A 72,089-nucleotide genomic window follows, 5' to 3' on the forward strand; every position below is an offset into this window, starting at 1 on the left:
TATTTACACATCTTTAGTTAGACTAACAAGAAAAAGAGAGACCTAAATAAAATCAGAAATTAAAAAAAAAAACATTACAATGAATGTCACATAGTTAACAAGAATAAAAAAGACTAGTATGAATGATTGTAAACCAAAAAAGAAGATAACCTAGAAGAAACAGGTAAATTTCTAGTAACATACAACCAACCAGGACTGAATCAGGAAAAAACAGAAAATCTCAAAAGACCAATAATGTGTAGTAAGATTGAATCAGTAATAAAAACTATTCTTCCATCAAAGAAAAGCCCAGGACCAAATGGTTCTGCTGCTCAATTCTAACAGTTACTTAAAGCAGAATTAATACCATTCCTTCTCTAATTGTTCAAAAGAGAATGAGTAATAATAGATACTCCTAAACTCATTTAAAAAGCTATCATAACCCTGTTTCTAACACCAGACAAGGGCACTACAAAACAAAACAAACAAACAAAAAAACATAGACCATTATTCATGATAATTGCAGATGGAAAAATCCTCACCAAAATTCTAGCAAACCAAATTCAACAGCACATTGAAAGGGTCTTTCACCATGATCATGAGGGTTTTATCCCAGGTATGCAAGGATGTATCAACAAACCAAAGAAATAAATGCGATACACCACGTTAACTAACTAAAGTTGAAAACAACCATATGATCATTTCAGCACATTCAGAAAAAGAATTTGGCAGAATTCAACATTTTATTATAAAAACTCTCACCAAATTAGGAATGGAAGGAAGGTACCTCAACATTATAAAGACCATATACAACAAGCCCACAGCTAATAACATTCTCAATGGTGAAAAGTTGAAAGCATTTGTTCTAAGATCAAGGAAAACGACAAGGAGGCCCAATTGTGCCATATCTATTCAACATAGTATTGTAAGTCCCTGCCAGAGGAATTACTAAAGAGAAGTAAACAAAAGGCACCCACATAGAAAAAGCAGAAAATTATCAATTTGCTGATGACACAATTATATATATAAAACCCTGCAGACTCCATTAAAAATTGTTAGATTTAATAAATGAATTCTAAAGTTGCAGGATTCAAAATAAACATAAAAAAATAAGTAGTATTTCTAGACACTAACAACAAACTATCTGAAAAAAAACATGATTATCCCATTTACAATAGTACCAAAAAATACAATATTTAGAAATAAATTAAACCAAGGAGATGAAAGATCTATACACTGAAAACTATAAACTTTTGATTAAGGAAATCGAAGACAACACAAATAAATTGAAAGATATCCTATATTCATGGATTGGAGGATTCATAGTATTACAATGTTCATTCTTCCCAAAGTAATCTACAAATTCCATGCAATCCCTTTGAAAATTCTAAAGTTATTTTTCTACAGAAATAGACAAGACCACCGAAAGTTTGTATGAAACTACAAAAGAGCCTGGGTAGCCAAATCAATATTGAGCAAGAAGAACAAAGCTGGAGTCATCACTCTCCCTGATTTCAAAACATAGTAATTGATAGAGTTTGTATGTGTTGTCCCTGCCAAAACTCCTGTGGAAATCTGATCTCCAATATGGTAGCATTGGGAACTGTTTGAGTCATGGGAGTGGATACCTCATGAATGGATTAATGCTCTCCCTGAGGGATGAGGGCCTGATTGAGATCTTACTCTATTAGTTCCCATGAGAGCTGGTTGGTTAAAAGAACATGGCATCTCCTCTCTCTGTGTCTCTGTCTCATCTCTATCTTTGTCTCTGTCTCTGTCTCTCTCTCTTTCTCTTCCTCTGGCCATGTGATCTCCTCATCCCTGCCAGCTGTCTGCCACTTTCCACCATGAGTAGAAGCAGCCTGAGGCCTGTGCCAGATGCAGCTGTCCCAGAATCATAAGCCAAAAAAACCTCTGTTCTTATTAATTACCCATCTCAGGTATTCTGTTATAGAAACAAAAAACAGGCTAATACAGTAATCAAAACATTGCATAGTAATCAAAAAATACATAATAATTCAATTATATGTCATAATCAAAACATCATGGTGTAAAAGTAGAAACATAGACCTATGGAACTGAAAAGAGAGCCCATAAATATAATCAATGCACTTACAGCTAATTGATTTTCATCCAAGTTGCTAAGCACACACAATGGTAAAAAAAAAAACCAAAAAACAGTTGCTTCAATAACTGGTACTGGGAAAACTGGGTCTACATGCAGAAGAGTAAAACTTGACCCTTATCTCACAGCATATATAAAAATCAACTCAGAATAAAGACTTAAACATAAGACATAAAACTGAAAAACTACTAGATAAAAACATAAGGGGAAAGCTCAACAATATGGTTCTAGACAGTGATTTTTTTGGTTTGACCACGAAAGCACAGACATCAATGGAAAAAAATAGACAAGTGGAATTGCATTTTTCTAAAAAGTTTCTGCACAACTGAGAAAACAATTAACAGAATAAAGAGACAATCCATGGATTGGGAGAAAATACTTGCAAACTATTCATCTAATAAGGGACTAATATCCAAAATATATATGGAACTCAAATCAATAGCAAGAATACAAATAATCTAGTTTTTTTTTAAAGTGGGAAAAAAACCTTAATAGACATTTTTTCAATAGAAGGCATACAAATGGCCCATATATGCTCAACATCTTTAACTATCAGGGAAATGAAAATTAAATTCACAATGAGATATCACCTCACAATTATTAGAATGGCTGATATTAAAAAGGCAAGAATTAACAAATGTTGGTGAGAATGTGGATAAAAGGGTATGCTTGTATACTATTGGTGGGAATATAAATTAGCATGAACATTTTGAAAAAGAATATGAAAGTTTCTCCAAAATTAAACATACAATTATCAAATGCTACAGGATGTATACACTTCTGAGCATATATCCAAAGGAATTGACATTGGTATGTTGAAGAGACATCTGCTCTCCCATGACTATTGCTGCATTATTCTCAGTAACAGGATGCGGAATCAACCTAAGTATTCATCAGTGGATGAATAGATTAAAAAAAATGCAGTATATATATGCACAATGGAATACTATTAGCCTCAAAAAATAAGGATATGCTGTTATTTGTGACCACATGGATGAACCTGGAAGACATTACGCTAAGTGAACTAAGCCATGGACAAAAAGATAAGTACTGTGTGATCTCACTTATATGTGTAATCTAAAAAGTTGACATCATAAAACCAGAATGTTGAATGGAGGTTATAGGAGTCTGGGGGGAGTGGATGGGAAAATGGTTGATGTTGGTCAGAGTACAAAGTTAGAAAGAATTATTTTTAATAATTTATTGCACAGCCTGGTGACTATAGTTAATACTAATGTATTGTATATTTGAAAATTGCTAAAAGAGAAGATTTTAAACATTCTCACCATGATGGATACATTAATAAGCTTGATTTAATCTTTCTAAAATACAGATATTAAAATATCATATTGTACCTCATAAATATGTACAATTAATATTTGTCAATTATTTTTTTAAAAAATACAGAACTTGAATAGACACTAATCCATAAAAGACATATAAACCTCCAATAAGCACATAAAAAGATGTTCAGCTTATTAGTGATTAGTAGACTGTAAATCACAGCCACAGTGAGGTATTATTTCACACTCTCTTGGGTGGCTATAATAAAAACAAGAATAAATAACAACTATTGACAAAGATTTGGAAAAGTTGGAGCCCTCCTACACTGCAAAATAGTTCAGCTTCTGTGGAAAATAGTTTGGGCAATTTCTCAAAAACTTACACATAGAATTACCATTTAACACAGTAATTCACTCCTATATATGTCATCAAAAGGATTGAAAACATACATTTGAACGTTAACTCGCATGCTGGCATTTATAGCAGCATTAGTCTCAGTAGTCAAAATATGAAAATAAACCCAATGTTCATCAACTGATACATGTACATCCACTCAATAAAATATCATTCAGCTATAAAAATGAATGAAATCCCAACACATTCTACAACATAGATAAACCTTGAAAATATTATGTTAAGTAAAAAAATCTAGACACAAAAGGTCACATATTGCATAATTCCATTTATACAAAATGTCCAGAATTGGCAAATTCACAGAGGCAGAACACAGATTAGTGATTAGTAGAAGCTAGTTGTAGGAAGAAGTGGGAAATGGCTGCTTACTACTTACAGAATTACTTTTTTTGTGTGTGTGTGTGACCAGTAAGGGGAATGGAACCTTTGGCTTGGTGTCGCCTGCACCACGCTCAGCCAGTGAGCGCACCGGCCATCCCTATATAGGATCTGAACCTGCAGCCTCGGTGCTCCCAGCACCACACTCTCCTGAGTGAGCCATGAGGTTCGACCCCAGAATTACTTTTTGAAGTGACAAAAATATTCTAAAGGTAGAAAGTGTTAGTAGTCGCACAACTCTGGGCATATACTAAAAACCACTGGTCTGTACACCCGAGAAGAGTTAAAAGGTGAATTTTATATTATATGAATTTTATTTTAATAAAATTTGTATGATGAGAATAAGCTCAATTTAGAATATTCCTCTACACTGATTTCATTTTCTCCACTCGTTTTTCTCTCTGTACTCTTTCCACTTATATAGTGTCCTTTTTTTCCAACTAAACTTTATTAGAGGGTTATTTTCTTCTTTGTACAAAAATAAAAGAAACCCATGATTCTTTTATTAAATTTAAAAGAAATGGGTTTTATTAAATACCATTTTTAAAGAAAAAAATTTGTATATTTATCTATTTATTTTAATTAGCTCCCACAAATAAGTGAGAACATGTGGTATTTCTCTTTCTGTGCCTGGCTTATTTCACTAATTTCATCCACGTTGCTGCGAATGGTAGTATTGCATTCTTTTTTTTTTTTTTTTTATACAGCAGAGTAGTATTCCATTGTGTAGATATACCACATGTTCCTTATCCACTCATCCAATGATGGGCATTTAGGCTGGTTCCAACTCTTAGCTATTGTAAGTAGCACTGCAATAAACATTGAAGTACAGGTATCCCTTGGACATGATGATTTCTATTCCTCTGGGTATATATCCAGCAATGGGATGGCTGAAACATATGGTAGATCTATCTTAACTACCCCCCTTTCCACTTTTAGTAATCACACTTCTTTCCTCTCCTGAAAATTTAACATATTATTATGATAGCTATTACTTTCTCTCTTTCTGTTTTGTCTTTTTTGTTTATTTGCTTATTTATTTATTTACTCCCACTAATCATTGAGTTGAGTTGATTTGGCAGGTGCAAGATGTACAGGTCTAATGTCATTCTTCTACAAATGGATATCCAGTTTTTCCAGCACTGTTTATTGAAAAGGCTTTGTCCCCAATGTATGTTCTTTATGCCTTGCTGATGATCAGTTGGCTATGCATACATGGGTTGATTTTGGAGTTCTTTATTTTATTCCATTGGTGAAAGTGTCTGTTCTTGCCACTACCATGCTGTTTTTGTTACCATAGCTTTGTAATATAATTTGAAGTCAGGAAGTGCAACGACTCCAGATTTATTTTTGTTACTCAGGATTGCTATGGCTATTTGGGGTCTTTTGTTCATTCATATGAGTGTTAGGATTGCTTTCTATACTTCTGCGAATAAAGTCATTGGTATTTTGATGGGTACCACACTGAATCTGTGGATGAATTAGGGTAGTATGGATGTTTTCACTATACGATTTATCCAATCCCTGAACATGGAATGTCATTCCGTTTTTTGGTGTTCTGTTCAATTTCTTTCCACAGTGATTTGTAGTTCTAGTTGTAGAGATCTTTCACCATCTTGGTTATCTTTATTCCTTGGCACTTTATTTTATTGGTAGTTATTGCAAATGTCCTTGCTTTCTTGATTTCTTTTTTTAGCTACTTTGTTGTTGGAGTGAAAAAGCACTACTGATTTTTCATGTTGATTTTGTATGCTGCAACTTTACTGAAATCATCGATTGACTCAGAGTTTTTTGAGTCTTCTGGCTTTCCTATATATATAATCACAGCATATGTAAACACTGTGACAATTTGACTTCATCTTTTCCAGTATGGATGCCCTTTATTTATTTCTCTTGCCTGATTGCTCTGGCTGGTACTTCCAGTACTATGTTAAATAGGAGTGGTAAGAATGGGCATCCTTGTTTTTTTCCTGTCCTTAAAATTTTTTTCAGCTTTTTCCCATTCAGGATGGTATTGGTGGTGGGTTTGTCATATATGGCTTTACTTGTGTTGAGATAATTTCCTTTTATACCTAATTTGTTGAGTCTTTATAATGAAGAGATGTTGAATTTTGTCAAACACTTTTTCTGCATCTATTGAGATAACCATATGGTTTTTGTCCTCGATTTTGTTGATGTGGCATATCATATTACCTTACTTGCATATGTTGCAAATCCTTGCAATTCTGGGATGAGTCTTACTTGATCCTGATGTATAACTTCTCTGATGTGCTGCTGTATTCCACTTGCTAATATTTTGCTCAGGATTTTTGCATCTATGTTCATCAGTAGCTGTGACCATGCTGCACTGGGCTGCAGAGGCTGTGGTTGGGCAGCACAGGAGTCTGGCAGCTGTGGTCATGTGGGGTGGGGCTCCAGAAGCTCTGGTTGAGTGTCATAGGACTCTGGTGACTGTGGTCACATAGAGCAGGGCTCCATCAGCTGAGGATGGAGCTGGGGCTGCCCAGTGTGGTGCTCCAGCATCTGTGGCCATGGCTACAGGCAGCATTAGTCATGCAATGGGTTGTACCAGTGGCCACTGGAGGAAGAGGGATGAACTCCTATGGGGGAAGACGGACCATGGCCATGGGACTAGACAATGGCTCAGGCAATGGTGGTAGTGGTGAGGGCAGGCTGGAGAATGAGCAAGAGGAGACTTACCACTGGGAAGTGCTCACACCAAAGTAGATTCTTCTCACTGCAAGGGAGAATTCCTCCTGCACTGATCCTAGCTGTCTGTTCCTTTCTCCGTACCCCTTCTGCAGGAGGACCACATGCTGGGCACATTTAGCTCACCATCTTGCCCCATGTTTAACCCTTTAATTCTATTTTGATAATTTCTTAAAATCTGAATTTTGAATTGAGTAGGTACTATAACATTTAAGTATTTGCCTCTTCAGGTTTTGTACACTTCAAAACAGGACATGAACATATTTTATATCCTAAACCATTAAAAATTAGTTTTATGATACTTTTTCCATTAATTTTTATTCAGAATTTATAGTCTTCTACTCCATCTAATGTACGTTGCCTTTATATATTTTATTTATTTTCTATGTTTATGTTGTAAAAACTAGTCCAGCACCATGGTACTATTTAATTATTTTTCATTTAATTGTCATTCTACATATGGGATTACCTATTTTTTATTATAATATTAAAATATTTTTTTTGCATTGGAAATAAAAAAAAATTAATCACAACATAATTTTGATTAAAATGACAGACTTAAAACAGGAATTTCTTTTCTCCTCCATATGAATAAATGACAGTGAGTTTATGAGGAAGTTTTTACCCACAAAGACTACAGGAAAGAAACAAGAAGGCACTAAAAATGGAAAAGGTCATTTAGTTTGTATAACAGGAAGGTTTATTCAAAATGAAGTTTTAACTCCAGAACTTTTCTCCAGCTCAAGAGTCAAGAATCTACTCCAGCTCTTGGCAAAAATAGTGTTATGTAGGTTCTACATAATTGAAGCAGAGAAGATCAGCCTTGGAGACACTAAGCTCTGCAAGAGGGTGGAGGGAGTTAAGAATATGCATTAATAGGGTCCTTTGACATATACTTTGAAGTCCTTACTTTTACTTTAAGGTATTTTACAGAATTCAGGTGACCAATCCTACATTCAGATAGCAGATTATTTGGTGGTGTCCCCTACTAGGTGGTGGTTTAAAAAACTGGTATTTGAAACCCCTAAAAACCTCTGCAACTCTCTTCCATGAAGCTTAGCTACTGACAAGCTCAGTGCATGCACCCATCATACCCAATTAATCCACTAACTGTTACACTTCTTGCTGTGTAATGGAGACACAAAAAAGATTACACAAAGCAACATGAATGCAACGAGAAGCCCTAAGGGATCGCACCTCAGCAACTCCTCTGTTAGAAGGAGAAAACTTGGTACAGCCTCAACTCAAAGTTATCTTCTGTTTTTTATTGTTAAGACAAGGAAGTTTCACAGGAAATATCAGTTGATCCAATCATTACAAAACGACACAAAGACATGGGCATCATGACAAAAGTTATCTACAGCTAAGTATAGCTTAAACAATAGAAATATCGTTTAAATTAACAAATAGTAACATCATTTAAATTAACAATGTGACATTCCAAAGTATAATTTGTGAAAAGCTAAGTTTATCAAACTGTGATCATTATCTAATCTAAAATATAACTTCTCCTTAAATGATTTAAGCAAAAGTTACATTCTTATGATTAAATTTAAATATAATTGTCTCTAAAGTTTCCACCAAACAGCTTGCCCTTAGCCAACACTTTTTCACATGTTTCCCTACAGCAATTCTTTCAACATCTTTTAATAGCAATCAGTATGTTAAATAATCAAAGTACATAATCCCATCCCTAAACCGTGATTAAAATTGATTAGATGGGTTGTTGCCTGCTAGCTGTGGACTTTTGTCCCCTAGTTGTGGACTTTTGTCCCATACATGCATTACCTAAAAGCCCTACACTAAAAATCAACTGAAAATCAACATTTGCTTGATTAAAATTGATTAGATGGGCCATTGCCCACTAGCTGTGGACTTTCGTCCCCTAGCTGAGGACTTTTGTCCCACACATGCACAACCTAAAAACCCTATCCTAAAATCAAATGGGAATCAAGATTTTTAACCCTCTGCAACTCTTAATTACCACCTTAGAGCTTAGGAACATCAGATGTTGTACATAATCTGTACATTGAAAGATGGAGACCAAAATAACAATAATATTAGCAGAAAAGAGGATTCAGGTATTTCAGGGAACAAACAAACAAACAAACAAAACACCAAAATTCATAATAAAAGTTCTCAAAGAGAAATTTAAAGGGGAATTTATCTAATCAGAATTCAGTATAAAATGTTTTTAATAATTAAAACTATTAAAGCACAAATAAAGCTATGCCATAGAAAAGCTGAAAGGATATTGAGGCAACTGCCATGAAGAGCAAAGGTAAATAATTTCTATTGGAAGTTGGAGAGAGAGGACTAGAAATAACAGCAATTGACCTAGGTGGTAAATCAGGAGATACCAACCTTAATCCCTCCACACAGAGAGAAGATCAGTGGTGATACTGACATAGCTGAGATGCCAGGAGACAGCTAGGAGCAGAGAGGAATGGTGGAGGCTCCTGGCATCAGCTGTGTGGCAGGAGCCACCATCCTCAGCAACCTGCTTTGCAGAGGACACTGAAATCTGTTGCCACTGATATAACCAGGTCATTCCTGCTGGGAAACCCCAGAGAGGGAGATTCAACTGCAAAACCCTGTGATCCAAGAAGCAGCTTCTCTTGTGCTGTGTCAAGACTGAAGTCACCCCCTTTCTCAGCCCAATGCACCCACTCCACAGCTGTCCCAAGTACACACTTTTCAGACACCAAATCTGTAGCTGCATATCACCTACCCATGTTTCAGTCCCTGGACACACCTCCATAGTGAGCTACTTCACACCCTTAGCCCTAGGGCCAAGGTCTCCCTGCATGTTCCTGCATCCTAGTCACAAGCTCATCTTCCACAGAGAGTTCATGCACACACTGGACCCCAGAGCCGCTGAAACCAGTACAAGGCCTAACATCACATTCTCGCTCTGAGCCTGCACTGTGTGCTCTTATGCCTGAGACATTAGTGCCACCTCCACAGATAGCTGATGTTAAAAGTATAGGAGTTTAAGAAGGAGAAGGTAAAGACAAAAGTACAGAAAGGTTATATAAAGAAAAAAAATAGCTAAAAATTGTCCATATCTGGGAAAAGATACAAGTATACAGATACAGAAAGGTCAAAGTCTCCAGTGAAGCAAAATCCTGATAAGATAACAAGAAGTGATATTATGATTAAACTGTCAAAAATAACAGACAAAGAGAAGATTCTGAAAGCAGCAAAAGGAAAAAACAAATAAAACATATTCTACATGAGGACATTTTTATAAGGCAAGCAACATATTTCAAGCAAAGCTTACAGGCCAAGAGGGAGTAAGGGAAGATTAGGATAATATTTTCACAAAGCTATAAGAATAAAAAAAAAAAACTGCCAACCAATTATAATTTACATAACAAAGAACAAAGCTGTCCTGTAGAAATGAAGGAGAGACAAAAATATTCCCAGACAAACAAAACTGAGTGAGTTCATCACTGTCAGAACTGCCTTACAAAAAAAACGCTAAAGTGAGTTCTTCAATCTGAAAGAAAAAGACACTAATTAGTAATGTGAAAAAATATGAAATTATAAAACTCACTGGTAAAAAAGTAAGTACAAAGTCAAATTTAGAAAACTCTAATACTGTAATGGTGGTTTGTAAACCACTTATATATTTAGTATGAAAGTTAAAAGATATAACTTTTAAAATAATCAGAGCAAAAATAATTGGTTTAGATATACACAATGTAGAAAGGTATAAATTGTGACAACAGAAATGCAAAATGAGGGAGGTGAAGTAAAAGTAAAGCCTCTCTCTTTTTAAATGTGGATAAAGTTAACACCTTAAAATGTCATGTTATAACTGTAAAATATTTTAAGTAAGTCTTATGCTAACCGAAAAACAGACACCTGTAGTAGACATACAAAAGTCAAAGAGCAAGAAACCAAAACACAACACTGGAGAAAATGATCTAATCACAAAAGAAGAAATGAGAGGGAAAAAATTTGTTTTAAAAACTTCAAAAAAATGGAAAATAATAAAATGGCAGTAGTAAGTCCTTACTTATCAATAACCACCTTAAATATAAATGGATTAGATATATAATGGATTTACTTCACCTTAAAGAACACACATAGTATGTGAATAAAGGATGAAAAAATACTATGTTTAAATTGACACCAGAAGAGAGCAAGGTAGCTATACTTACTTATAGCAGATAAAGTAGACTTTAAGTCAAAATTTACTGTAAACGGCTGGCCCTGTGGCTCACTTGGAGAGTGTGGTGTGGGTAGCACTAGGGCCATGGGTTCAGATCCTATATCAGGATGGCTGGTGCCCTCACTGGCTGAGCGTGGTGCAGACAGCACCAAGCCGAGGGTTATGATCCCCTTACCAGTCCAAAAGAAATTACTGTAAAGATAGACAAAGAAAGTTGTGACATAATGAATAATGAGTCAGTTCATTAAGAAGATATAACAATTATGAATATATATGTACCCAACATTGGAGCACCTAAATATGAGTATATATAGCAAATATTACAAGGTCTGGACCTGCTTCTCTCTTAAGAATGAGGTTTGTGCTGGCTGGGCAGAGTTTATATACTGACTGTTTATACACAAATCAACCAGGATGTGGAGAACAGAGCTGAATCTGGGAAGCAGATGCCTGCTATGCTAAAAACCTCTGGAAACTGGCTAAGGAGCTATGTTCAATTTAACATGCAGTGGGAAGCCTCCATCACCTGATGGAATGCAGGAGCATTCATGGAGTCCTAGGCAAGAACCTCAGGCAGCACCACTGCCCAATATAAGACAGGAACATGCCCAAAACACCAATTCCATGAGGGTGGTCCATCACAGCCACTGCCACAGCCATGACCATCTCAAATGCAGCTTGCTACCACAGTAGCAGACACAGCCACTGTGCAGGTGACCCACAAGCTACTTGACCACACTGACACAATGAGTGTCACCAACAGAGGCTGGAAAAAGAAGAGGAAGTCTCTCTCATCAAAGCCCACTCCAGAGAAACAGAAGAAACAACTGCTCTACCAGATGACAAGACAGCAATGTAGAGATTCGAGAAATATGAAAATTCAAGGAAATATGACACCACCAAAAGAATACAGTAATTCTAAGTCCCAGACCTGTAGAGCAGGAAACTCCTGAAATGACTGAAAAGAAATTCTGAGCAATGATCTTCAGAAATCTCAGTGAGATACAAAAAGATTCAGTTAAACAACACAGTAAAATGAGAAAAATAAATCCAGGATATGAAGGAGGAAATTTACAAAGAAATCAATACCTTAAAAGAGAATGCAGCAGAACTCATGCAACTGAGCAATTCATTCAATGAAATAAAAAACACAACTGAGTGCTTAAGCAGCAGGCTAGAGTGAGCACACAAAATAATTTCCAGTCTCAAAGATAGTCTTCAAAATAGACTGGGCAGACAAAAAAATAAATAAATAAATAAATAAAAAGGAAAAAGGAATTTAAAAAATGAAGACAATCTAAGAGAGCTAGAAGACAACCTTAAGCACACAAACATTTGAATCTTGGGTGTTCCAAAAGGTGAGAAGAAAGGAAAATGCTTTGAAAACCTATCCAGTGAAATAGTAAAAGAAAACTTCCTTGGTATAGGGAGAGACATGGACCTTCACCAATGGAGGCTCAACCATTCTCAAACAGATTCAATCCACAAGATCCTCCCTAGATACATTATAGTCTAAATGGCAAAGCACAAAAACAAAGAGAATTCTAATAACAGCTAAAGAAAAGCATCAAGTCACCTATAAGGCAGACCCTATCAAACTAATAGCAAACTTCTCAACAGAAACTCTAAAGGCTAGAAGAAAATAGGATGATATATATTCAAAACACTAAAAGAAAAAAAGTGCCAGCCAAGAATACTATAGCTAGCAAGGCTATCTTTGGAAACAAGGGAAAAAGTGTACTTCCCAGACAAGCAAATACTGTGGGAGTTCACCACCACTTGGTCAGCCCTGCAAGAAATCTTCACAGAGTAGTATTCCATGTTGTATATACATACAATGTTTTTTATTATAGCCAGTCTAATTGGAATGAGGTGGTATCTCAATCTGGTTTTAATTTGCATTTCCTTGATGACTACTGATGTTGAGCATTTATTCATGTACCTCTTGGCCATTTGTATGTCTTCCTTAAAAAATGTCTATAGAGTTCCTTTGCCCATTTTTTAAATGGGTTATTTGTTTTTTACTATGCAGTTGCTTGAATTCCTTGTATATTATAGATATAATTCCCTAGTTGACTGCCCAGAAATCAGTAGCATTTATATACTCAAATAATGAATTAACAGAAAGAGAAATAAAGTAAACCCATTTACAATTGTCACCAAAAAAATAAGATACCGAGGGATCAATTTAACCAAGGAGCTGAAAGATCTCTACTATAAGAACTACAAACCACTTTTGAAAGAAATTAAGGAAGACACAAAAAGATGGAAAGATATTCCATGCACTTGGATTGGAAGAATTAACATTGTGAAAATGTCTATACTACCGAAAGCAATCTGCCGATTCAATGCAATCCCTATCAAAATACCAATGACATTCTTCACAGAAATGGAAAAAACCATCTTACCTATTATATGGAATAGAAAAAGACCCTGAATAGCCAAAGCATTCCTGAGCAAAAAAAGTAAAGCCAGTGGCATAAGACTACCTGACTTCAAATTATACTACAAAGCTATTGTAACCAAGTCAGCATGGTACTGGCATAAAACAGACACTCACACCAGTGGAACAGCATTGAGAACCTAGAAACCACCCTGCAGGCTTACAGCCATCTGATGTTAGACAAAAGCAACAAAAATCTACAATGGGCAAAAGAATGCCTCTTGAGCAAGAGGTACTGGCAAAATTGGATAACTGTATGCAGAAGAATGAAACTAGATATGTACCTTTCACCATATACTAAAATCAACTCAAAATGGATTAAAGACTTAAGTATAACACCTGAGACTGTAAAATTACTAAGGGAAAATAGAGTTGAAACACTTTAGGTGTTAGGTCTGGGCACAGAATTTATAAACATGAGCGAAAAAGCACAAGCAGTAAAAGAAAAAATAAACAAAGGGACTACATTAAATTAAAAACCTTCTGCACAGCAAAAGAAACAGTCAACAGAATGAAATGAAAACCTACAGAGAGAGAGAAAATTCTTGCTAGCTATGCATCCGACTAGGTACTAATATCCATAATATACAATGAACTCAAGCAATTACATAATAAAAAAACAAATAACTGAAGTAAAAAAGGGCAAAGAAGGTTAATAGACATTTTTCAATGGAAGACATACAAATGGCCAATAGGTACATGTAAAAATGCTCAAAATCACAAGTCATCAGGGAAATGCAAATTAAAACTACCTTGAGAAACCACCTCACCCCATTTAGACTGGCTCTAATCAAAAACATGGTGAATAACAAATGCTGGTGAGGGTATGGAGAGAAGAGAACACTCCTACACTGTTGGTGATACTGTAAATTAGTACAACCACTATGGAAAACAGTATGGAGATTTCTCAGACAACTACAGCTAGATCTTCCATACGATCCAACAATCCCATTTCTGAGTATATACTCAGAGGAATGGAAATCATCATGTCGAAGGGATACCTGCACTCCCATGTTCATCGCAGCTCTATTTACAATAGCCAAGACATGGAACCAACCTAATTGTCCATCAATGGATGATTGAATAAGGAAACTGTGGTATATATACACCATGAAATACTACTCTGCCATAAAAAGGAATGAAATTCTTCCATTTTCAACAACATGGACGAGCCTGGAAAAACTTATGTTGAGTGAAATATGCAAAGCACAGAGGGATAAATAGCGCATGTGCTCACTCATAAGTGGGAGCTAAGAGAGAAAGAAGGAAAGGAAGAAAGTCCACAGGGGTGTGTTGTACTTGTTGTGAGAGAGAACATACCTTGGGATACACAGTGGAGTGGGGGAGAAAGGGAGTGTGAGAGGGAGGATGGGAATAATTGGGTGGGTGACATGGGGTACAAACACAATTTGTGGTAAGGTGCATGCTGCAAGTATGGATCTAGCCTTCACATCTTGGGCTTGAGGGGTGACAACCAACTTTTTATATCATTAATATTCATAACCAATAATTATTTAATCATTTAATTAATTTAATTTTAAAAACTAAAAAAATTATTATAATGAATATGCTAATAGTAAATAATAAAATTTAAAAATCATGCACTATGATCAAGTGGGAGTTTTCTTTCAGATGTAAAATTACTCAGCATATGCAATTCAATACAAGTGAAAGACTACATTAAAAGAATAAAGCTAAAGCCCTATGATTACATCAATAGATGCAGAAAAGGCAAATGAAAAAAATTCACCTTCATTTCATGATGAAATCTTGGAACAAATTATGTACAGAAGAAATGTACCTCCATATGATAAAGGACATATATCACAATCCCACTGCTAACATCATTCTCAATAATGAAAAATTTAAAGCATTTTCTCTAAGATCAGGAACAGATATAATGCCCACTAAGGTCACTTCTATTCAATATAGTACTGGAAGTTCTTGCTAGAGCAATTAGGCAAGAGAAAGAAATAAAAACTATCCGGTTTGGAAGAAAAAAAGTAAATGTGTTTCTGTTTGCAGATGACATGATCTTATATAGAGAAAACTCTATAGATTCCACCACAAAATTTTTAGGATTGATAAACAAAATTAGCAATGTTGCAGGATAGACAATGAACATACAGAAGTTAATAGCATTTTTATTCTTTAACAACAAACTATCTGAAAAATAACTCAATCTCATTTACAATATCTACCATAAATAAATTATTAGGTATAAATTTAACCTAATAAGATTAAAAATCTGTACTCTGGACATCGAAAAACACTGATAAAAAATGAAGACACGATAAATAGAAATATATTCCATGTTCATGGAGCAAAAGAATATTGATAAAATGTCCAACTTATTAAAGCCATCTATAGATTCAAGGCAATCCCTTTTAAAATTACAATGATATTTTTTACAAAACACTAAAATCCTAAAATACAGATGGAAACAGAAAAGAGCCCAAATATCCACAACAATCTTGAGCAAAAAAAAAACAAAGCTGGAGGCAAAACATTCCCTGATTTCTAAATCCATTACATAGCTATAGTAATTCAACATCACAGTAATGGCATAAAAACAGATGCATAGATCAGTAAAACGGTATAGAAATAAATCCAACTATTTATATTCAATTCATTTTTGACAAAAGTGCCAAGAACACACAATAGAGAAAGGACAGTCTTTTCAATAAATGGTGCTGGGACAACTGAATATCCATGTGCAGAAGAATAAAATTGGATCCTCATCTTACATCATAAAAATTCAACCTGAAATGGATTAAATACTTAAACCTAAGACGTGAAACTATAAAACTACTGGATAAAAACACAGGAAAACACTCCATGACATTGGTATGGGCAATGATTTTAAATATGACCCAATAAGCACAGGAAACCAAAGCAAAAATAGACAAATGGGATTGCATCCAAATAAAAAGCTTCCACCTAGCAAAGAAAATAGTCATCAGACTAAAGAGAAAACATATGGATTAGGACAAAATATGTGTAAACCATACATCTGATAAGTGGTTAAAATCCAAATTACGTAAGGAATTCAAACAACTCAACGGCAAGAAAACAAATAACTCAATTTTAAAATGGGCAGAAGACCTGAATTCTTTTCAAATAAAGACATATGAATGGTCAACTGGTATATAAAAAAATGCTCAATATCACTATTCAGGGAAATGCAAATTAAAACCAAAACAAAATATCACCTAGCACCTGTTAAACTGGCTATTACTAAAAAAAAAAAAAATGACATGTCAGTGAGAATGTGAAAAAAAGAAACCCTTGTACACTGTTGTTGGGAGTGTAAATTTGTACAGCCATTATGCAAAACAGTATGGAGGTCCCTTAAAAATTTAAATTAAACTCCCATATAATACAGCAATCTCACTATTGGGTATATATCTAAAAAAAAATGAAATCATCATGTTGAAGATGTATCTGCACCTTCATGTTTTTTTGAAGTTTTATTCACAATAGCAAAGATTTGGAATCCACCTAAATGTTCACCAACAGATGAACGGATAAAAATAATGTGGTGTATTTACAAAATGGAATGCTATTTATCTTTAAAAAGAAAAGAATTCTGTTATTTGTGACAACATGAATGTTGAACTTGGAGGACATTATGTTAAGTGAAATAAGCCAGATACAGAAAGACAGATACCACATGATGTCAATCACACGTGGAATCTTAAAAAGTCAACCTCACAGAAACAGAATAAAATGGCGATTAAACAGAGACTGGGTTAGGAGGTGGACTGGGGAGATGTAGGTCAATGGATGCAACATTTCAATTACATAGAAGGAATGTTTAAAAAATCTATTGTCCGTCATGATGAATTTAGTTAATAAGAATATTTTGTGTACGTGAGACTTGCTAATAGAGTTTAAGTGTTCTCAGCACACACACCAAAAATAATGAAACGAATTGCATATATTAATTATTTGATTTAGTCATTCCAAAATGTACATTTATATCAAAATATCACGGAGTATAGCATGAATGCATACAATTTTTATTTTCCATTTAAAGGGAAATTTTAAAAAGAAAATAATACTAATTAAGGAAGCTAATCATAAAACTCCAGGAAGAGGAACAGAAAGAAAACAAATAAAAATTGCAAGATAATCAGAATTAAGAAACTTAGCTTGAAAAGTAAAGGAACTAATCAAATTCCCTAAACAATAATTTATAAACAAAAATATTACACCATGGTATATTCTTGTGAAATTCCTGAGCACTAAAAATAGAGAGACTCACTTAAAATCATGAAGAGAAAGAAAAATCAACAAAAATATGAAAAAAAATGATGATGAATTTTAGTGTATGAACCAGCAACACAGGAAGCGACGGGGACGGGGGACCACATTCGAAATCCAAGAAAACAAATTTCCAGTTTAGATTTCTTCACATGATCAAAGAACTAGTCCATGGAAAGGTCAAATTCTTATATATCTGGAAAATGTGTTGGTTTGGTGTTTGTTTTGCTTTTCCAATTTGCAATATAATTTTGCTGATTATAACATTGTAAGTGTAAGCGGGGGCTCGGAAGAGGCTGGCAAGTGGCTTGATAAAACTGTGAAATCGTAGTAGATAGGAAGAATAAGATGCAGTGTCCTGCAGTACTGTAGGAGGACTGCAGTTAACAGTAATTTATTCCATAATTCCATAGAGCTAATACGGAGGATTTCGAATGTGCTAAACACAAAGAAACGACATATGTTTGAGGTGATGGATATGCTAATTACCCTGATATGATCATTGTACACGGTACAAATTCATCACACTGTAGCCCTTAAATACTCACTATTAGCATGAGTAAATTAAATTTTTTTATAAGTCACAGACAGAAATCGATTATAGGTTACCAGAAACTGGGGGGAAGGAGTAATGAGAAGTTATTGCTTAATGGGGTCACACTTATGTGTAGAATAACAAAAAAGTTTTGGAAATAGAGGTGATGGTCACACAACATTGGGAATCTAATTAATTCCATGGATTGTATGCTAAAAAATGGTTAAAATGACAGATGTTGTGTTATATATATTTTACCACAACAAAGATGTAGTAATATTGTAAGTTTAAATTTAATTTCTCCCAAAAATTGGAGCTCAAATAATAATTTCAAAATCTGAACAAATGGGGCTGACCCCGTGGCGCACTCGGGAGAGTGCAGCGCTGGGAGCCCAGCGACGCTCCGGCTGCGGGTTCGGATCCTATATAGGAATGGCCGGTGCACTCACTGGCTGAGCGCGGTGCCGGCGACACCAAGGGTTGCGATCCCCTTACCGGTCACGAAAAAGACAAAAAAAAAAAAAAAAAAAATCTGAACAAATGTTTAATGCAAGAATATATTGTTAAGATTTGCAAAAAAAAAAAAAAAAAAAAAAAAAAAAGGGATTAACGTGCTGTTATATCTAAAGAGGAATTTTTGGCTTTGCCATTAAAGTATTCTTAGAAGCTCAACATGTCTTGCACCCACACCACTACCTACTTTGTCCAAGTCACCATCAAGGCTGACCAGGAGTAGTGACATAGCTTCCTGCCCTTGTTCCCAGTCAGCTTCCTCTGCAGTCTATTTTCATCGGACTTTGGTTAATTTCAGATGTATGATCTCACAACATTGAATCTACAAAAGGTCGACTACATAAAGAGTAGGACAGTAGTTACTAGAGCAGGAAAGGGGAGGAAAGGGGAGGAAATGGGTAGAGGCAGGCCAATGGTACAAACCTGCAGTTATGTAGGAGTGAATCTAGAGATCTAATGCACAACATAAGAACAACAGTTAATAATAGTATATTGTATAGTAGAAAATTGCTAAGAGTAGATTCAGGTGCTCTTACCACACACACACGCACAAAGTAACTATGTTACGTGATGGATGTTAGTTTGCTTGACAGTAATTATCATTTTACTACGTGTGTGTATATCATAACATTGTGTTGTGAACCTGAAACATATACAATAAAATTAAAAAGGTAATAAAAAAGGAAAAAAAGTTCAAATGTAAGTCAGATAGTGTCCCTACTCTACTCAAAACCATCCCTGGTTTTCCTTTCCGTCACAGTAAGAACTAACTACTTCCTATGACCTGCAGCATCTCCAGTCCTGCCTGCCATTTTTTCTTTCACTCATCTCCTTGTCTCTTCTTTACCTGCTCCCCTGACTCTGCACTAAACTCTGAAGCTCGCCTGTCACACCCCCACCTAGTATTCTTTGGAGACCTACTTTCATCACACTCTCCTGGGGATAGATCTTTCCTCTGCTTTACACATGCTTCTGCCTCTCTCCAAGGCACAACTTGGAGATGTTGGTGTTGAGACAATGTCATCCCACGAACCTTTAGAATTTGACTCACTGCATTGCTTTTACTGAAGTATGCCAACAGAAGGGACTGGTCCTAACTAGGCACTCAATAAATATATAAAGGAAAATTGAAACCAAAAATTAATCACAGTCCTGTCTTTAAATGTGAAAACTAACAAAATAAAAATATGAAATACTAATTACTAATCATTAATTACTCAGTGAGATTTCATTATAGGCTGATACAATTAAGCAAGTCATTGGAGACAAAGGTAGCATTATTTTCCTTTTGGAATAAAGCATTTTGATAAATTGTAATTCTTGGACAGTTTTCAAGCTCATGGGAGAGAAGCAATCAAGGTAAGATAGCCAAGCTCTTCAGGTTTTCTGTTTCTGCCTACTTAGATATCCATAGAGCCAGAGTATTTGGGCATCATATCAACATGTGTTATCATCTGTATTGAAATGTTTATAATACATTTTTGCCCTCGTGATCACCAATAATTTCACTAGCAGCAAAGCACAGAAGACAGCTGGAATCTTCATGCACCAGGATTGAAGATATGTGAATAAGTCATTCAAAATTTGTTTTATATTTAAATTATTTTAGAGTTAAAATTCATCTTAGAATTGAGGGGAAAAACAGTTAAAAATTGTCATTTAACAAATAATGAAAACCAATACAATCTACCTAGATATTGTTCACTGGTGCTCAAATTATTCACAATAACAACACCAGATTTTTCAGGGGGTAGGTTTCAATAGGAGAAAATATTATTTTTTCTTCTCCATAATTTTAGGTGTTTCACAATAAGATTATTTTTTTAAATACTTCTGGCATATTTTAACATTTTGGCTCAGGAGTTCATATGATGAATATTAGGTATTGTAATTGTCAGTGATATATTTTAGCATTTATCACACTAAGCTGAAAGTGTAGTGAAGTGCGTTAAATGTGAAATGAAATAACAACAGTTAATGAGATGTAGCTAGAAATAAACAAACAAGACAAAACATAAAAACAATAATGTAAAGTGTCTTTAAAAGGCCAGTGCTTTTCAGCCCATAAACATTAATGACAGATATCTGAGTTAGATAGAATCATTAAGACCAATTTCTTTGAGACAATTTTCCTTGTTCCTTTTATTTTCCTTACACAAGAAGAGATACATAGGTATGGAAATCTTCCTTAATAACCATGAGTCCTTTATTTATTTATTTATTTTTTACTTAATCACTTGGGGACTATAAGTGATGTTGTAAGTTGAAGAATCCACAATATTTTAACAGGAACAGCTATGGGAGGTAAATTAAATTAAATATTACCAGTAAAACAGTTTTAAAAAGTCATTCAAAATATCTTTCCCTCTTTGGCTGGAAAAATCCTAATGCTTATTTTTTAATTTTTTTATTGGTTATGAATATTCACGAGATACAAAGCTGACTGTTACCCCTTGTGCCCATGAAGTGAGGGCCAGATTCATTCTGGCAGCATACCCATTACCACAAATTGCATTTGTACCCCGTGTCCCCCGCCCAATTATCCCCAACCTCCCTCTCCCTCCCTCTGCCACCCACCACACTTTGTAGCCCGAGGAATGTTCTCTCCCTCTGCAAGTCCAACGTGTTACTGTGGTCTTTCTTTCCTTCCTTCTTTCTCTCTTAGCTCCCAATTTTATTTTTAATAAAATACATGGATTTTTATCCTCTAATAGATTAAAATTATTTTACCTAACTTTTCTCCTAAATCCAAAGAACAACATTCACTCTGTGATTTTCCTTCCTTCATTGCCATAAAGAGAGGATGAGCATAAAAGAAGGCACCAAAGGAGACAGTATGGAAAGAGATATCGTAAAGTACAGTTTTAATATTTTACTAAATTCACATCAAGGTTGATGAATACAATCTGTACAAATAGGAGGCATCACACATGTCACTGCAATAGGAATGACCAACCACACTACTTCATCAGATTTAGATCATCTGAATTTTGTTCCACATATGTGGGGAGCTTTCCCTCCTGCTGCAGAATTTGCATTAATTTTTTGGAAGGAATAGAGGAAAACAGGGAAGGGGCGTGGGAAAGAAGAAGACATAGGAGCATGAAAACTGATACACAACTGATATATTATGTTCTGTAGTAGTGGAACTGTGGATATGATAAAAGAGAAAAAAAGCTTGTAGGGAAAACAATTTTTAACTTAGATATGGGGAAAAAGTCGAGTCAAACGGGGATTAAAAAATAAAATTGAATAATTCATTAAATATGATGCCAACAATCAGAGTTCATATGTTGTGGGATCTTTGATACCTACAGTAACGAAGAGTGTGTTTTCTACGGAATTATAGGACCAAGATTCCTAATTATAAAAAGAAAGCCACGTTAGTTCAATCTCTCATTAAAAAATTTAAATGTAGGAACATTTCTAAACTGAACATTTTGCAGAGAGCAAGTAGGTTAACTATTTTATAGAATAGATTGAGGAAGGTCTGTATTACCTCCATTTTGTTGTGATAATTGTGTACTGTTCAAATTCTTGGAAGCTGTATTGAAACTTAAGTTCTATTAATCATGTCATAGTATGTAGGGACAGCAAGACTATGGCACAATTCATCAGTCACTGGCTTGTCAATTTGAGTTTTCAAGAGGGATGGGAAGAAAAACTTAGTTTTGATAAGGTCAGTAAAAATTTTTCAATTTTTTATCACCTTTTACAGGATATATTTGGGCAATATTATGATGACACATTTATGTGAGTTGAAACTAAATCAGTTCAATAACACAAAATTAATCAGAAAATGGTAGATAATAAATGGACTGAATAGGAACAAAAGGAAAGTAATTTTTGTGGTAGATGGACATGTGACTGCCATCTGTAGATTCTCATAATAAAGGTATTATATGTATATATGTCTGTCTGTCTGTATGTATGTATCTATCTACAGAGAAAGGAAGTTATGGACCATGCACATGAAAATGGTACCATAAGATTATAATACAGTATTTTTACTGTAACTGTTCTATGTTTACATATGTTTAAATAAACAAATACCACTGTGTTACAATTGCTTACAGTAGTTAGTATAGCAACATGCTATACAGGCTTGCGGCCTAGGAGCCATATGCCATACCACATGGCCTTGGTGTGTAGTAGGCCATACTATGTAGGTTTGTGCAAGTACACTGTATGATATTTGCACAACAACAAAATCACCTAATGACACGTTTCTTAGAATGTATCCCAACTGTTAAGCAATGCATAACTGTATGTGTTTAATATAGAAAGACTAAAAATTAATATTTTATTCCAGTCCCCTTTTTTCCCAACAAATCTCACAGTTGTGATTCAATTTATTCTTACTCTGTTTTCTACCAATCAAAACATGCACATTTTGCATCCAATGCTGTTCTTGTTGGTCTACTTGTGTGCTGTGCTGGGGAATATCCTCATTATCATGATCACAACTTTGGACCATCATCTTCACGCACCTATGTATTTCTCCTTGAAGAATTTATCCTTCTTGGATCTCTGCCTTATTTCAATCACAGCCCCCAAATCCATTGCCAACTCCTTAACACAAACCAAATCCATTTCATTCCTTGGCTGTTTTGCCCAGGTATTTCTGTCACTTTTTTCAGCATCTGCAGAGCTGCCCCTCCTCACAGTGATGTCCTTTGACCACATGCCAACCCCTACACTATGGAGTCATAATCATCAGAGGCAAGTGTGTGCAGACAGCAGCTGTGTCTTGGCTGTGTGGGGGTCTGATAGCTGTGATGCACTCAGCCAGTACCTTCTCCTTATTGCACTCTGGGTCCAGCATGGTCCATCAATTATTCTGTGATATCCCTCAGTTATTAGCTATTTCTGGCTCAGAAAATTTAATAAGAGAAATTGTGCCCATTCTCATTAATGTCATGTTTGATTTCTGCTGTTTTATATTCATCATTATTTTCTATGTTTGTTTTCTCTACCGTCAAAAGGATTCCATCCACAGAAGGAAAGTCAAAAGTCTACTCCACTTGCCTTCCACATCTGGTGGTGGTTGTATTATTTCTGTCCACTGGTTTCATTGCTTATCTGAAGTCAACTTCAGAGTCCCCTTCCATTTTTGACCTTGTTATTTCTGTGTTTTACACTGTGATGCCCCCAAACCTAAGTCCCATTATATACAGTCTAAGAAACAAGGCTATGAAGATGGCTCTGGAAATGTTGATAAAAGGAAAGCTCACCAAAAAGTAAAAGCTAACACTTCTTTCCTTTCAATAATATATATTGTCTACAATTTACATCCCTATTTTCTCATTTTTTCAAGTAAATATTTAAAAAGGAAAATGAAATCAGCTCTTTCATTATGAATTTTCATTGAGTAATTAATTACATTTTTCTATTCTTAAGCAAAACTCTGGATTCCTACAATTGTGCACCCATTTTCCCAACCCCTTTGTGAGTGGTGTTCATAAGCTAAATTCTAGCTGTTTTTAATACAATAATATAAAAAAACGTTGCTTAAATCTCATCACACATTACTAAATTTTATTTAAAAGAAGCCACAGCAAAAACAACAACAAAAAACAAACCTCTACTCTTTTATAATTTCACCAATTCAAATTACTGGAATCTTGTAGATTCTTCTAACGTATTTCTATTCCATGCATTGACTTGCCTGCTTAAATAAAATTATGAGGAATAAATTATTTAAGATTGAGTGAGGTGATCTCACTCAACAAATGCTCCATAATGGGAAGCAATCTTTCCTTCTATGTAGTCATTTAAAGTTTATGGTCAAAAGGTGAAAAGAAAATGTATATTGAATGAAACTTGCCCCCAAAAGATAAAAATATCCCTGGGAAATTGAGAAATATAATTGAAGCCATATAACTAAATGAATAGCAATTATAGTTGATGGTTTTGTTGGTCCCTAACATGACTGTACTTTCTTGATTTCCTAATTACAAAAATAAATAAGAATATAAATAAAATGTTTTAAAGATTTACATGTAAACATTCTAAATAATCTGATTCATTTAGGTATTTATTTTAATTATCATTGTTTTGAGGTTTCCCCTTAGTCTTCATAATGGTATTTTGAAGCTCATTGCTAGATTCTCTTCAAGATAGACTTCCTTGTCTACATCTCATATGTTCCTCAGTCTTTCTTCTATTATTAGACATTTGTTTATTTTTTTGCATCGCATAAAATATTAAGTTAAAATAAACATAGGAGCATATGTAAATTGTATTCCTCCTGCAACATCTGTACTAGAAATTCCCAAGTTGTAGATGACTATTTATGAAATGTTGTGAAATATAGAGCTGTGCATGCATGATGCCATTTTTCTCAAGCAAATCTTTGGAGCACATAATTATATCTACAAATATTTTATAATATTTATTATATATATTAGATCCATGACAACATTTCTTACAATTATATACACACACACATTTTCCACAAGAACTGAGTCTATTCAAATTTTGTAATCATATTTAAATATTGTTGTCGCAAGGCAATTTTTCACGTAGGCATATGACATAAGGATTGCTTTAATTTATTATTTGTTCACTATGCAAAAGGACATACTTATTTGGTTGTTTTTTAGTAGCAAAAATCATGTGTTCATATATTTTGTTCATTTATCTATCCTATCATAACATTTGCTTAACTTGAGTATGCTTTAATAAAGTTACAGACACTGATGGCTACTACATGTAAGTATTTTTAGCCTCTATTTTCTTCTTAAATTATGTCTCTTTTTTTCATTTAATAAACATAATTTTTTAATAATTATGATATTATTTTTGTCAAATTGTTCTTTGCAAATTTTCTTTGCATCAATTGATAATGTTATTAATTCATCACATTCAATACACATTCTTTTACATTGTTTTTATTTTATGAACATAGAAGGGTGCATGAATACTGAGGTCAAAATCATATAGATTTTGTTTTCCCAGAAGACATAAATAAAACCAGAAAATATGTTCCTGAATGTGGAAAAACATTTATCAACCGAGTCTCTTCTTATTATAATGAATTAACATAAAAGACAATTTGCATATTTTTCAGTAAAAGGTGAATATAATGGTATGTTTAATTATGACACAAGGGCATATTACAACCCACACAAGCAGTCGGCATGAACTTAAACCATTTGATGCTTCATTCTTAATAATCTCCACTAAACAAGCTCCTGGTGAACTGCAAGATTCAGTGCATTATTTGCTTTTGTAGCATTGTCACTACTGTTCACCCTCTAATTTTATTTCAGTGGAGCAAGTAACAATACCTGTATTGCCAGTATTTTAAAATAGTCATTCACAAGGTTGTTGCAAGGATTACACCAGCAAGGCATGTGCCAGTAATGGGTCTTCAGTAAAAGATGATGATAATTAATCACTCTTTTTCATTGAGTGTCTACTACTGGACAGACACCGTGGTTGAAATTACTGTTCATACTGAATAAACTTATATTCTTCACAGAAAGCTCTGTTTAATATTAACTGATGCAATCCAAATATAACGTTCTCAAAAAAAGTAACAATTATTAAATTTAATTTCAGTACTTTTGTGCATTAAGCTTGGTCCCAGACAATCAGAGCAGTGCAGAAACATATACTGACTGAGGAATTCCTTCGCCATGCTTCCATGGGTAAAGCATAATCTAAAAGGTGTGAATTTATTCATTACTCAGGTCTCAAATACCTAATTTGTTTATATAAATTGGGAACTCACTACATATTTCAATTGCTGTGATGTTAAAGCAATACTTTTGAAAAACTTCCTTCTATTCCAATTTTTTTAATTAAAAAAAGAAATAAAAGAAAATATTATTATGGCTTGATTGCAACAAAGAGTATGCAGTTTACAAAATTAAGAAAACACAAAGATATGATAATTTGGAGAAAGTTTAATTACATTTAACACTAAAACAGTATTTTGTTACACTTGAATATTGTCAACCTGGGATAAAAAAATAGGTGACCACTGACAGTCCACTCCCCTTCTGCTGACTGACCAGGAGCTGAGCAACTGAGTCAGTGTCCCCAAGAAAGGGCACCCAGCCAGAAGCTGCCACCACCACCACCACCAGTAGCCCCCTCATTTCTCGCTGTCTGATGAGGATATGTCCTACCTCTGAGCAGTGCCACAACCACTGTTTCCATGCAGGTGGTGCACCAAAGACACTGCATCAGCTACTGTAACACTGTCATGGTAACGTCCAGGACCACACTGCAGGCAGCCCACCACATACTCTAATTCATCCGAAAAGGAGAGCCACCAGCAGAGACTACAAATAGAGGAGAAAATCTTTATCCTCAAATCCCAGTACAGAATAATAGAAGAAACAGCTGCTTTACCAGATAACAAGGTGTCAATGAAGAGATACAAGGAATACAAATTAATGAGAAAATACAACACCACCCAAGGAATACAGCAATTCTCCAGTACCAGACTCCATAGAGCAAGAAACTCCTGAAATTTCTGAAAAGGATTTCTGAGCAATGATCTTAAGAAAACTCAAAGAGATAAGAGAAGACTCAATTACAGAACACAATGAAATGAGAAACAGTGTCCAAGATATGAAGGAGGAAATTTACAAAGAGATTAATGCATTTAAAAAGAATGTAGCAGAACCCTTGGAACTGAAGTACTCATTCAAAAAATAATAATAATAAAACACAGCAGAGAGCTTAAGCATGTTAGATCAAGCAGAAGAAAGAATGCCAAATCTTGAAAATGGTCTTTTCAAAATAACCCAGGTGGGAAAAAAAAAGGAAAAAATAATTTTAAAAACGTAAGAAGTCTGAGGGAGTTTGCAGACAACCTGAAACCCACAAACATCTGAATAATGGGCATTTCAGAAAGGGAGGAGAAAAGAAAAGGTTTTGAAAACCTATCCAAGGAAATAATAACAGAATTTCCTAGGTATAGGGAGTGACACAAACCTTCTGTTCTGAGAAGCACAAAGTTTCACAGCCAGGTTCAATCCAAAAAGATCCTCCCTGAGACATTGTTGTTAAACTGGAAAAGCTCAAAGACAAAGAGAGAATTTTAAAAGCAGCACAAAAAAAGAGCCAAGTCACCTATAAGGGAGCCCCCATAAGACTAGCAGGAGAATTCTCAACTGAAACTCTATGAACAGAGAAAATGGAATTAAATTATTCAAAATATTAAAAGAAAAAAAAGTTAGTCAAGAATTCTATACCCAGCAAGGTTACCTTTCATAAATGAGGGAGAAATACTATATTTCCCAGAGAAGCAAAAACTGAGGGAGTTCACTACCACATGACCAGCTCTGCAAGAAATTCTCAAGGGAGTCCTATATCTGGAATCTGAAAAAATGATAATCACTATGATGCATCAACAAGAAATAACAAAATCCTTTATTAAAACAAAAATGCAGTCAAGAAAGAAACTAAATCATACCACCTCAAAAAAACTACACTGAAGACAAATAATAAAAGGTGAAGAAAAGAACAAAAGATATTTAAAAGATTTAAACAAAAAGCAATAAAAAGCCAGGAGTAAAAAAATACTTGTCAATAGCAATCCTAAATGTAAATGGATTAAACGCTCCATTCAAAAGACACAGACTGTCTGATTGGATTGAAAAAATAGACCCAACTATATGCTGTCTCCAAGAGAATCACCTCTCCTTTAAAGACATACACAGACTAAAAGTGAAAAGATGGAAAAAAATATACCACACAAGTGGAAACCAAACAGAAACAAGAGTAATTATTCTCATATCAGATAAAGTAGAGTTTAAAAGAAACAGCATAAAAAAACACAAAGAAGGAAACTATAAAATGATGAAGAAGACCTATCTGACAGGAGAAATAACAATCATACATATGTATGCACCCAACACTGGGGCAAACAGATATATAAAGCCAACACTATTATACCTAAAGAAAGAGATAGACACAACTACGATAATAGTGGAGGACCTGAATACCACTCTCTCAGCATTGGAAAGATGATCTGGGCAACAAATGAAAAGAGAAAGACATGATTTAATATATACCTGAAACCAATGCAGAACATTTCTTCCAACAATTGCAGAATACACATTCTTCTCATCAAAAAGAAGGGACATTACCCAGGATAGGGACATTACCCAGGATAGGCCATATGTTAGGTCACAAATCTAGCCTCAACAAATTTTTGAAAAATTGAAATCTTTTCAAGTATCTTCTCAGACCACAATGGATTAAAATTTGAAATCAAAGAACAGGCCAGCCACCTGCCAGACCTCTACCCTGCCTGTGCAGAAGGCAGGACCCCTGCAGTGCCACCAACAATGAGGGAGGCATACAGGCAGGCAGAAAAACAGGCCAGCCACATAACAAACCCCCACCCTGCTCATGCAGAAGGCAGGACCATGCACCACACTACCAGTGATGGGAGAAACACCCTAGCAGGCAGGAGAATAGGCCAGCCACCCACTAGATTCCTTCCCACCCATGCAGAAGGAAGGACCATGTACTGTGACACTGCTGACAGGGGAGGCACCCAGGCAGGCAGGAGAGCAGGCCAGCTACCCACCGTATCCCTGCCCAATCTGTGCAGAAGGCAGGACCTCATGCCGTTACAATGCCAACAGGGGAAGTACTCAGGCAGGCAAGGGAATAAGCCACACACCCACCAGACCACTGCTGCATGCACCCATGCAGAAGACATGAGCACATGCTGTGCCTCCACTGACGGGGAAGGCACCACAGCAGACAGGAGAACAGGCTAACAGACCTCTCCCATACCCATGTAGAAGGCAGAAAACCTGCCACACCACCAGCGATGGGAAAGCCACCAAGATAGGCAGGAGAACAGGCCAGCCAACCACCAGATCCCCATTTTGCCTATGCAGAAGGTAGGATTCCACACCATGTCACTGCTGATGGGGGAGGTACCCAGGCAGTCAGGAGAGCAGGCCAGCCACCTACCCAGGCCCACCATGCCCACACAGAAGACAGGACCCTGCACATTGTACCACTACCATGAAGCTATACAAAGCTTCATGGGGTCCACAATAGCACCCAACACAGCTAATACAGTTGCAGTAATGGCTCAATACCTTAATCACATCTGTGATCACTATGCAGGAGGCCCACTATACATTTGACTTTATTGACACAGAGAAGTCACTGCCAGAGCCTGAAAAAAGAAGTCTTTCTCCTCAAAGTCCACTCCAGAGTAATAGAAGAAGCAACTGATCTACCAGATGACCAAAAATCAATGTAAAGATACTAGAAATAAGAAATAAATAAAAAAAAAATATGACACCACCAAAGGAATTCAGTAAGTCTCAAGTACCAGACCCTATAGAACAGGACACACTTGAAATGACTGAAAAGGAAATCCGAGTACCTATCTTTAGTAAATGCAATGAGATAAAAGAAGACTCTGTACAACAACACAATGAAAGTAGAAAAACATGCAAGATATGAAAGATGAAATTTTCAAAGAGGTTAATACCTTAAAAAAGTGTGTAGCAAAACACCTGAACTGAAAGACAGATTCAATGAAATAAAAACACAACAGAGAGCTTCAGCAGCATTTAGAATGAGCTGAAGAAAGAATATTGAAACTCTAAGATGGTTTTCATGAAATAACCCAGGCAGATAAGAAAAAGGAAAAAGGAATTACAAAAACAGAATCTCTAAGAGAACTACCAGACAACTTTAAATGCACAAACATCTGAATAATGGGTGTTCTTGAAGGGGAGGAGAAAAGTAAAGGCACTGAAAAATCTATTCAATGAAATAATAATGGAAAACTTCCTGGGTATAGGGAGAGACACAGACCTTCAGATCCAGGAAAGCTCAAAGATCCCCAAACAGTTTCAATCCAAAAAGATCCTCTCCAAGACACATTATAGTCAAACTGGCAAAGCTCAAAGACAGAGAATAGTAAGAGCAGCAAGAGAAAAGAGTTAAGTCACTTATAAGAGATCCGCCTTCAGACCAACAGCAGACTTATCACTTGAAACTCTACAGGAAAGGAGAAAGTGGGATGGTATATTCAAAATACTAAAATAGAAAAACTGCCAGCCAAGAATCCTATTCTTGGCAATGCTATTTTTCAGAAATGAGGGAGAAATAGTGTATTTCCAAGACATACACAATTGCGGAAGTTCATCACCACACAAACAGCACTGCAAGAAATTCTCAATGGAGTCCTGCATCTAGAATCTGAAAAACAATAATTATTACCATGAATACACAAGTAATAACAAAACCCACTCTTAGAACACAATGCCAATGAGAAAGGCAGAAGAAACTAAATCTTACCACCTCAAACTGCCCCCATACACAAAAAATAAAATTAAAAAATTAAAAAAAACCCACCTACATGGAAGAAAAATAATCAAGAAAGAAGAAAGGAATAAATAACAGTCAAAACATCTAAACAAAAAGCCATAAAATTCCAGGAATAAGACAATACCTCTCAATATCAATCCTAAATGTAAATGGATTAAGCTCCCTTCTCAAAAAGCACAGACAGATAGATTGGATCAAAAACCAAGACCCAACTGTATGGTGTCTTCAGGAGAGACTCATCTTACCAGTAAAGATACTTACAGACAAAGAGTGCAGGGATAGAAAAAGATATACCATGCAAATGGAAACAAAAACAAGCAGGAGTAGCTATTCTTATATCAGATAAAGAAAAGTATAAAACAAAAACCATAAAAAGAGACAAAGAAGGCCACTAATATAAAGAGATCAATCCAGCAAGAATACATATGAATCATTAATATATATGCACCCAACACAGAAGCACCCAGATATATAAAGCAAACACTACTAGAGCTAAAGAAAGAGATAAACCATGTATGATAACAGTGGGTGATCTGAACACCCACCTCTCAAAATTGGGCAGATCATCCAATTAACAGAGAAACACAGGATATAAACCACACTGTAGACCAATTGGACCAGGCAGATATCTACAGAATATTTCACCCAACTACTAAAGAATATACATTCTTCACATGAGCACACAAAACTTTCTCCTAGCTGGACAATATCTTAGATCACAAATCAAGTCTCTATAACCTTAGAAAAAATCAAAATAATCTCAAGTACCATTTCAGACAATAATGGATTAAAACTAGAAATTAATACCAAGAGAAACTATGGACTCTATACAAATACATGGAAATTAAAAAACAGCCTCTGTAATGACATATAGGTCCAATAAGAAATTAATCAGGAAATCAAAAAATTTCTAGAAAGCAATGAACATAAAGACACATCATATCAAAACCTGTGGGATACTGCAAAAGGTGTGCTAAGAAGGAAGTTCATAGCAATAAATACTTACATGAAAAATACAGAAAGATTTCAAGTAAACGACCTAACTTTACACCTAAAAGAACAAGAAAAAAATAAGAACAATCCAAATCCAAAGTTAGTAGATGGAAAGAATTTATTAAGATTAGAGTAGAGCTAAATAATATAGAGACCCAAACAATGCAAACGAGCAATGAAACAAAGTGTTTTTTGAGAAGATAAACAAAACAAACCATTAGTTAGGTTAAGAGAGAGAGACAGAGAGAGAGAGAGAGAGTGAGAGAGAGAGAGAAAAGGCACATAACAGAAAACAGAAATGAAAAAGGAGACATTACAACTGATCCAAAGAAATTCAAAGAATCTTTAGAAATATTATAAACAACTACACACCAACAAATTTGAAAACCTGAAGGAAATGGATAAATTTCTGGACACATACAAACTACCAAGACAGATCCAAGAAGACAAAGAAAACCTGTATAGACCAATAACAAGCAATGAGATTGAAGCATTAATCAGCAATATTCCATAAAAGAAAAGCCTAGGAATGGATGGCTTTACTGTTGAATTCTACCAAATGTTTAAAGAGGAATTAATACTGATTCTCTTCAAACTATTCTGAAATATTGAAACAGAAGCCGCTCTCCCAAACACATTCAATGAGGTCAGCATCACCTTGATACCAAAACCAAACAATGATACAACAATAAAATAAAACTACAGACCAATATGTCTGATGAACATAGACACAAAAATCTTCAATAAAATACAGGAGCACATGAAAGAAATTATACCACATGATCAAGTAGGATTCAACCCAGAAATTCAAGGTTGACTGAACATAGACAAGTCAATAAATGTGATACATCACATCAATAAAATCAAGAACAAAAAACATTTGATTATCTCAATAGTTGTCGAAAAATCACATGACAATGTTTAACTTCCTTTCATGATAAAGACTCTCAACAAATTTGGTACAGAAGAAAGCATCTCAGCACAAGTAAAGCTATCTATGATAAGCCCACCATGAATATCAACCTGAATGGGGAAAAGGTGAAGGCTTTTCCCTTAAGAACAGGAACAAGACATGGATGCCCACTCTCACCACTCCTATTTGACATAGTACTGGAGGTACACACCAGAGTAATCAGGCAAGAGAAAGAAATAAAGTGTATGCAGATTGGAAAAGACAAAGGCAAACTGTCCCTATTTGTCAATGGCATTGTCCTGTATATAGAAAAACCTAAAAGCTATCAAAAAGCTCAGAGCTGATTAATAATTTCAGTAGTGTTGCAGGATACAAAATCAATTCCCCCAAATTAATTGCATTTATATTCTCCAATAATAAGATAACAGAAAGAGAAATCAAGAAAGTAAGCCCATTTACAACAGTCATCAAAACAACAACAACAACAACAACAAAACAGAAAAAACCTAGGAATCAATTTAACCAAGGAAGCAAAAGATCTCTACAGTGAGATCTACAAACCACTACTGAAAGAGATTAAGGAAGACACAAAAAGATGGAAAGATATTCCATACTCTTGGATTGGAAGACTTAATATTGTGAAAATGTCCATAATGCAAATTAGTATTAGTATTATTAATCCATACTACAAAAAAGTGATCTACAAATGCAATGCAATACCCATCAAAATACCATTGATGTTCTTTACAGAAATAGAAAAAAATGTTAAGTTTCATATAAAACAACAAAAGATCCTAAATAGCCAAAGCAATCCTGAGCAAAAAAATAAATAAAGTTGGACATATAACACTACCTGCCTTCAAATTATACTACAACACTATTGTAACCAAAATAGCATGGTACTGGCATAAAAATAGACACTCACTCAAGTGGAATAGAATAGATTATTCAGAAATTAACCCATAGTTACAGCCAATTGATATTTGACAAGGGCAACAAAAACATACATTGGGGGAAATGACTGCCTCTTCAACGAGTGGTGCTGGGAAAATCGGATATCCATATGCAGAAAAATGAATCTAGACCCATAACTTTCACCACATATCAAAATTAACTAAAAATGGACTAAAGACTTATGAATAATACTGGAAACTGTAACACCTCCAAGGGAAAATATACGAAAACACTTCAGTAACTAGGACTGTGTATGGACTTTAGGAATAAGTGCCTAAAAGCACAAGCAACAAAAGAAAAAATAAACAAATGGGATTATATCAAACTGAAAAGCTTCTACACAGTAAAGGAAACAATCAACAGAGTGAAAAAAACAACCTAAAGAATGGGAGAAAATACTTGCAAACTAGACATCTGACAAGAGATTAATATCCAGAATATACAAGGAAATCAAGCAATTACACAGTAAAAAAAACAAATAACCCAATAAAAAATGGGCAAAGGAGCTGAATAGACACTTTTCTAAAGAAGGCATACAAATGGTCAACAGGAACTTAAAAAATATTCAACATCACAAATCATCAGAAAAATGAAAGTTAAAACCACATTTAGATATCGTCTCACATCAGTTAGACTGTCTAAAATCGAATGATGGAGAATGCAAATGCTGTCAAGGGTGTGGAGAGGAGGGAAGCTCTGAGTCTTTTGGTGGGACCGTAAATAAGTACTACCACTATGGAACACAGAATGGAGTTTTCTCAGACAACTACAGATAGATCTTCCATACTATTCTGCAGTCTCACTTCTAGGTATATACACAAAGGAATAGTTATCATCATGTGAGGGGGAATACCTGTACTCCTAAGTTCATCACTGCTCTATCTATAATAGCCAAGATATGGAACCAACCTAAATGTCCATCTAAGGATAACCAACTAAGGAAAATACGATATATATACACTATGGAATACTATTCTTCCTTAAAAAAAGAATGAAATTCTGCTATTTGCAGCAACATGGATGAACTTGGAGAAAATTACGTTGAGTGATATAAGCCAGCCACAGAGAGAAAAATTCCTCCTGTTCTCACAGATAAGTGGTAGGTAAGAGAGAAAGCAGGAAAGAAAGAAAGACCACAGTAGTGTGTTGGACTTGCAGATGGAGAGAGCATACCTGGGTTGTGGAGTAAGGGTGGGGTTGAGGGGAGGGGGAGGAAGTTCAGGGATTTTTTGTAAGTGCGAGACACAGGGAATAAACATAATTTGTGGAAATGGATATGCTGATAGTATCAATTTTGCTGTCACTTCTTGGGCACAAGTAATGATGGTCAGGTTTGTACTCCATGAATATGCATAACAAATAAAACTAAGAAAAATAGAAAAAAACAAACAAAAAACGGGCTGGCACCATGGCTCACTTGGGAGAGTGCAGCGCTGGGAGTGCAGTGGCGCTCCTACCACGGGTTCGGATCCTATACAGGGATGGCCGGTGCGCTCACTGGCTGAGCACAGTGCGGGCGACACCAAGCCAAGGGTTGTGATCCCTTACCGGTCACAAAAAAATAAAAATAAAATAAAATAAAATAAATTTTGGCACTGCTGTGGGCTGTAGCAAAAATAAATTTAAAAAATAAATGAATTAAAAAGATTGGAAATCAAAGCCAAGAGAAACTCTGTAAACTATACAAATACATGGAAATGAAACAACTGACTCCTGAATGGTCTATTGGTCCAAGAAGAAATTAAACAGGAAACTTTAAAAAATTCTTGAAATTGGTGAACAAAAAGACAGATATAGTAAAATCTGCAGGGTGCTGCAAAAGTAATACTAAAAGTAAAGTTTGTTGCCATAAATGCTTACATCAAAAGAATAGAAGGCCTTCAAATTAATGACCTAATGCTCGACCTCAAAGAACTAGAAAAACAAGAACAGTGGATTCCTAAATTAGTAGAAGTAAAGAACTAAAACCAGTGCAGAACTAAATGAAATAGAGACCCCCAAAAATGATATATATAAAAAATGAAACAAAAAGTTGGCTTTACTAAAAAAAAAAAAAATAGAAACATCATAGATAGGTAAACAGAAAAAAAGAAAGAAAGAAAAGAGAGAAGACCCAAATAACAAAACTCAGAAATGAAAAAGGAGACATTAGAACCAATAGCACACACATACAAAGAATCATTCGAGACTACTATAAACAATTCTATGCCAACATATAGGAGGAAATGGACAAATTTCAGGCCACATACAAAGTACCAAGACTAAACCAAGAAGAAATAGAAAACCTGAACAGACCAAAGACAAGTAGTGAGATTGAAGCGGTAATCAGTGGTCTTCCAACAAAGAAAGGTCCAGGAATGGATGGCTTTACTGCTGGATTCTACCACACTTTTAAGGAGAAATTAATACCAATTTTCTTCAAACTATTCCAAAATATTGAAACAGAGGCCACTCTCTGAAACTCATTCTATGAGGCCAGAATCACCCTGAGGCCAAAATCAGACACAACAATAAAAGAAAACTATAGGCCAATATCCTTGATGAACATAGATGAAAAACTTCTCAACAAAATATTAGGAATCAGAATACAGCAACACATCAAAAAAATTATACACCATAATCAAGTGGGATACCTCTCAGGAATGTAAGGATGGTTCCACACACAAAAGTCAATAAATTTGATAAACCCCATAAAAAAAAATAAAGGAAAAAAGATGAGGATCTCAATAGATGCAGAAGAAGCATTTGACAGAATTCAATATCCTTTCATGATAAAGCCTCTAAGTAAATTAGGTATAGAAGGAAAGCATTTCAACACAATAAAAACCATATACAAAAAACCGACTGCCAATATCATCCTGAATGGTGAAAAGCTTAAAGCTTTTCCCTTAAGAATGGGAAAAAGGCAAGGATGCCCACTCTCAACTCTCCTATTTAACATAGTACTGAAATTACTAGCCAGAGCAATAAGGCAAGAGAAAGAAGTAAAGGGCATTCAGATTGGAAAGAAGAAAGTCAAACTGTCTTTGTTTGCAGACAACAGGATCCTATGTATAGAAAAACCTAAAGACTCTACCAAAAAACTCTTAGAGTTGTTTAAGAACTTCAGGAATGTTTCAGGATACAAAATCAACACCCCCAAATTAGGAGCATTTTCACACTCCAATAATGAACTAGCAGTTAAAGAAATCAAGAAATCAATTCTATTTACAATAGTCACCAAAAGTTAAAATACCAAGGAATCAATTTAACCAGGAGGTGAAAGATCTCTACAATGGGAACTATAAGAACACTACTGAAAGAAATTAAAGAAGACACAAAAAGGTGGAAAGACATTCCATGCTCTTGGACTGGAAGAATTAACATTGTAAGAATGTCCACACTGCCCAAAGCTATCAGAAATAGGAACAACAATCCTAACATTCATATATAACAAAAAAAGACCCCAAAGAGTCAAAACATTCCCCACTCCTGAGGGGGAAAAAAAAGCCAGAGGCATAACACTACCTAACTTCAAATTATACTACAAAGCTATTGTAACCCAAACAGCATGGTACTGGCAGAAAAACAGACACCAAAAGAACAGAACAGAGACCCCAGAAATCAACCTATGTACTTACAGCCAACGAATCTTTGACAACATCTACCAGAACAACATACATTGAGGAATAGATGCCCCTTCAATAAATTGTGCTGGGAAAATGGGACACCTACAAGAGAAGAAGAAAAAAGCTAGATGTGAACCTCTCATCATATAGGAAAATTAACTGAAAATGGATTAAAGACTCAAGTATAAGATCCATAACTATGAAATTACTCATAGAAAACAGAGGAGAAACACTTCAGGATGTAGAACTGGGCAAAGAAATTATCAATAAGACCATAAAAAGCACAAGCAACAAAAGAAAAAATAAACAAATGGGGTTATATCAAGCTAAAGAACCTCTGCACAGCAAAGGAAGCAATTAACAGAGTGGAAAGGCAACCTACAGAATGGGAGAAAATATTTGCCAACTATACATCAGACAAGAGATTAATGTCCAGAATATATAAGGAACTCAAAGAACTTCATAGTAAGAAAAAAAATCAATTAAAAAATGGGCAAAGGAGCTGAATAGACATTTTCAAAGGAAGACATACAGATAGACAACAGGTACCTGAAAAAAAACACTCAATATCACTAATCAGGGAAATGCAAATCAAAACCAGACTAAGATATCATCTCACACCAATTAGACTGGCTATTATCAAAAAGACTGAGAATAACAAATGATGGCGAGGATGTGGAGAAAAGGGATCCCTTTTACACTGTTGGTGGGACTGTAAATTAGTAGAGCCATTATGGAAAACAGTATGGAATTTTCTCAAACAAGTGAACGTAGTTACCGTACGATCCAGTAATCCCTCTGCTGGGTATGTGCCCAAAGGAATGGAAATCATCATATCAATAGGATACCGCACTCCCATGTTCATCACGGTTCTATTTACAGTAGCCAGTATATGGAATTACCGTAAATGTCCATTGACAGACAACCAAATTAGGAAAACTTGGGACAGAAAACCAAATTAGGAATTTTCAATAGAATATTACTCACTCAGCCATAAAAAAATAAATTTAAAAATTCTGCCATTTGCAGCTACATGGGTGAGCTTAAATTTAAGACAATTAAGTTACGTGGAATAAGCCAGACACAGAAAGAGAAATACTGCATGTCCTCATTCATAGATGGGAGCTGAGAAAGAAAGACAGACCACAATAATAAGTTGAACTTTTAGAAGGATAGAAGAGATCTATAGTCACTAGAAGTGGGAAAAGGGGAGAGGGAAAGGGGTTAGGGAGTAATTGGTTAAGTTACACAAAGAGTAATTATGATTTATCATGTTGAATATTCTAATATTGATTTGATCATCTCATACTGCACACAAATATTGATAGTCAACTCTGTACTCCATAAATGTGAATAATCAATTATGCTTCAATTCAAAAAGTAAATTAGAATTAAAATATTGAATTCATAGAAGCAGAGAGTAGAATGGTGGTTACCTGCTGCTTGGAGAAGAGATTTGGAAAGATGTTGGTCAAAGGATTAAAAATTTCAGTTAAACAGGAGAAATAAAAAGGAGATCTAATGTCTAACATGGTGAATGTAGTTAAGATCAATGTATTGCCTACATGAAATTTGCTGATAGTAGATTTTACATATTCTCACCATAATAAAAAAATTAAATGATGTAACACACATGTTAATTAGGTTGATTTAGCAATGCCACAAAGAATACATGTTTCCAAACATCATGTTGCTCCCTAAATATGTACAATTTTGTCAATTTAAAAACTATAATAAAAGACTTAAAAAGCAGAATAAGCCAGTAAGTTCTAACTGATATCTATAGAACACTCTGGCCAACAGTAATGGAATACACATTTTTCTCAAGCCCATATGGAACATCCTCCAGGATAGAACACATGTAAGGCCCAAAACAAGTCTCAATAAAATTAAAACACCTTCTGTAAACACAATTTTAAAATAGGAAAACTAGTAACAGAAGGGAAAGGAAAATTTACAAATACGTGGGAAACAAAAATACACTCTTAACTTATGGGTCTAGGAAGAAATTATAAATAACACTAGAAAATACATTGAGATGAATGAAGATAAAAATACAGCATACCAATATTTTTGTAATGCAGCAAAGGCAGGGTTCAGAAGGAAATTTATAGCTGTAAATTCCTACATTAAAAAAATCAAACAATAACCTAATTTTCTTTATAATACTAGAAAAATAAGAGTGAACTACATACTAAGCACGAAGAAGAAAGGTCATAATAAAAATTAGAGTGGAGATAAACAACATGGAGGAAAGAAAAACAATAGAGAAAATCCTTAAGAACAAAAGTTGTGTTTTTGAAAAGACCAACAAAATTCACCAAAGTTTAGCTAAACTGTCCAAGAAAAAAGAGAGAAATCTCAAATTTGTAAAATCAGGAATAAAAGTGAGCCCATCACTGTTGACTTAGTATATTAAAATGTATTGTAAAAGAATATTCTGAACAATTAAATGACAACAAATCAGATAACCTAGAAGAATTGGATGAATTTCTGGAAACAGTAACATAACTGACATAACAGGAATTTATTAAAAATGATTGGTTTATAACAAGTAAATAGATTAAATCAGTAAAACAAACAAACACATGATAAACTTCATGATTAAGTCCAGGACAGTTTGGCACTATTGTTGAATTCAACCAAAAGTTAAAGAATTAACATCAGTTCTTCTCAAATTCTTCTGAAAAAAAGAAGAGAAGGAATAATTTCTAAGTCATTTCATTAAGACACTATTACCCTGATACCAAACCCAATCAAAAATATCACACTAAAAGAAATTATACACCAAAATACTTTTAGAATATGCATGAAGAAAACCTAAAGAAAACCTTATCAATTTGAATTTAGCAGTGCACTAAAAGGATTATAAATAATGATCAATTGGGATTTATCCCAGAAATGTAAGTGTGTGGTTCAATAGTTGAAAATCAATAAATGTTTTATACTGTATTATGAGATTGAAGTAAAAAACAAACGTGCTTATTTATTGTTGTAGAAAAAAATTTACAAAATCCAACATTCTTTCTTGACAAAATGAATAATAACCATCAGTAAACTGGGTAGTAGGCAATTTTCTCAATGTGATTTAGAGCATGAATGAAAAACCCAACAACACAGCATCACATTTCACAGTGAAGTACCGAAAGCTTTCCTCTAAGATCAGAACATGGCAAGGATATCTTCTCTCAAAAATCCTTTTTGATATTGCTCTTCAAGTTCCAGCCAGGGCAATTAGGCAAGAAAAACATTTTTTTAAAAGAAAGCATTCATATTGACCTAAGGGTTCAAGAAAAAATTAAAAAGGAAATTAAAAAATTTCTAGAAACTAATGAAAATAAAGATACAACATACCAAAATCTGTGGGATGCTGCAAAAGCAGTTTAAAGAGGCAAATTTATTGCAACAAATGCTTACATCAAAAGAATGGAAAGACTTCAAATAAATGACCCAGTGCTATGCATCAAAGAACTTGAAAAACAACAGCAATGCAAACCTGAAAATTAATAGATGGAAATAAATAATTAAGATCAGAGCAGAACTAAATGAAATAGAAACCCCCAAAACAATAGAAAAGATCAACAAAATGAAAAGTTGGTTTTTCGAGAAGATACTTAAAATCAACACACCATTAGCTAGGTTAACAAAAAAAGAGAGAAGACCCAAATAACAAAAATCAGAAATGAAAAGGGGATATTAAAACCTATAGCACAGAAATACACAGAATTATTAGAGACTATTATAAACAACTATATCGCAACAAATATGAAAATTTGAAAGATATGGATAAATTTCTAGACACATACAAACTACCAAGACTGAACCAAGAAGTGATAGAAAACCTGAACACACCAATAACAAGCAAGCAGATTGAAGTGGTAATATTAGCAATTTCCAACAAGGTAAAGTCCAGGTTTGAATGGTTTTACAGCTAAATTCCATCTAACTTTTAAAGAGGAGTTAATACCAATTCTCCTTAAACTGTTCCAAACAGTTACAACAGAAGCTACTCTCCCAAACTCATTCTATGAGGCCAAAATAACTCTGATACCAAAACCAGATAAAGACACAATCAAAAAGGAAAGTTACAGGCCAATATCCTTGATGAACCTAGATTCAAAAATCCTCAACAAAAAATTGGCAATCAGAATACAGCAACATATTAAAAAAATTATGTACTATGATCAAGTGGGATTGATTCCAGGGATGCAAGGATGGTTCAACATACAAAAGTCAATAAATGTGATACATCACATCAGCAAACTCAAGGACAAAGACCATGTGATTATCTCAATAGATGCTGAAAAAGCATTTGACAAAATTCAACATCCCTTCATGATAAAGACTCTCAACAAATTGGGTATAGAAGGAAAATGTCTTGACACAATAAAATCCAATTATGACAAGCCCACTGCCAGTGTCATTCCCAATGGGGAAAAACTGAGAACCTTTCCCCTAAGAACAGGAACAAGACACGTATGTCCACTCTCACCACTTCTATTTAACATAGTAGTGGAGGTACTAGCCAGAGCAATCAGGCAAGAGAAGGAAATAAAAGGAATCCGGATTGGAAAAGACAAAGTCAAATTTCTCTATTTGCAGATGACACGATACTATATATATAGAAAAACCTAAAGACTCTATCAAAAAACTCCTAGAGCTGATTAATAACTTCAGTAACATTGCAGGATAGAAAATAAAAACCCCCAAATCAGTTGCATTTATATAGTAAAATAATGAATTAATGGAAAGAGAAATAAAGAAAGAAAGCCCATTTACACTTCTCACACACACACAAAAATACCTAGGGATCAATTTAACTAAGCAGGTGAAAGACCTCTACAAGGAGAACCACAAACTACTTCTGAAAGAAATTAAAGAAGACATAAAAAGATTGAAAGATATTCCATGCTCTTGGATTGGAAGAATTAACATTGTGAAAATGTCTATACTACCCAAAGTGATCTACAATTCACATCCAAATGCGAATGACATTCTTCACAGAAATGGAAAAAACAATCTTATCTTCCATATGGAAAAACAAAAGACCGTGAATAGCTGAAGCAATCCTGAGGAAAATATAATAAAGCTGGAGGCATAACAATACCTGACTTCAAATTATACTGCAAAGCTATTGTAACCAAAACAGCATGCTACTGGTATAAAAACAGACAAGCAGACCAGTGGAGTAGAATTGTGAACCCAGAAGTCATCCCTCAGGCTTACAGCCATCTGATATTGGGCAAAGGCAACAAAAATATGCATTGTGGAAAAGAGTGCCTCTTCAACAAATAATGCTGGGAAAAGTGAATATCCAGATGCAGAAGAATGAAACTAGATATGCATCTCTCACCATACACTAAAATCAACTCAAAATGGGTTAAAAACTTAAGTATATGATCTGAAACTTGAAATTACTAAGAGATAATATAAGTGAAACACTTAGCACTTATGTCTGGGCACAGGCTTTATGAACATGAGCCCAAAAGAACAAGCAGTGAAACAAACAAACAAACAACCCCCCCCCAAAAAAAAACAACAAAAAAAACACAAATGGGACTATATCAAATTAAAAAGTTTCTGTATAGAAAAGGAAACAATCAAGAACGTGAAATGACAACCTACACAGTGGGAGGAAATTTTTGCTAACTATGCAATTGACAAGGGATTAATATCCATAATATACAAGGGGTTCAAGCAATTATACAGTAAAAAACAAATAATCCCGTTAAAAAATGGGCAAAAGAGCTGAATAGACACTTTTCAATAGAAGACATACAAATGGCCAACAGATATATTAAAATATGCTCAACATCACTAGTCATCAGGGAAATGCAAATTAAAACCACATTGATATATCGTCTCACACCAGTTAGACTGGTGATAATCAAATAGGTGGTGAATTACAAATGCTGGTGAGAGTGTGGAGAGCAGGGAATGCTCCTGCACTATTGGTGGGACCATAAGTTAGTACATACGTGATGGAAAACAGTATGGAGTTTCCTCAAACAGCTACAGATAGATCTTCCATATGATCCAGCAATCCCACTTCTGGGCATGTACCCAGAGAAATGGAAATCATCATGTTGAAGGGATACTTGCACTCCCATGTTCATCGCAGCTCCGTTTACAATAGCCAAGATATGGAACCAACCTAAATGTCCGTCAATGGATGATTGAATAAGGAAACTGTGGTATGTACACACCATGGAATAATACTCTGCCATAAAAAAGAATGAAATACTCCCATTTTCAACAACATGGATGAGCCTGGAGAAACTTATGTTGAGTGAAATAAGCAAAGCACAGAAGGATAAATACCACGTATACTCACTCATATGTGGTAGCTACAAGAAAAAGATGGAAGGAAAGAAAGACCACAGTAGCGGTCTTATGATTATGGCCCTCACATAATGGGCACAAAGGGTGACAATCAGCTTTGTTTCTCATGAATATTCATAATAAAAAATTATTAAATAAATAAATAATCATTTATATTATAAAGGAAGAGGTAAAACTGTCTCTATTTACATTTCATTATTTTATATCTAGAAAAATCAATCAAATTCCTAATTCATTCTGCAGAAATTGATGTGCTGATCCCTAGATCTTATATATCATGGCAAGGGATTTCAAATTCCATAACAATCTTGAAAAAGATGAAAAGAGTTGCAGGACTCACACTTTCTGATTTCAAAACTTACTATAAAACTGCATTAATCAAAGCATTGAATTACTGCCATAAGGATAGACGTACGTTTGAAGTCATGAATACCTTAATTATCCTGATTTGATCAATCCATGTTGCATAGATGTACCAAAATATCACTCTTCACCTGTAAATATGTAAATTTATTTTGTGCTGGTTATAAGACAATAATTTTAATAGAAATAAAAGGACAACAAGTCATGTCATGCACTGAGGTAAGTCTAAGGAAAGGAAATTCCCTTTGATTGGAGTTAAGACCTTTCAAAGGAGAAGAAATAGTCTATTTGACAAAAGTTGCTGAAACAATCAGATAATTACATACAAAAGAAAGAAGGTAGACACAGTACACTATACTGCAATATTAGCTAAGAGTGGATCAGAGACTAAATGTAACAGGTAAAACAAAAACCCCTTTGAAGAAATCATAGGTGTAAATCTTCATGACCTTGGATTTGCAACAGCTTCTTAAATATAAGCACAAGTAATAAAAGAAAAAACAAAACTGGACTTTATCAAAATCAAATTTTTTCATTAGTTTTTTTTGTAATTAATCATTTTATTTGAAGACAGAATTTTTTTTATGGATGTCATAAACAAAAGAGATATTCCACTGTGTTGCATTTCCCAGCAGAGCTTGGAAGAGCTAGACAATTATAAAGAACATGAAAAATTGTCAGTGCCATACACAGGAACATTACAGCTTCAAGAAAATTACTGAAGAAACCTATGTCTAAAACTTACATTCTACACCTTGACCTCTGTACAAACTACTGATTTTGACTCAAGATTGATGCAGATATTTTGTCTCTCACATTTGTTTCATTAAATTTTGTTGACTTGGTATTAAGATCTTCCTTTTTTTTATGAGTGATGAATATTGATACATGAATATGGGGTACAAAGAAAAGTGTCACCACTTATGCCTAAGATGTGGTGGCCAGATCCATACTGGAAGCATGCCCATTACCACAAATTGTGATTATACCCTGTGTCTCCTGCCAATTATCTCCCCAATTATCCCCAATCTCCCTCCTGATTCCCCCTTTCCCACTCTACTTTGTGTACCTAGGTATGTTCTCTCCCTCTGCAAGTCCAGCACACCACTGTGGTCTTTCTTTCCTTCCTTCTCTCTCTCTTAGCTCCTACTTATGAGTGAGAGCATACAGTATTTATCCCTCTGTACTTTGTTTGTTTCACTCAACATAGGTTTCTCCAAGCTCATCCATGTTGCAAATAAAAGGATTTCATTCTTTTTTATGGCAGAGTAGTATTTCATGGTGTATAATACCACAGTTTCCTTTTCCAGTCATCCATAGATGAACTTTTAGGTTGGTTCCATGTCTTGGCTGTTGTAAACAGAGCTGTGATGAACATGGGCATGCAGGTATCCCTTCGACATGATCATTTCCATTCCTTTGGTTATACACCCAGAAGTGAGATTGCTGGATCGTGTGGAAGATCTATCTGCAGTTGTTTGAGAAACCTCCATACTGTTTTCCATTGTGGTTGTACTAAATTATAGTCCCACTATTAAGAAAGTGGAAAGCAATCTACAGATTGGGAGAAAATATGTGTAAATCATATGTCTAATAAGGGTCTAGAATTTAGAATGCGTAAAGAACTATTAGAGCTCAATGACAAAAAGATAACAGTAAATGACAGCATTTCACAGAAATTAGGAGACATTTAAGTAAACAAGATACATACATGGCTAGTAAGCACATAAAAAGATGTCCAACATCATTAGTCATTAGTAAAAATAAATCAAAACCACAATGGTATACCATTTTACAACATCTAGGATGGTTATAACCAAAATAATGGAAAACAAAAGTGTTACCAAGTATGCAAATGTTCAAGCAATATCCCCAGGAATCTCTCATTCTCCATATCTTCACTCTGCTTGCTTCTTTCATGGCATTGCTCAAAAACAGCTTCTCTTGATGTAGTGATGAGATGGCAGTTCTGGGTTCATCACCTACAGTCCTAGGAAGAGAGCACATCTCCTTTGCACTAGTTCATGCTGGGATTGCATCTACTCAACCTACTTTGTATGACTGCCTATTTCTGGACCAATCCCAGTGATCAGGCCTAATGTCCTCCTCAGGAGGGCTGTGGGGTTGAGTTAGTGCCAGCCCCACCCACACCACAGAAAATGAGTTGGACTTCAAAAAAAATCGAATTTAGTACTCTTTAAAATGGGAGAGAGGCATTGGTTCTACATAGTTATAAATTATTTATAACATTATTTATTGGTTGGTTTAGGGGACTATGTGTATACTGTTCTGAGAACTTGGCCCACTAATGTAAAATTCTCCACAGAAGGAACTGTATCTCTTTCACCATTATATTCCCAGTGCCCATCAGCGTAGCTGGAACAAAGCTGTGTGCAGTGACTTTTACTCAAAGTCAAACAGACAACACATACCCAAGACTTCTGATTTCTTGTTTAGATGACTTTCAGCTTGGCCATCTTATTTTCCATGTTTAATTTTCTTATAATTTTATCTTACTTTTCACCATTATTATAGTCAATGTTATTTGAATAAAATATTCACATGTGTGGTAGCATTTTGTCACGTATTTGTCACCATTTTTGACGGTCCACAGCACATTACTAGAAGGAATTTATCCACTTTATTGTATCAGAAAAGATATTTTTGTCAAAACTGGCTTTTTCTTCATTTTCTTTACATTCTTTAGAGTTTTATGTATTTATTGGATACCAGGAAATATTGTCAAGAAAAATGTTTAAATGAGTAAGGTGGCATAGAAGGGAAAAGTATCATTCACAGCTTTTTGTATTTTTAATTTTTAATTCTATTTTATGATACCATTGTGTTTACACATGAATTTCTTCAATAGATTTTGAGACCTACAAAACAAGATATTTGTATCAATCGTCATCTCCCCAGGACAATCAGCATATTATTATATATATTTGCATAATTTTACACTCAAAACATATAAGTATATAAAATAAATGCATTTGTGTTGGTTGTGTGGTATAATTTCGAAATATCTACACATATGTATGCATATGTGTGTGTGTATATATATGAAAATCTAATATCTTTCTGCTTTAAACTTTTGTCATTTTATCCCATAACTTTTTTTTACCATCTGGATCTGGGATTATTTTGGACACCACAATTGATGTGTGTTAACTTGATGCTCAGTCTGACCCCTCAGTTTGACCCCTGTGTTACTGACTGATTAATATTCCTCAGAATCATGTATTTTGCAGTCTAAATTTACAAAAGAAAATATGACTAGCCATTCCACCTCTACAGAAGATGATATGACTTTATTTTAATAAATATGAAGTAACAAAATATTTGTACTGTGAGAGAACCAGGCCTTGGGACAATTCTAGGCACATGGCCTCTTCTGCATGAGGCCCCAATGAGTGACTGGAACAAGATGTTCCTTCACTGCCCTCTCACTAATTATAGAGACAGGTTAAGGAACAGATTAAGTAATTCAATCCCAACAATGGTGGCAGAATTTTCCTTTGGAATAGTTCAGAATTCAAGCCTTTGGGAGATGGACAACAGAGATAAAATCATTGCCGTCCTCATCCTGCTTGCTATTACCGGCAGCTGTGTTTACCAAACTCAAGAGAGCAAGAAGCAAAGTCCTACCTGGAGAAGGCATTTAGATGTTTAGAAGTCAGAGCTAGCACTGTCCCTCTGGATTAACAATCAGTAATAATTTCACCACCAACTACATCAAAAACCTGTGAACTACTTTCATTTTCTACATGGCAAGTACTTTAGTAAGTTTTTTTCCATTCTAGTTGTTCATGATAATCTTAGTAACAAAATAATAGGCCTAAGAAAAAATTTGTATTTAAGTGTTTTAATTAAACACATTTCTTGAATGACTAAATTTTAATTTAAGATCTCTAAGACGTGTCTGTTAAGTGTAGGCTACAAGGAAATAAAACATTGTTTTTCAATATGTTTTTTGAAACATGAGCTCAGAAAGGTTTTATTTCAAAGGCATGCTTTTTATTATAGAATTTTGGCTCAAGTACATATCAAACTTTGAAACAATTATTTACATTTAACCTCATTGTGATGCACGTAATGGGTGCTGATTACACTGTAATCAATTAAAAATTAGGTAAAAACGTTAGGTAAAGTTTATGTCAGTTATGAGCAAGAAGTTAAAAAGGAATGACAAAATAACAAAGAGTTCAAAAAGATATGTCTAATTTAAAATGTTAGTTGACAACAAATTCAATGTTTTACAAGATGACAAAGAAATTGATAAAGTAGTACTAGTTAAAACAACAAAATAAGATGGTACAAATCATTTCAGATACAGTACATTATAATCAATTACTTTAATATATTGACCTTTCAGACAAAAGACATGATTTTTATACATGATTTAAAAAATACATCCAGCTACTTTCTGCTTGCTTACATATAAATGATGCATATAGTATATATAATACACATATATTTACTTACATATTTATAGGTATGAATGCTCACAATATGAGAAAATGGACACATTAATACTCATTGTGAAAAATGGTAAGCTAGGCAAACACAAAAGATAAAAAGATAAGAAAGCCCTATTAATGTCAGAACAAATTAATCTTTAGGACAAAAATATTTTCCAATATAGAGTGACCCCATGTAGTATTAAAACTTTCATTTTAAATTAAAATATAGAAATTCTAAAGTAATCATTAACTGAGAATATAGATTAAAATATATAAATCAGATTTGATAAAACTATCAGAAAAACTGGATTAGAATTACAGCTCTATACAAAATCTTTTCAGCAATAGATCAAGTACAAATACTTCAGACAAGATATAGTGATTAAAAGAGCCAAACACTCTTGCTCTAATAATATTTATTTTTTCTCAACACTCGTAAAATGTATTTTAAATTTACTTGGCCTTTGTCATAAAGCAAGTCTCCACAAATTTCAAATGACCCTTCTATGAGATTAACTTCCTTTACCAAAATAAATCTATTTAGAAATCTTAAAATAAGTATATATAATGTATGTTTATATATATGTAACATACAGCAGAATGTATTTCTTTTTTAAAAATCATGCAGTAAAATCATGTCTTTTGCCTGAAAAGTGAATTAAGCTTCACATTAGATATTGATTTAAAGTCACTTCTAAGTAACCATTTTACTTAGAAAGTAAAATTCACATTCTAAATTACAAAATCATAATTTTGTTATAATTAAAGAAGGTAATATTTAGACCTGACAAAAAATAAAAGTGTTTTATCTCAAATTTTTTTTATGATAAAGCTAAAGCAGTCCCTGAGAAAATTTACAACCCCTCAAAGGAAGAGAAGACAAGGTAAATATCAATGAATATCTAATTTCAAAATTTAGCAAATAGGCATTAGAATAGAAGGAATATTAGTTGAAGAAAATAATAATAAGAGAATAAGTTAATAAAATAAATGAAAAACAAGGATACACTAAGGAGTATATATAAAGCATAAAAAGTGGTTTATGGAAAAAAAGCTGATTGAATTATGTTGAAGAAAAAAATTATTCAAGACCACGATGATAGGTATAGGGACCACTGCAATGGGGTCTGGAAGGGGAAGAAAGAGACTGGGCTCGACTCCATGAACGAGGATAAGTGAGAATTTATAGCCAAGGAGTCAGTGGAGAGAGAATTACTAAGAGGAAAGATCAGGTTTGAGAAATTCTGGCTAAACCAAGCTAGCAGAATTGTTGCCGAGGACAAGCCAGGATGATTAGACATCACCTGAGTGATGGTGAAAACTGAGGAACTTGATCAGACATAGAGGAAGATCAGATATCAAAGATGAAGTGTTCTGGATAAACTGACTTAGCAGTTTTGTTTTGTTTTGTTTCCTTTTGGATTTTACACAGAAGTATACACACAGACCTAGGAAAAGTTCAGAAGTGTGACTGAAGTTTGGCCAAGCAAGGAATGTTTGTTAATTCCCAGACCTGTGGAAAGATTGATCGGGAGATGTAGAGAAAGGAGATAAACCATCATAAAGAAATTTGGACATTATTATAGATATCATAGAAAATTTTTTTCAAATGCTATAAAATTTGTAACCATATAAAACTTACAAATTTTTAAACTATATAAAACATAATGCTAATAAGTAGTTGACTTAGATGAACTGGAAATATTGTTAAATTAATTAATTTTTTGGGAACTGACTAAGGAAAAAATGTAAAACCCAAATTGTCCTACAAAACTATAGAAATGAGTCAGAGATAAAAAATATTTCTACAAAGAAAATATCCAGCATAAATACTTGCAAAGGTGAATTATACCCAATATTTAAGAAAGATATATTTTAAAATGTACACGAAGTCTTCTCGAGAACAGAGTAAGTAGGAACATAATCTAATGTATTTTAGATATTTAGATGTAGATTCATGCCAAACCACACAGTAACATTAGAAAGAAGGAGGTGACAGGCCAATCGTGCTAATATTTATTATATAATGAACAAAACAATTCATCAATAAAGTCAAGATCAAGTTTTGATTATTCTAGTAGTACAAATTTGCATAGTTATGAAAATTATTACAGCAAATCAACACATTAACAAATAATAAAAATGTAAAGGTGCCAAAAAAAAAAAAAAAAAGAAGCTCCTAACATTTTCGGTTCTACCCTAGTTTAAAGATAAACACATTGAAATAAATCAAGATGATTATAAACCATTTCTTCTGTTACCACTCTTTTTCAAAAATGTACTGGGGGTTATTGTCGTGAGGAAGCTTAAATTATTTTAAAAAGATTAATTTTCTCATTGTGTAATGAAACATAAACAAATGCAATAGAAACATGTCATACAGAGTTTTGGTCAAAAAGGACTCATAGAATATGACCTCTTGCCAATCCAAATGACATTATGACTCCTACAATGTACACTTTCTTTTTGCTGGCACATAAAAGAAATATTATGAAGTTATTTTATATGCTTTTCTATACTTGTGTTCCTCAACGTCTGAGCTGATTTCTCTGGTTTCAAGCCAGAGTATTTCTCCTCATGATGGCTTTGCCTTGGGTTGAATGTCCCCCCAAAACTTACCCCCCTCTGTAACTGTTTTTTTTTTTTTTTTTTTTTGGTCTTTTTCATGACCGGCACTCAGCCAGTGAGCGCACTGGCCATTCCTATATGGGATCCGAACCCGCCGCGGAAGCGTCGCCGCGCTCCCAGCGCTGCACTCTCCCGAGTGCGCCACGGGCTCGGGCCCCCACTGTAACTGAAAGGTGGGGACTTGAAGAGATGATTAGATTGTAGGACTATGTCCTAGTGAATGGATTAAAAACTGCGGTGGGTGTGGTTTGGAGTTCTTTAAAAGGAGAGTGAATGAGGTGGTTAGTCTTTGTCTGCTAGTTCATTTTTGCAATATGATACCCTGCCATCACTGAAGTCACCACCAAAGAAAGCCTTCACCAAATGTGTTCCCTGTACTTTGGACTTCCTAGCCTCTGATACTGTAAGCAATAAATTTCATTTTCTTATAAACTACCTACTTTTTGTATTTTTTATAAGCAACAGAAATGAATGAACACAGGGTTCATATGTCTATTTCAACTTATAGTTGTGAAATGATTCCCAAATTGATGTTTTAGGAGTTCTTTTACTACAATACATTTTTTAAAGCAATGCTCAAACCTGTGCCTGATCTTCCCTGAAGTCAGGACCCATAAATCATTTAACCCCAGACATACAAGTGTGTGGTCATAAATACCCATCACTATACTCATAGACGTGAATCTGAGAGTATGAGATCATGTCTGTCTCCTGGCTCTCTAAGCACATCCTTGCAATTTTATATTATAGATCCTGGGGGAGAGATGCCACCAATCCTATATCCACCTGTAAGTGACACGTATCTTATACAACATCAATAACTGCCTTGGGACTGTTCAATGGCACACATGTAACAAATGATTGTGACTGATACCTTACATTCTTATTTTACTCTCGGATGAGGTTAATATTATATCATTTGATATTTTACTCTACATTCCAGGTGTTGCCCAATAACTTGATGTCAAATTCCATATCAGCTTCAGCACAATTTTCTTGGCCCACCCTGAACATATGGACATTTTTTTTACCTAGGGAAAGTAGATGATACTAACAATGCCCCTTCTGGACTCAAAATCTCCCTGATCCTTCAAAGACATGCAGTAATCCATAGAGATTTTTATTTACTACACTAAGTTTGTCAACCTTTGCCTCAAGCTGAGTGTCTTAGACTGCTTTAGATGACATAATAAAATACCACAGACTGGGTGTCTTAAACTATGGGAATTTATTTCTTACACTTCTAGAAGCTGGCAGTCCCAGGTCAAGGTCAAGCAAGTGTTGACTTTAGATGAGGGCTCTCTTTCTGGCCTACAAACAGCCATATTTCACTGTTCCCTCACATGTCCTTTCCTCTGAGTGCATGTGGACAGAGAAAGAGAGAGAGAAAGGGAGCAAGTTCTCTGGTGTCTCTTCTTATCAGGGCCCTAATCACATTAGATCAGGGTCCCATCCTCATGACATTATTTAACTCTAATTACCTATGAAAAGCCCCATCTCCAAATATAATCATATTGAGGATTAAGGCTTCAACATGTGGATTGGGAGGTGGGGCACAAATATTTAGTCTATAACACTGAAAAAAAAATAAAGTGTCTTCTGTACTCCAGGAGCATTCTGAAGCATTCATTCATCATTCAGCACTGAAACAACTTATTGCTTCTATCCTATTCTTACATATCATATATACCACACACCATACATACACATCATATATATCAAATTGGGGGAAAGTCTGTGTCAGATACATTTGCCTGCCTGAAATCTTAAAAGCAACTAAATGCTTGTCTTGAGTGAAGAGAGTTCCTATGTTATAATCAAAGTTGTCAGCATCACACTGACCACTGGTGCTCTGTACAGTGCACTCCTGACGTGAAACTTGGACTATCAGGGAGGCTCAAGCAAGCTCAGTGTGTGTAGGGAATATAAGTGTCCTGAAATTTTGAGTTCAATGCTCTTTGAGTTTTGTGATCTTCACTAAGGCATTCATTCAAATTCTAAGAACTGGGTATGGAGCAATGAATAAAAACTGACAGAAGTTCCTGTTCTCATATCACGTTGTGAGGAAAATGGAGTAGTTTATTCAGGCCCCCCTCACCTCAGGTCCAGTTGGGGGTGGTGCAGCACTTTCTTTGTAAATAAATGGTGTGGGGATGGAGTTACTGTGCATGCACACCCATGGATTTTTACCTTGTTGCTATTCTTGTGTGTGCTTCTTCAGAGTGTGTGAGGCAGCAAATCTGAAGTGCTGGCGGCATAGCTCACATGTAGAAATAAAGCCTATTCTACATTCACCCATGTCTCTAAGGACCTTTTTCCTGTTACCTAGCTCACAGACCTGTGTGTGAAGGGTTTGTGACCCAGTCTGGACAGCAGGCTAGAGGGGTTTGTGACCTCAAGCCCTAGCCCTAGCCCTACAATTGGAGTAGTTGGCAGGAGGATTCTACACAGGTAAGGGAGCCAAAAGCCCTTGGGAAAAGGAGGAAATGTGGCTACTTTTGAATATGTGGTGCCCTGAGGCCACTTTCCTGTTGACCAGAATCTGGTTGCTGCTCATTATACTGCAAGGCAGCATAGACCAGGCACTACAGTGGAGAACACCTTGGGAGGGGGAGGAAATGTGGCTGTCCTTGAGCATGTGGTACCCAGTGGTCAGTTTTCTGCTGTACAGAGCCTGGCTACTGCTCGATATACTGCAAACTGATTGAGATTTGAAGAAGAAAGCAGAGTTGTTGGAAGCAGGGATAGATGTCCCAGAGGATGACATGCAGTGACTGGCCACTCCTGTTTCTCGCACTAAGGAGGACGACAAACCCTGTGGTGAGTTAGGGGAGACTGTGTGTCTCCAGGCACGACCTTTTGTACATCAGAAAGTGAAATGCAAGCTGCCTATGGGACCAGGTGGGCAAACAGTGGGCAATCCACAGGAGACCCAATTCACTACATATGTCCTGTATACCCAGGTGGAATTGGTTGACTTGGGGAGACAGTTCTGGCAGAAACAGGGGCAGCCCCTTGCTGCTTGGCTGTTGCAGTTATGGGACCTAGGGGTAGATAGTGTGGTATGCTCTGGTGAGGAGATGGAAAAATTAGCCTCCATCACCATGCATCCATCCCTGAGACAGTGGCTACAGAATAGCCATAGATATACACAAGGGCCAGGTAATCACTCCTTCATGGAATGAGTGAATGCAGCTGCCCAAACTGTGTGGGGAAATGCTTGAGAACTGCCCAAGATTGTTAGTAAATGGCAAACTTATTCTAAGTTGGTCCAAATAGTTTGGGAGCTGGGGACGCAGCAGTCCATGTTTAATGTGAACACCCATGGCCCAGACAATGAAAGTTTTATAGGCAGCATGAGAGACATAGTGCTGCAAAATGCCCGTCAACATTCTTGCTAAAGATATGCTTTTGAAGCCAGGATATGGCAAGAATGGAAATATTCTCTTACCAGCCCCAACCTGTTTAAAACAGGGACAGACAGTACAATAGGAATGGCCTTGGAGAATAAAAGCCCCCCATATATGCTGGGTAGGTCTAATAGGGCCTTGGGGGAAAGGATTAGAGGAAGGCTTGCAAGTTTCATCTTGGGTGAAAATTACCTGGCCTCCTAGAGTAAAGGCAACACTTCCTGGAACAGATAAGCACTCTATTCCAAAGGGCACATTTGTATTATCATTATGGCCAATTTTGAGTTCCCTATACTGTTACATGTAGAACCTACAGATCCAACAGTGTTAGCAGATAAAGTATGGTATCATAAACCAGGTAAGATACCTACTCCTGCAACCATCATTTCTCAGGATGGCAAACTGGCATGTATCTTACCAGAGGGACAAGAACTTCCCCTATTGGTACCAATAACCCTTCTGTCTTTTTGCCCATAGTGTTCTGGCTGTAGGCACCAGAATCAACTGGGTACATACATACATTCATGTGATCAATGTGTCGGCCAACTGAATATGCATTGAACTTCTTATCAGTATGACTACAAGATTCCCATGGAAAATCACACCAGTGATGACTACTAACCAGACATGTGCGACTAATAGTTGCAAGGACAGAACTACAGGACAAGCATTAAGGACAAGCCTTAACGCATATTGAACAGACAATATGTTAAATGAATGTAAGGTTCATTTACCCATAATGGAACATCATGGAAAATTCTGAACACCTACATTGTATGGTTAGGGACACTGAAGGGGTGGATTGTGAGGAAAATGGAGTAGTTTAGTCAGGCCCCCTTGCCTCAGGACCAGTTGGGGGTGGTGCAGCACATTCTTTGTAAACAAGTTGTGTGAGGGTGGAGTTAGTGCACATGTGTGGCCATGTATTTTTAGCTTGTTGCTATTCTTGTGTGTTCTTCTTCAGAGTGTGTGAGGCAGTGGCTCTGAACTGCTGGTCAGCAGAGCTCACACTTACAAATAAAGCCTATTCTACATTCACCCATGGCTCTAAGGACCTTTTTCCTGTTACCTAGCTCATAGACCTGCACATGAAGGGTTTGTGACCCAGTCTATACAGCGGGCTAGAGGGGTTTGTGAGCTCGAGCCCTAGCCCTAGCTCTGCATACATACATACCCTTATGGGACAGAAAGAAAATATGTGCTCTATTGGATGGTTTTAAGTGCTATGGAGAAAGACAACAAGGAAGAGAGGTGGGATTAGAGTACTGGGGAGAATGATATTCAGGGAAGATAACACTAATTAACCTCACTTGACATCAACATCATCCTGTAGATAATTTCCCTGAACCACTTAAGTAAAACTTTTGGGGGGATCCAAAATAATAGTCAATATAAGTGCTAATTCTGTATCTCCACATGCTTTTATAGTTATTTATATGTTTGTCTTTTGAATAAAATTAATAGTTTCATGCAGGAGTCGTTCATGCTTTATCCTCATAGTCGAGCATTTGACTGCCACATTGCTAATACTCAGTAAAATATTTCTTGAGAGGATGAATAAATAACTTTATAAGGCATCAATAAGAACCAGGCACAAAATGTTTCTAATGTCATTACATTGTGCTGGACTTCATTCTGATGGCAAAAAACATCTCCTGAAGTGCTGTCATACACAGACAATATGATGTTTCTACCTTTTGGTAGTTTAGTCAATGGATTTATGATAGGGCACTCTTTTGATACTTAAGTTTAGAACTTGTGAGTTTATGAGCCAAAATAGAAATAAAAATAAAGTAAATGAAAACAAATCAGGAAATAATTAAGAAACAGAATTAAGAGTTATTGGATGTGGGGGGATATAAAATATTATATGTATGAGTTGTAAATGATGAGGTGTCATGCATCCCAATGGTGCAGAAACTTATCCTGTAAACAGTCTTCAAATATAGCCATTTAAATAGTGAGTGTATGGATTTTGGTTTTTGTTTGTTTGTTTGTTTTTGATTTTGCTTACTTTCTACTAGAGGTTTTGCCAGTGGGGGTGAAAAAAGTTGAAAATTAAAAAAAAAGGATCAAACAGAAAAGGAAGAAATCTGTCGAAGGAAAAAAAAAAAACCAAATTGGAAAAAAGGAATAACACTGTGTTTATAGACTAAATAATAGTATATGTAGAAAATCTCACGGAATCTATAAAATAGTTACTAGAAGTAATAGCTGAATTAAGGAAGTTTAAAAGATACAAGATCACTATATAATAATCCATTGAATGTCTATTTTCTATCAATGAACACTCCAGAAAATAAAATTTTAAAAAACATACCTTTTACAAAAGCATCAAAAACATGAAATAATTAGGGACTGATCTGAAAAAAGATATGAAAGAATTCTGCACTGAAAACTATAAAACAATGCTGAGAAACACTACAACATTACAAAGTAATTGGAGAGATAAACTGTGTTCACAGATTGGAAATCTCAATACTGTAAAGGTGACATTTATTTCCAAATTGATGCACAGGTTTGATTTAATTCTAATTGAAATATCACCGGCCTTTTTGTGATAAAAAAATAAATGCTTTCTAAAATTTATATGGAGAATAAAAAACAATTATAATAGTCAAAACAGCATTTTTCTTTAAAAAAGAAAAATGTTAGAGAGGTAACACTACCTGATTTCAAAACTTACTGTAAAATTATGGTAATCAAAACAGTGGAAAGATAAACAAACAGGTCAATAGAACCCAATAAAAAGTCCAGGGGAGAAAAACTCACACATATTGTGGCATCTGACTTTTAACATAGGTACAATTAAAGACAATTCAATGAAAAAAGTATAGTGTTTTCAAGAACTGGTGCCGAAATATTTGGCTTCACATAGAAAAAAAAATCCACAAGCTCTGATCTACGACTTACACCATATAAAAATAATCATGGACCAAAATATATACCTAAAACTATAAAACCTGTAAAAAAAAAAAAAAAAAACGAAACCTTTGAGACTTTGAATAAGGCAAGGATTTTTTTTTTAATAAGATAATGGAGGAACAACCCTTACATACAAAAGAAATACATTGGCTTTAATAAAAATTAAAACTTCTGTTCTTAGAAGGACATTTGTTGAAAGAATGAAAGGAAAAGCCCTCTGAGAAAATATTTGAAATCATATATCTCATACATATAGAAATTTTAAATCTTAATAATAAGAAAAACAACTACCCAATGGAAAAAAACAAAAAAGACAAAAAAAACAAATGAGCAAAAGATCGGAAAAGACATTTCACCAAAGATGTACAGACGGCAAGTAAGCTGTGAAAAGATGTTCAGCGCCATTTGTCATTTAGAAAATACAAATTAAATCAGAATGAGATACCACTATGTACTCATTAGAATAGCTAAAATTAAAAAGGCAGAAAATATCAAGTATTAATGAAGATGTAGAGGATCTGAAACTCTCACGCATTGATTGTAGGAATGTAAAATTATACAAAAACTTTGGAAAACAGTTTGACAATTTTTAAAATATTAAATATACATTTATCATACAATTGAACCATTTTACTTTTTAGGAATTTACTTAAGAGGAGTGAAACGATATGCCCATAAAAATATGTGAACACAAAAAATGTTCATAACAACTATATTTGTAATAGCCCCAAACTAGAAAGAAACAAATGTTTATCAACAGGTGAATGGATAAACAAATTGTATTTATACAACACATCAAACATAAATAAACCATTGATACATGCTACAATTTCACTGAATTTCAAAATAATTATGGTCATGAAAGAAGTCAGATACTTTCCATGCCCTCGCCTGTCCTAGGTTACATGATGTATGGATTTATGGAAAGCTCAAGCAAGTATAAACTAATCTATAATGACATAAAGCAGATCAGTGGCTGCCCGGAGGAGATCATTTTTTTGTGACAGAAATGGGAGAATCATTAGAAAGAGCTCCAAGGGAATATTTGAGATTATTAACATGTACATTACCTTGATTGTGAAGATAGATTCATAAGCTTATATGTATGTCAAAACTGCAAATTGTACACCTAATGTGATTTTATTGCATGTCCATTATACCTCCATATAAGCTGTTTAAAATAGAATTTATTAATAAGATTTATCTAATTTTTAATATGAAAAATACCGAGTACTAATGTATGTATTTCTAAATATTTTTAGGTAAAATGTTGAAGCACTCATCCTTTTGGGAAGGATCTGTATTTGTACTTGGTTAGCTGTAGTCAAGACAAACATTTTATTGAATTTTTAATAAAATTATACAATTTTTACATAGTTATTTTCAGGTAGAGTTTGATCAAGATGCTATGTAATGTATGAGATAAAGTAACCACATATATTCATCCATTCCAAGACCTGTTCTTCCATTCAACAGCATTGTATTCACCATAAGCTTTGATTTTGTTCATTGTTTAAATATATAAAGACAAAACACACTCTATCTTCTAGATCACAGACTTCAATTAAAAAAAAAAAAAAAAAGAAGCCCGTAATGCTATATTCCTAAAGCATAATCCACAGGGGTAGAAGCGGTTTGGAGTGAAGTCCAGGATTATTTATGAGATCCACGGCCACAATAATCACAAGGAAGCTTCTGCTTCCTCCTCCTCAGAGCTTGCTTGACATCTTTGTTTCTCAGGCTGTATATCAGGGGATTCAACACCGGGATGACAAGAGTGTAAAAGATGGACACTACTTTATTCTGCTCCATGGAGACAATGGCACTGGGTTGTGCATACATGAAGAAAACAGTACCAAAAAACAAGCACACTCCAGTTAGGTGGGAGGCACATGTGGAGAAGGCTTTCTGGCGTCCCTGCACTGTCTGGATCCTCAGGATTGTAGAGATGATGTAGATGTATGAGACCAAAATGATGAAGAAGGTACTGACAATAATGGAGCCACATAAACCAAGAAGGACCAGTTGGTTTATAAAGGTATCCGCACATGAGAGGGACAAGAGTGGGAGGACATCACAGAAAAAGTCATTGATGTCATTGGCTCCACAGAAGGGCAACGTGAAAGTCATTGTTGTTTGAGTGATGGCATTCACTACACCCCACAGGTAGGACCCTGACACTAACAGCACACAGACCCAGTGAGACATGTTCACAGAGTACAGAAGGGGGTTACAGATGGCAATGAAGCGGTCATAGGCCATGGCAGCCAGAAGAAAAGCCTCTGTGGTACCGAAAAAAGACAGGAAGAAGAACTGGGCAGCACACCCACCAAAAGAAACTGTGTGGTCCTCTTTCAAGCAGTTAATCAGAGCCCTGGGTGCAATTGTGGAGGAATAGCAGATGTCCAACAAAGAAAGGCTTTGGAGGAAGTTATACATCGGTGTATGGAGGTGAGAATCCACCCTGATAATCATAATCATGCCAAAGTTCCCCACCATAGCTATCAAATATAGGATCAAAAAAATTAGAAATAGCATTTTCTGCACTCCTGGGCCTCCTCTGAATCCAAGTAAAACAAATTCTGAGAAATGTGTAAAATTTGCCTTCATTAAGTGCAGCCAGAGAGAGAGACAGAGACAGAGAAACAAAAGAAGGAGAAGAGGGAGGTGGGAGAGGAAAAACGAGAATGTTTGCAAGCCAAATATTATTTAATGCTAAGCTATAAAAGCCATTAAATAATATCAAGTTTGAGATCTTCATATGACTTTAAATACATTCTGTTTCTGATCCTGTGTATAATGTCTTCATGTACTGTATTTCATATGCAGTGAAATGGGGAATGTTTCTGCTGCAGGGGAAAGGAGTTGGAAATAAATTTGCATTCACACAGAAATAGTTTGCATCTATAAATATGTCACCATATTATTCTACTCTAATATCACCAATAATACATGAGAAAGTATTCTCTGGTCTATTTCAAGTCATTTCTTTATTTTACACTTTTTTAAAATTTAAAGAAGTCTCAAAATCAGAGCTCAAAGACAGACATGAGTACACATAAGACATAACTACTGAGTTAGTTTTGCATCACAAGAATATTTATCTGGGTTGAGCTGGGAGATGCTGGCAGGTGAAGTTGATTGTACATATAAAATCAATTTACTCAGGCTCCTGTGTCACACTATCTGTATTAGTTTTCGGTAACTGCTGTAAGAAATTATCTTAGATCTGTTGTCTAAAACAACAGAAATTAACTCTTACAGTTCCAGAAGATGGAAGTGCAAAGCAAGCTTCAATGGCCTACAATGTGTTAGCAGGCTGGTATTCTTTTTGGAAGATACAGAGGAGAGTTTGTTTGCTTGCCTTTTCTAGCTTCTAAAGGTCAGCTGCACTTCTTGGTCCATGGTCCCTTCCTCTATTTTCAGATCAGTAGCATGATATCTTCGCTTCTCTATAAACTCTGCTTCCAGTCTTACATCTTCTATATCTGACTCTTTTACCACCCTCTTATAAGAATTCTTGTGATGACATTGGACCCTTCCCGATAAACCAGGATAATCTCAACATTCTTGACAATCCATCTTTAAATTCTCTTTTACTATGTAATACAATATAACCATAGGTTCTATAAATTAATATGTGGACATCTTGGGCAGGGGCACTACAATACTACGTATTTGATATATGTTAAACTCATTGATGAAATTTTTGTTATAAGGTGAAATAAATCTAACAATACATGCTAGGTTTTTGATACAACTTAGACCTCTTATTGTAATCATTGATGTGATAATCAGTGATTATCAAACTTTTTAAAAATGTTTTATTTGTAATCCTTTCCTGACATACTTCATTTTTAATGAAATATCATAAACAATACAACCATAATATAATTAAGTAATTTACCTTAGGGCTACTTGAACTACAGTAACTTGGAATTCTATTGCAGAGTGTGACTTCCATTCATGGAATAGAAAGCATGGGATAGAGCAATGCATGTATGTGTGTGTGTGCACGCGGGCATGCACATGGGTGCACACAGGCATTTTTGTGCATGTGAAAATTCGCTCTGTTTTTTACTCTATACAAAATAGAAATAAATATACCTACCCTAGGGACAGTAAATGTTATAATTCATGGAAGTTTTTATTCAGAATGAATGCAAAAGGAAGGTAAATTCCCTCTCTATTCTTCTGAACTTGACAATGGCACAAAAAATTTCTACTACCAATTTCATAACTCTTAATTAATTTTCTTAGTAAGAAGGAGTCAGAACCTATTTTCTAAAATGTATTAGCAACCCTTAATTCTTCAGTAGGTAGAGATTTCATAAAACTGCCATCATAGTTTACTTCCATAATGTTCGACTCTTCCATTTATTCTGAGAATTTATCCCAACTACATATGGGGGAAGGTATTTTTGTTTGTTCCTATGTAAGCTCCAGGTCCCAGGAGAGGAAAGATTGTGCCACTTACTTCACTGGTGTACTCTTAGCAACTAGAGTAGCACTTGGCTGAGAGTCAAGACTCAACAAATGTATTAAATAAATGCATGAATGATTCTCTTTATGCCCCATAACACTGAGTGGACTTGATTTTACATGCTGTTCAAAATGGGCCATGTATAACACAAATACTTACTTTGAACATTAGGGTTTACATTGTTGAAAGTGTAGATTCCAAATCCTAAGTACCTTAAGTCTTTAGGAGAAAAAAGCAAATCACCAAGTCATTCCAAGTTTAAAGGGAAGAAATCCAAGTCATTTTCATGTAAAACAGTAGCTACAGTTTGTAAACTTTTACAGATATGACCATGAATATGTGCTGCTGCACACTGTTGAGCTCAAATAAAATAAACATGGTGTAGATAATATTACTTTACCTTAGAAGGAGGCAAGTGATAGATGAGCAATAAACCAGGTAACTCTCAAAAAGCCAGTGAGTGTTCTTGTCTCAACAGAGGCCATTCATTGTCCTGGAAAATTAGTGCCACAGAATCTCACAAGTGGAAAAACCTCTCACCAACAACCAGGGTAAAATTATGTGCCTGATTTTTTTCTGACACATGGGAGAACTTAATATTCATGCAACTAAATGTCCCACTTTGGGATGCTTTTGAGATGAATATGGTTGCAATGTAACGGTTCAATATGGAAAATAAAAGGCCATAAACCTAATTATGAAATAAATAGCTAACATTTACTGAATGATTGTTATAGGTTAATCAATCTAAAAAAATCTCCAAACTTTATTTTGTTTAACACTCACAGAAGCCATGCGCCACATGCTAATATTAGTGACTATTACAAGCAGCATTAAGAAATGCGCTAAGATCTGCTAGAAAATGGCTGAGTTTTTCTGCCTGACTCCAAAGCCTATTATCTTGGTCCCCGTGTTGGCTTACTATTGTTTTTAATTGAAACACTCAGGTCTAGATCTGTGACACTAGTAATGCTATGTGCTATTGTGTTTTAGAATTTTTGGTGCAAAATATTTACTGTAATCATTAGAATTGCATTGTCTGAAGAGATAGCAAATGGAGTTACAGGTACAAGTGATCTAGAATGGGGTCCAATTCTTACTAAGTCAATGAGTTTTTTAATGGGAAATATATGCATAGAATTCTCTGAAAGACTTGAAATAGAGGATTGCCAAAATGCATTTACTGTTAAGACTATTAAATTTTCCCAGTGTATCTTACTTCATCTGTTTCTTATATCTGCGAAAACAAGGTAGAAAAAGCTAATAAATCATTATTCATGCATGTCACAATACTTACAGTCTTTCTTTGGATGAATATAATCAGAAAATGCAGACTTTTGAATTAAAAAATATTTGAGGAAATGATGGCATGAAAAATCTATGTGATATTACAGCAGGTACACTGGATTCTAAATCAAGAAATACATTTCTAGCTGCCAGTTTGCCAATAACCCAGTGAAAATGTTAAGCAATGTTCATTGCAGCGTTCCCTAATAAGATGGATTGAGTACAATCCCCATCCTAGACAGGGTCCCAGCCACTAGACAGATGTTGTCTCATTTTATCCGTAAGAAAACTATATGAGATAAGAACTGAAGTCACACCAATTTTTGAAAGAGAAAAAAAATGAGAAAGAGTTAGGCAATTTATCTAAATTTTCTCTGTTAATAAACAGGAGAGCCACAAATCAAACTTAGAAAATTTAGCTCCTGAATGAACCCATACCACAATGTCTATTTATTATAGAAGAAAATAAAACATTCCTACTGTTTAATTTTATTTTTTGATTTTTTAAAAATGAACATTTTTATTTCTATGAGACATAGTATTTTAAATTTGCATCAGTGATCCTTACCTTAAAAGGTCGAAATATTGGTCTATATATGGTTAAACACACTTTATACTTTATGTTACACAAATGTGTCTCATATTCTTGTGTGAAAGAGACATAGGGCTATGGATGATATACCACAGAGAATCAATATAGTATAGTGGATAACGTCAGGGACTGTAATGCCAGAAGCCCAGGACTCAAACAGTAGCTGCACTTATTTTGATAAATGTCTTATTCTTTGCATATTTTAGTAGCCTGACCTGTCAAATGTGAGTAATAAGAGTGTGTGCTTCATTGTGAGTACTAATACATTTCCTAGATTTTCTGCAGTCACACCACGCTGAATGCACCTGATGTTGTCTAAAGCATTTCATAGATTAAAGTATGTGGAGAGCCTCTAGCATATAACATACAATGTAAGTATTGTCATTATTAACTGTATTATTTTTAGAGACCATTATTAAACAATGCTATTTTAATTGAGGTCTGCCACTTTTATATATCAATAGAAGTTTATCAGTAAACTGTGATTTATTTAGATTTCCCACCTAATTTACTATAATTTAAATTAACTTAATTTCGGGCCGAGCCCGTGGAGCACTCGGTAGCGTGCTGCGCTAGGAGCGCGGCGACGCTCCCGCCGCGGGTTCGGATCCTATATAGGAATGACTGGTGCACTCACTGGTTGAGTGCCGGTCACGAAAAAAAAAAATAAAAATAAAAAAAATAAATTAACTTAATTTGATTGGTCACAGGGTCTTTGCAAAAGCATTTTGTGTTCTCAATAAAATAAATCTCACCAAAATATCCTGTGTGCCTTCCTTCCCACTTTAGCTGACTCTCAGGGGCCTCATCAACTGTGCAGGTTGTAATGTCCATGCAAAATTTCTGCTGCACACTTTTGCCAGAGGCAAGTGTGAGAATTAATACTGTTTCTTTGGTGCTGGTCACTTGAGGTGCATTCCCCACGGTCTCATTTAACATTAGTGGCTTTGCTCACTCAAATGCTGTAACTTGGTATAAGGATAGAATGAAGTCACAGAGTAAAGACTTGAAAGCAAAACAGAGTAAAACAAAAGAACAGTGACAACAAAAGTATTATAATGCCTATCCTTAAAAATAATAGCATGCCGTACAGGTAAGTTTTAAGGATGCAAATTTTAATGAAATTTTATCTGTTTTTACCCTAGGCCCACAGTCATTGATCTAGAACAGCATGAACAAATGCAAATCAAATCTAACCAACAATGGTCAGGTTTCTGGCTTTCTGGTGACTTAATCAAATTCAAGGATAGAAATACATTCTTTAGACATATTTCATAAGACATTTTAGATTATATTTTTGTTAAGCTGATGTGAGAGCCCGATTCATACTGGGGGCATATCCATTACCAGAAATTACTTTTGTACCCCATATCCACACCCAATTATCCCTCAACCTCTCTTCCCCTCCCTCTCTCCCCCACCTCAGCTTTGTAGCCCTAGGAATGTTCTCTACCTCCGTTAAACCATGGCACTACTGTGGTCTTTCTTTCCTTCCTTCCTTTCTCTCTTAGCTCTCACATATGAGGGAGCACATGCAGTATTTATCCCTCTGTGCTTTGCTTGTTTCACTCAACATGTTTCTCCAGGTTCATCCATGTTGTTGCAAATGGGAGTATTTCATTCATTTTACAGCAGAGTGGTATTCCATAGTGTACTTATACCACAGTTTCCTTATCCAGTCATCCTTTGATGGACATTTAGGATGGTTCCATAACTTGGCTAATGTAATCAGAGCTGAGATAAACATGGGAGTGCAGGTATCTCTTTGACATGATGATTTCCATTCCTCTGGATATATATCCAGAAGAGGAATTGCTGGATCATATAGAAGATCTATCTTTATTTGTTTGAGAAACCTCCATATTGTTTTCCATAGAACTTGTACTAATTTACAGTCCCACCAATAGAGCAGTAGTGTTCCCTTCTCTCCACACCCTTGCCAGCATCTGTTATTCACTGTCTTTTTTATTATAGCCAGTCTAACTGGAGTGAGGTGGTATCTCAAATTGGTGCTGGGAAAACTGGATATCCATATGCAGAAGAATGAAACTAGACATGCATCTCTCACCATACACTAAAATCAACTCAAAATGGATTAGAGACCTAGGTATAAGACCTGAAACTGTAAAATTACTAAGGGAAAATATAGGTGAAACACTTCAGCAATTAGGTCAGAGCACATGCTTTACAAACATGAGCCCAAAAGCACAAGCAGCAAAAGAAAAAATGAACAAATGGGACTATATCAAATTAAAAGTTTCTGCACAGCAAAGGAAACAATCAACAGAGCGAAAAGGTAACCTACAGAGTGGGTGAAAATTTTTGCTAACTAGGCATCTGACAAGGGATTAATGTCTGGAATATACATAGAACTCAAGCAATTATACAGGAAAAAAGTAAATGACCCAACTAAAAAATTGGCAAAGGAGGTGAATAGACACTTTTCAAAAGAAAGACATACAAATGGCCAACAGATCCATGAAAAAATGCTCACCATCACTAGTCATCAGGGAAATGCAAATTAAAGTCTTGCTATTATTAATTGATTTTCAACTGGAAAAAAAACATCTGATTTAGTGCAATAAGAAGTTAAAGTTTATGTCAGGATGCAGTGATGATAAAAATCAAAGTTTACATGTTCTTTGTACTTGCTAGTTGCTTGGCATTTCTTGCATTAATAAGTACATTTTATTTATTTACCAAGATTAAACAAATTAAAACATTTTTAAAGTTTGTCATTTGATAAAAATCTATGGAATCTGCATATTATTTTATTTTAATTTAATTTATCAATATACAGTTTAGTTGATTTTCATGTCCATTTACCAATTCCTCCTTTTTTCGTCAACATCATTTCTGTTCACTATCTTAACAAGTTTAAGGAATTGTTGTGATTGTTGTGTCTTCTGCCCCCATTTATTTGTTTGTATATTTATTTATTTACTTTTATTAGCTTCCACAAATACATGAAAACATGAAGTATTTCTCTTTCTGTTCCTGGCTTATTTCACATAATATAATTTTCCTAAGTCCATCCATGTCATTGCGAATGATAGTATTTCATTTTTTTTTATATAAGCAGAGTAGTATTTCATTGTGTAGATATACCACATTCTCCTAATCCAATCGTCTGATGATGGGCATTTCAGCTGGTTCCAACTCTTGGCTATTGTAAACAGTACTGCCATAAACATTGGAGTACAGGTATCCCTTCACAACATGATTTCCATTCCTCTGCATATACCCAGCAGTGGAATAGCCAAATCATATGGTAGATCTCTCTGTAATTGTAACTGTTTGAGGAACCTCCCTACCATTTCCATACGGGCTGCACCATTTTGCAGTCCCACCAAATGTGTAGGAGCATTCCTTTTTCTCCACATCCTCACCAGTATTTATCATTTTCAGTCTTTTGGATATTAGCCATCCTAACTGGAATGAGATGCATATTAAATGTACAAATCACTAAATTTTTATAAACTGATGGCATCCACATTCAAGTAACTTACTATTCAAGTAACTTCCTCAGGTCTACAAACAAGTAATTTTGGGGTGGTGATTGTCACCAAAATATTTAGACACCAGAACTGCAGTGTACAGTATGTGGCTACTAGCTATATCGGACATTTATATTTGAATTTAAATTAAACAAAATTAAAAATAAATAAAAGGCCACTTCTAGAAAAAACTAGTTACCTTTCAAGTGCTCAATCACCACATTTGGTTAGTGGCCACCATAACAAAAAATGCCAATACAGCACATTCCTACTATTGCAGAAGGTCCTCCTGGGAAGTACTGCTCTACATCCTTTATGCTTAATTCCTATAGACTCCTGGATTCAGTCAGTGAAACAGGCTATGGTGAAAATTTGATCCCCAAATATAAGAGACTTAAGAAAAGTTTATTTTTCTATTACATTATTTGCTCAAAATGGAATACAAGAAAGTTCTGCTACCCACTGTCCTGAAGGCACCCAGGCTAATGGATGATGCACCAACCTGGGAAATTGCCATCTTAACACCAAAATTGAGGTTTCCAGGGCAGGAAAAAGGAGCCATATGAAGAATTTTGTTCTTTCTTTTGGATTGATACACAAAACTGTGTTTATAACTAATTAGGCAGATGAAGCATATTGCCTTGTAACCTCAAGGGAAGGAGGAAATGTACTTTTCCTGTGTTCCCAGGAAATGAAAGAGAAGAACTGGATATTGGTGAGCACTGAGGCTACTTACCACACATAACGTGTCAGTAGATGAAAAGTGACTCCACGTATCTCCATTGTTTTCTTCAACTGTGGCGCTTGCTTCTATCAGTAATATTGTCATATCATATTTCCCCTGGCAATAGTAGTCGTTATTGAGAAACATAGTTTTTAAGGTTTCTTTTAATGCCTGTTATTCCTCAAGGAGATTTCTGATTATGAAATTGAGGGCATGGCTGAGAGACTATGTGGTTAAACAGTCACAGGGATGCTGGGAGAATAGAAACACTTTTTGTTTGTTTTTGCCATTAGGTTGGGGCTATGAGCAATTTAGGAGAAATGGAACAGAAGAGAAGTCCTATTTTCATCATTTCAAACTGTATGTCAAGTGTACAAGAGTACTTCAAAAAGTTATTGGAAAGATTCATACTATCTTTCGGTTCTATTTTTCACAAACTTTTGAAGTAGTCTTGTATATGCTATGGACAGGACATCACTGTTCACATCACCTAACTGTTGTGGTAATTATCAGGTTTCTCCACTGTTAATTTTCTACCCTCCTCCCCCTTTCCATCCTGTACTCTTTGGAATGAAGACACCCTGCCCAGCCTACCTTTAAAGTGTGAGAAGTTATGTTTCAATTCCTTTGTGGGCCGAGTATCTACATTAGTTATTTGGAATTCTTCTGCATGGATATTTGCCTGTTCTCCCTATGCATTTATTTATTCAATACTGTTTTTACATCAGTATGGACTCCTGGGCATTTATTTTATGCTTTCAATTATAATGCAATAATGCTTTATTTATTTTGTTGCTCAAATTGTGCTAGAAAGAACAACTAGGAAATTGCTTATTTGCTTATTTTGCTGTGTTTACTTCCATCTTTGTTTTATATTTTAGCATTTCTTCACATTCTGACTGGAAGCAATGCATCCTAGCAGCAGGAAACACGCACTCAATGCCTAGACCTTGACTTCTAATATCACACTCCTGTAAAAGAAATGAGGGCTCCTTGGGATTCTGGATTTTATGGCTGGGTGAGGCAACATACAAAGTTAGTCTGTTATATCTGGTAGGGCCAGAATGGGTCTGAAAATGTCTTTCCAAGATCCTACTTTCAATTCTTTTTGTTGCAAATCCAGAAACAGAATTGCTGGATTGTGTGGTAATTCTATTTCTATTTTTTTGAGGTGCTGTCATACGTTTTTCAGAAACTCTGGATCATTACACATTCTTCTCAACAGTGTACAGGGGTTCCCATTTCTCCAAATCTTCATCAATACTTGTGTTTTCTGTTTTTTCTTTATTTTTTTTGATAAAAAAATAATTTATTGCTAAAAAATGCAAGCAATTATCCAAGTCTTCAGCAAATTGTAATCTTTTTGCTGGTGGAAGGTCTTGCACTTTTTTTTTCTTGATTTTTTAAAACATTTATTTGTACATATTTGTGGGGTACATTATGTTGTTTCAATACCTGCATGTATTGGACAATGATTCACTTAGGATAAATAACACAGTTTTGTACCCATTAGTTCACCTCTTTCCCTCCCCACCCTCCTACCTGCCTCCCCACCTCTGGTAACCATTATTCTACTCTCTACTTCTACAAGAACCACTTTTTTGTTTGTTTATTTGTTTTAGATTCCACATGAGTGATATCATGTGGTATTAGTCTTTTTGTCAATGATTTACTTCACTTAACATGATGGTTTCAAGTTCCATCCATGTTGCTGCAAATGATAGAATATCTTTTATATATATAGCTGATTAGTATTCCATTGTGCATATATACCCCCAGGTTTTTAATTAATTCATCAATTGATGGACATTTAGGTTGATCCCATCTCTTAGCTATTGTGAAAAATGATGCCATGAACATGGGAAAGCAATTGTCTTTTTGACATATTGATTCCATTTCCTTTGGGTATATACCCAGTAGCGAGGTAGCTGGGTTGTAGGATAGATCTATTTTTAGTTCTCTGAGGAAACTCCATACTGTTTTCCACAATAGTTGTATCAATTTACACTCTTACCAGCAATGTAGCAGAGCCCCTGTTTCTCCACATTCTTGCCAGCATTCATTATTTTTTCTCCTGTGGATAACAGCCATTCTAACTAGAGATTATGCCTGGTTGTGTTTTCAATTTGCAGTCCCTGATAATTAGTGATGTTGAGCATTTTTTCATGTTCCTGTTGGTCTTTTGTATGTCTTCTTTTGAGAAATGTCTGCTCAGGTCCTTTGCCCACTTTTTAATTGAATTATCTGTTTTTTTTGCTATTAAATCGTTTAAGTTTATTATATATTTTGGATATTAGCCCCTTGTCTGAAGTGTAGTTGGCAAACACTTTCTCCCGTTCTATAGGTTGTCTCTCCACTTTGTTTATTGTGTCACTTGCTGTGCAGAAGCTTTTAAGTTTTATGTAGTCCTAATTATGTATTTTTGCTTTAGTTGCCTGTGCCTTTGAAGTCTCACTCAAAAAAGCACTGCCATTCCTATTCCCTGTAGTATATCTCCTATGATTTCTTGTAGTAGTTTCATGGTGTGGGGTCTTAAACTTAGGTCTTTGATCCACTTTGAGTTGATTTTTGTGTATAGTGAAAGATAGGGATCTAATTTTAATCTTCTGCATGAGGATATCCATTTTTCCCAGCACTATTTGTTGAAGAGGCTGTCCTTTCCCTTTTGCATTTTTGTCACTTTTGTCAAAAATCAGTTGGCTTAAGTGTTTGGGTTTATTTGGGGGCTCTCTATTCTATTCCATCAGTCAATTTGTCTGTTTTTTTTTTTTTTTTCTGGTACTATGATGATTTGGTTACTATAGCTTTATAGTATATTTCAAAATCAGGAAGTGTGATGCTTCCAATTTTACTCTCTTTATTCAGGATCACTTATATTACATGGGGTCTTTTGTGGTTCCATGCAAATTTTAAGATAGATTTTTTTTTCCATTTCTGTGAAGAATGTTATTGACATTTTGATAGGGATTGTGTTGAATGTGTAGATTGCTTTGGATATTATGGACATTTTGATGATGTCAATTCTTCTGACCCATGAATGTGGGATACCTTTCCATTTGTTTGTGTCCTCTTCAATTTTTTTCACCAAATGTTTTGTGGTTTTCTTTGGAGAAGTCTTTCACTTCCTTTGTTAAATCTACTCCTAGGTATGTCATTTTTTGATAGCTACTGTGAATGAGAATACTTTCTTGATTTCTTTTGTGGCTATTCTTTATTGGCATGTAAGAAGGCTATTGATTTTTGTGTGCTGATTTTGTATCCTGCACTTCACCGAATTTACCAGCTCCAGTAATTTTTTGGTGGACTCTTTAGGCTTTTCTGTGTATTGGATTGTGTCATCTGAAAATAGGGATAGTGGCACTTCCTCCTTTCTGTTTTGAATACACTTTATTTTTTTCTCTTGCCTTATTGCATAAGTTAGAATTTCTAGTGCTATGTTGAATAAGAGTGGGGAAAGTGGGCATCTTTGTTTTGTTCTTATTCTTACAGGAAAAGCCTCCAACTTTTGTCCATTCAGTATGATATTAGCTGTGGGTTTGTCATATATAGCCTTTATTGTGTTGAGGTTCATTCCTTCTATACTTAATTTGTTGAGTGTTTTTATCATGAAGGGGTGTTGGATGTTATCAAAAGCTTTTTTTGTATTAAAATGATCATATTTTCCCCCTTGATCCTGTTGAATTCATGTATCCAGTTTCTTGATTTGCATATGGTCAACCATCCTTGCATCCCTGGGATGAATCCCACTTGATCA

General features: G+C 35.1%; 1 protein-coding gene and 1 pseudogene across 1 annotated transcript; one reads left to right on the forward strand and one right to left on the reverse strand.

Moving 5' to 3' along the window:
* Nucleotides 1–6,667: 6,667 nt before the first annotated feature.
* Nucleotides 6,668–24,070, forward strand: LOC134376006 (olfactory receptor 14A16-like; annotated as a pseudogene).
* Nucleotides 24,071–59,405: 35,335 nt separating this feature from the next.
* LOC134376007 (olfactory receptor 9S13-like) lies at nucleotides 59,406–60,362 on the reverse strand. Its single transcript, XM_063094707.1, has one exon. The coding sequence runs from the start codon at nucleotides 60,360–60,362 to the stop codon at nucleotides 59,406–59,408; it is 957 nt and encodes a 318-aa protein (XP_062950777.1).
* Nucleotides 60,363–72,089: the final 11,727 nt, after the last annotated feature.

Source organism: Cynocephalus volans, chromosome 4 (genome assembly GCF_027409185.1).
Source record: "Cynocephalus volans isolate mCynVol1 chromosome 4, mCynVol1.pri, whole genome shotgun sequence".
NCBI classification, from domain to species: Eukaryota; Metazoa; Chordata; class Mammalia; order Dermoptera; family Cynocephalidae; genus Cynocephalus; species Cynocephalus volans.

Coding starts and splice junctions, on each gene's coding strand:
- LOC134376007 (XM_063094707.1), bottom strand. CDS start 60,362: ATGAAGGCAAATTTTACACATTTCTCAGAATTTGTTTTACTTGGATTC.